Here is a 71,857-nt window from a genome sequence, read left to right as displayed (position 1 = left end):
TTGATTCCATGTGCTTCCATTGTGTCCCAGGGATCGCCTTGGTTCCATCAGTTTCCTTAGTGGCACAATGCTCTCCATGCTTCCATGATTGCCCACAATGTCACAATGCTCTCCATGCTTCCATGAGGCCCTGCTTTGCCACAATGGTCCCCTTGTGTCCATGAGGCCCCGCTGTGTCCCAATGGACGGATGGTTCCATGAGGTTCCGTGCTGTCCCCATGGTCTTCTTGAATCCGCAGTGTAACAATGGACCATTGCTTCCAGGCGGCCTCTCTGTGTCACAAGGGGCTCCTTGATTCCATGATTCGCCACGGTGTCACCATGGAGCCTTGTTTCTAGGAGGTTCTGTAGTGTCACAATTGTCCCCTTGATGCCATGAGCCCCTGCAGTGTCACAATGGCTCCTTGCTTCCATGAGGAACACAAAAGCTTTGCATCAACACTGAGCAACAGCTGCTGAACACACCTGGGAGCACCTGCTTGCATCAAAAGAGGGCTTCAAGCAGAGAATGGCAGCAGCAGCTTCCATCTGCAACAGAGAGCCAGGCAAAGGACAGGGACAGAGAATTCCGTGGAAAGACTGCGAGAATTCTGCTCCCAGAGATCATTCCTGCTCACAGTGTCCCTTGTAGAAAGGGGACATCATTGCAAGCAGGCTGGACTGAGTATGTGGGTTTGTTGTTCAGGAAACCTGCTCAGGCTTTTCCATTCTTTCCTTACATCAGGAAAACTTTCCTGGGCCTGTGTGCAGGCAGAGCCCTGAGGAGAGCAGATGGCACATGGTGCCGTGGGCTGGGACGGCCAGCTGCAGAGCTGAAGGGAAGAAGACCGGTTGTGTCACAATGGCTCCTTGGGTTCATGTGCATCACCTGTGTCACCATGGTCTCCTTGATTCCATGAGGCCCCACTGTGTCACAATGGCTCCTTGGCTTCATGTGAATCACCTGTGTCACCATGGTCTCCTTGATTCCATGAGGCCCCACTGTGTCACAATGGCCCCTTGCTTCCATAGGTTTTCTATTGTAACAATGGACTCCTTGGTTCTGTGAGCTACCCTGCTTTTTGCAGAGGTGTCTTTGGTTCCAACAAGGCCCTGCTGCGTCTCATGAGGAACACATTTCCATGTGGTTCCATGATTCCCCACGGTGTCACCATGGAGCCTTGTTTCTAGGAGGTTCTGTAGTGTCACAATTGTCTCCTTGATGCCATGAGCCCCTGCAGTGTCACAATGGCTCCTTGCTTCCATGAGGAACACAAAAGCTTTGCATCAACACTGAGCAACAGCTGCTGAACACACCTGGGAGCATCTGCTTGCATCAAAAGAGGGCTTCAAGCTGAGAAAGGCACCAGCAGCTTCCATCTGCAACAGAGAGCCAGGCAAAGGACAGGGACAGGGAATTCCGTGGAAAGACTGCGAGAATTCTGCTCCCAGACATCATTCCTGCTCACAGTGTCCCTTGTAGAAAGGGGACATCATTGCAGGCAGCCTGGACTCAGCATGTGGGTTTGGTTGTCTAGGGAACCTGCTCAGGCTTTTTCATTCTTTCCTTACAAACAGGAAAACTTCTCTGGGCCTGTGTGCAGGCAGAGCCCTGAGGAGAGCACTTGGCACATGGTGCCTCGGTGTGGGACAGCCAGCTGCAGAGCTGAAGGGAAGAAGCCCCGCTGTGTCACAATGGCTCCTTGGCTTCATGTGCATCACCTGTGTCACCATGGTCTCCTTGATTCCATGAGGCCCCACTGGGTCACAATGGCTCCTTGGCTTCATGTGCATCACCTGTGTCACCATGGTCTCCTTGATTCCATGAGGCCCCACTGGGTCACAATGGCTCTGTGGCTTCCATGTGGCCCCAGTGTGTCACAATGGTCTCCTTGCTTCCATAGGTTTTCTATTGTAACAATGGACTCCTTGGTTCTGTGAGCTACCCTGCTTTTGGTAGAGGTGTCTTTGGTTCCAACAAGGCCCTGCTGCGTCTCATGAGGAACACATTTCCATGTGGTTCCATGATTCCCCACGGTGTCAACATGGAGTCTTGTTTCTAGGAGGTTCTGTAGTGTCACAATTGTCTCCTTGATGCCATGAGCCCCTGCAGTGTCACAATGGCTCCTTGCTTCCATGAGGAACACAAAAGCTTTGCATCAACACTGAGCAACAGCTGCTGAACACACCTGGGAGCATCTGCTTGCATCAAACGAGGGCTTCAAGATGAGAAAGGCACCAGCAGCTTCCATCTGCAACAGAGAGCCAGGGAAAGGACAGGGACAGAGAATTCCGTGGAAAGACTGTGAGAATTCTGCTCTCAGAGATCATTCCTGCTCACAGTGTCCCTTGTAGAAAGGGGACATCATTGCAGGCAGCCTGGACTCAGCATGTGGGGTTTGGTTGTTTAGGAAAGCTGCTCAGGCTTTTCCATTCTTTCCTTACAAACAGGAAAACTTCTCTGGGCCTGTGTGCAGGCAGAGTCCTGAGGAGAGCAGTTGGCACATAGTGCTGTGGGCTGGGACAGCCAGCTGCAGAGCTGAAGGGAAGAAGCCCCGCTGTGTCACAATGGCTCCTTGGCTTCATGTGCATCACCTGTGTCACCATGGTCTCCTTGATTCCATCAGGCCCCACTGGGTCACAATGGCTCCTTGGCTTCATGTGCATCACCTGTGTCACCATGGTCTCCTTGATTCCATGAGGCCCCACTGGGTCACAATGGCTCCTTGGCTTCATGTGCATCACCTGTGTCACCATGGTCTCCTTGATTCCATGAGGCCCCACTGTGTCACAATGGCTCCTTGGCTTCATGTGCATCACCTGTGTCACCATGGTCTCCTTGATTCCATGAGGCCCCACTGTGTCACAATGGCCCCTTGGCTTCATGTGCATCACCTGTGTCACCATGGTCTCCTTGATTCCATGAGGCCCCACTGTGTCACAATGGCTCCTTGGCTTCATGTGCATCACCTGTGTCACCATGGTCTCCTTGATTCCATGAGGCCCCACTGTGTCACAATGGCTCCTTGGCTTCATGTGCATCACCTGTGTCACCATGGTCTCCTTGATTCCATGAGGCCCCACTGGGTCACAATGGCTCCTTGGCTTCATGTGCATCACCTGTGTCACCATGGTCTCCTTGATTCCATGAGGCCCCACTGTGTCACAATGGCTCCTTGGCTTCATGTGCATCACCTGTGTCACCATGGTCTCCTTGATTCCATGAGGCCCCACTGTGTCACAATGGCTCCTTGCTTCCATGAGGTTCCGCAGTGTCACCATGCTCACCTTTGATCCACATTGTCATAATGGACAATTGCTTCCATGTGGCCCTACTGTGTCACAATAGCCCCTTGGTTCCATAGGTTTTCTAGAATGTAATGTATAATTTTCTACAATGTAACAATGGACTCCTTGGTTCTGTGAGCTCCCCTGCTTTTTGCAGAGGTGTCTTTGGTTCCAACAAGGCCCCGCTGTGTCTCAGTGCAGCCTGGCTTCCATGCGCATCTGGAGTATCACAAAGGCTCCTTGGTTCCACGAGGTCTTGCTGTGTCACAATGGATGCTGTGCTCCATGAGGCCCTCCAAAGTCATCATGGAGCCTTGATTCCATGTGCTTCCATTGTGTCCCAGGGATCGCCTTGGTTCCATCAGTTTCCTTAGTGGCACAATGCTCTCCATGCTTCCATGATTGCCCACAATGTCACAATGCTCTCCATGCTTCCATGAGGCCCTGCTTTGCCACAATGGTCCCCTTGTGTCCATGAGGCCCCGCTGTGTCCCAATGGACGGATGGTTCCATGAGGTTCCGTGCTGTCCCCATGGTCTTCTTGAATCCGCAGTGTAACAATGGACCATTGCTTCCAGGCGGCCTCTCTGTGTCACAAGGGGCTCCTTGATTCCATGATTCGCCACGGTGTCACCATGGAGCCTTGTTTCTAGGAGGTTCTGTAGTGTCACAATTGTCTCCTTGATGCCATGAGCCCCTGCAGTGTCACAATGGCTCCTTGCTTCCATGAGGAACACAAAAGCTTTGCATCAACACTGAGCAACAGCTGCTGAACACACCTGGGAGCACCTGCTTGCATCAAAAGAGGGCTTCAAGCAGAGAATGGCAGCAGCAGCTTCCATCTGCAACAGAGAGCCAGGCAAAGGACAGGGACAGGGAATTCCGTGGAAAGACTGCGAGAATTCTGCTCCCAGAGATCATTCCTGCTCACAGTATTCCTTGTAGAAAGGGGACATCATTGCAGGCAGCCTGGACTGAGCATGTGGGTTTGGTTGTCTAGGGAACCTGCTCAGGCTTTTCCATTCTTTCCTTACAAACAGGAAAACTTCTCCTGGGCCTGTGTGCAGGCAGAGCCCTGAGGAGAGCACTTGGCACATGGTGCCTCGGTGTGGGACAGCCAGCTGCAGAGCTCAAGGGAAGAAGCCCCGCTGTGTCACAATGGGTCCTTGGCTTCATGTGCATCACCTGTGTCACCATGGTCTCCTTGATTCCATGAGGCCCCACTGGGTCACAATGGCTCCTTGGCTTCATGTGCATCACCTGTGTCACCATGGTCTCCTTGATTCCATGAGGCCCCACTGGGTCACAATGGCTCCTTGGCTTCCATGTGGCCCCACTGTGTCACAATGGTCTCCTTGCTTCCATAGGTTTTCTATTGTAACAATGGACTCCTTGGTTCTGTGAGCTACCCTGCTTTTTGCAGAGGTGTCTTTGGTTCCAACAAGGCCCTGCTCTGTCTCATGAGGAACACATTTCCATGTGGTTCCATGATTCCCCATGGTGTCCCCAAGGAGCCTTGTTTCTAGGAGGTTCTGTAGTGTCACAATAGTCTCCTTGATGCCATGAGCCCCTGCAGTGTCACAATGGCTCCTTGCTTCCATGAGGAACACAAAAGCTTTGCATCAACACTGAGCAACAGCTGCTGAACGCACCTGGGAGCATCTGCTTGCATCAAAAGAGGGCTTCAAGCTGAGAATGGCAGCAGCAGCTTCCATCTGCAACAGAGAGCCAGGCAAAGGACAGGGACAGAGAATTCCGTGGAAAGACTGCGAGAATTCTGCTCCCAGAGATCATTCCTGCTCACAGTGTCCCTTGTAGAAAGGGGACATCATTGCAGGCAGCCTGGACTGAGCATGTGGGTTTGGTTGTCTAGGGAACCTGCTCAGGCTTTTTCATTCTTTCCTTACAAACAGGAAAACTTCTCTGGGCCTGTGTGCAGGCAGAGCCCTGAGGAGAGCAGATGGCACATGGTGCTGTGGGCTGGGACAGCCAGCTGCAGAGCTGAAGGGAAGAAGCCCCGCTGTGTCACAATGGCTCCTTGGCTTCATGTGCATCACCTGTGTCACCATGGTCTCCTTGATTCCATGAAGCCCCACTGTGTCACAATGGCTCCTTGGCTTCATGTGCATCACCTGTGTCACCATGGTCTCCTTGATTCCATGAGGCCCCACTGTGTCACAATGGCTCCTTGGCTTCATGTGCATCACCTGTGTCACTATGGTCTCCTTGCTTCCATAGGTTTTCTATTGTAACAATGGACTCCTTGGTTCTGTGAGCTACCCTGCTTTTGGTAGAGGTGTCTTTGGTTCCAACAAGGCCCTGCTGCGTCTCATGAGGAACACATTTCCATGTGGTTCCATGATTCCCCACGGTGTCATCATGGAGTCTTGTTTCTAGGAGGTTCTGTAGTGTCACAATTGTCTCCTTGATGCCATGAGCCCCTGCAGTGTCACAATGGCTCCTTGCTTCCATGAGGAACACAAAAGCTTTGCATCAACACTGAGCAACAGCTGCTGAACACACCTGGGAGCATCTGCTTGCATCAAACGAGGGCTTCAAGATGAGAAAGGCACCAGCAGCTTCCATCTGCAACAGAGAGCCAGGGAAAGGACAGGGACAGAGAATTCCGTGGAAAGACTGTGAGAATTCTGCTCTCAGAGATCATTCCTGCTCACAGTGTCCCTTGTAGAAAGGGGACATCATTGCAGGCAGCCTGGACTCAGCATGTGGGGTTTGTTGTTTAGGAAAGCTGCTCAGGCTTTTCCATTCTTTCCTTACAAACAGGAAAACTTCTCTGGGCCTGTGTGCAGGCAGAGTCCTGAGGAGAGCAGTTGGCACATAGTGCTGTGGGCTGGGAGAGCCAGCTGCAGAGCTGAAGGGAAGAAGCCCCGCTGTGTCACAATGGCTCCTTGGCTTCATGTGCATCACCTGTGTCACCATGGTCTCCTTGATTCCATGAGGCCCCACTGTGTCACAATGGCTCCTTGACTTCATGTGCATCACCTGTGTCACCATGGTCTCCTTGATTCCATGAGGCCCCACTGGGTCACAATGGTCTCCTTGCTTCCATAGGTTTTCTATTGTAACAATGGACTCCTTGGTTCTGTGAGCTACCCTGCTTTTTGCAGAGGTGTCTTTGGTTCCAACAAGGCCCTGCTGCGTCTCATGAGGAACACATTTCCATGTGGTTCCATGATTCCCCACGGTGTCATCATGGAGTCTTGTTTCTAGGAGGTTCTGTAGTGTCACAATTGTCTCCTTGATCCCATGAGCCCCTGCAGTGTCACAATGGCTCCTTGCTTCCATGAGGAACACAAAAGCTTTGCATCAACACTGAGCAACAGCTGCTGAACACACCTGGGAGCACCTGCTTGCATCAAAAGAGGGCTTCAAGCAGAGAAAGGCAGTAGCAGCTTCCATCTGCAACAGAGAGCCAGGCAAAGGACAGGGACAGAGAATTCAGTGGAAAGACTGCGAGAATTCTGCTCCCAGAGATCATTCCTGTCTCTCGGTTTTTAAAGACAGGCGTCTGCTAAGGAAGGCAGAGGCCCCCCTTGAAGTGGCAGATATAACCCCTTTTCCCTCCAAGTTATTATATTTTGAAATCAAGGGCCTTTAGGCAAAGATGTGGGAAATAGGAATAACAGTTCTTTACTCTATATATATATGTATATAACCAGTCAAACAAAACAACAACAACTATGGCAGTAACAGCAATCACAAACCCAGTGCCAGCCTTCTCGGCTGTCAGGCTGTTTCCCCTCGGGTGCAGTTCCGCTCGCAGCCGGCAGGGGCGCTGGCGGCTCCCGGTGAGCAGGGCAGGTGCGATGGTTCCCCCGCGGCTGCAGGGGGCGCTCCGGAGCGAGCTCGGGGAGCACGCGGCTCTGGTGCCCTGGGATCCCGGGAAGGATGGAACAAAGGCTTCACAAACCGCTGGGCAGCCGATCCCGGACTCTCAGGAACAGCAGGCTGAAACGGCAGGGACGAACGCAAATCCCGGGTGGCAGACGAGATGTATCCAGATGGGAAAAACCCACGGAGGCCCAGGCAGGCAGGGCGGGCAGGGCTACAGCGTAGCGAAAGCTCGAAGCAGCAGCGGAGCAGGACAGCCACAGCTCGGTCTCCAGCAGGGCAGGGAAAAGCGGCTTTTGGGGTCCCGGCGTTGCTTCCAGCAGGAAGAAAGAACGGCCAAAAAGAAAGAAGCAGCAGCTCCTTTCTCTGCAGCTTCTCTCTCCGGACGCTCAGAGCGAACTGTCCCCACACCCAGGTGTAGACAAAAGAGTAGCCAGGCCCGCCCCACTCCCCTTTTTGTCTTTCTTAAGTACAGCTATTTGTCCCCTAGCAACATGCATATGGGAGAAAATTCCTTTAACAGGAAAACCTAAGACTAAACTAAAACCCCAACATTCCTGCTCACAGTGTCCCTTGTAGAAAGGGGACATCATTGCAGGCAGCCTGGACTCAGCATGTGGGGTTTGTTGTTTAGGAAACCTGCTCAGGCTTTTCCATTCTTTCCTTACAAACAGGAAAACTTCTCTGGGCCTGTGTGCAGGCAGAGCCCTGAGGAGAGCACTTGGCACATGGTGCTGTGGGCTGGGACAGCCAGCTGCAGAGCTGAAGGGAAGAAGCCCCGCTGGGTCACAATGGCTCCTTGGCTTCATGTGCATCACCTGTGTCACCATGGTCTCCTTGATTCCATGAGGCCCCACTGTGTCACAATGGCTCCTTGGCTTCATGTGCATCACCTGTGTCACCATGGTCTCCTTGATTCCATGAGGCCCCACTGTGTCACAATGGCTCCTTGCTTCCATGAGGTTCCGCAGTGTCACCATGCTCACCTTTGATCCACATTGTCATAATGGACAATTGCTTCCATGTGGCCCCACTGTGTCACAATAGCCCCTTGGTTCCATAGGTTTTCTAGAATGTAATGTATAATTTTCTACAATGTAACAATGGACTCCTTGGTTCTGTGAGCTCCCCTGCTTTTTGCAGAGGTGTCTTTGGTTCCAACAAGGCCCCGCTGTGTCTCAGTGCAGCCTGGCTTCCATGCGCATCTGGAGTATCACAAAGGCTCCTTGGTTCCACGAGGTCTTGCTGTGTCACAATGGATGCTGTGCTCCATGAGGCCCTCCAAAGTCATCATGGAGCCTTGATTCCATGTGCTTCCATTGTGTCCCAGTGATCGCCTTGGTTCCATCAGTTTCCTTAGTGGCACAATGCTCTCCATGCTTCCATGATTGCCCACAATGTCACAATGCTCTCCATGCTTCCATGAGGCCCTGCTTTGCCACAATGGTCCCCTTGTGTCCATGAGGCCCCGCTGTGTCCCAATGGACGGATGGTTCCATGAGGTTCCGTGCTGTCCCCATGGTCTTCTTGAATCCGCAGTGTAACAATGGACCATTGCTTCCAGGCGGCCTCTCTGTGTCACAAGGGGCTCCTTGATTCCATGATTCGCCACGGTGTCACCATGGAGCCTTGTTTCTAGGAGGTTCTGTAGTGTCACAATTGTCTCCTTGATCCCATGAGCCCCTGCAGTGTCACAATGGCTCCTTGCTTCCATGAGGAACACAAAAGCTTTGCATCAACACTGAGCAACAGCTGCTGAACACACCTGGGAGCACCTGCTTGCATCAAAAGAGGGCTTCAAGCTGAGAATGGCAGCAGCAGCTTCCATCTGCAACAGAGAGCCAGGCAAAGGACAGGGACAGAGAATTCAGTGGAAAGACTGTGAGAATTCTGCTCTCAGAGATCATTCCTGCTCACAGTGTCCCTTGTAGAAAGGGGACATCATTGCAAGCAGGCTGGACTGAGTATGTGGGTTTGTTGTTGAGGAAACCTGCTCAGGCTTTTCCATTCTTTCCTTACAAACAGGAAAACTTCCCTGGGCCTGTGTGCAGGCAGAGCCCTGAGGAGAGCAGATGGCACATGGTGCCGTGGGCTGGGACGGCCAGCTGCAGAGCTCAAGGGAAGAAGACCGGTTGTGTCACAATGGCTCCTTGGCTTCATGTGCATCACCTGTGTCACCATGGTCTCCTTGATTCCATGAGGCCCCACTGTGTCACAATGGCTCCTTGGCTTCATGTGCATCACCTGTGTCACCATGGTCTCCTTGATTCCATGAGGCCCCACTGTGTCACAATGGCTCCTTGGCTTCATGTGCATCACCTGTGTCACCATGGTCTCCTTGATTCCATGAGGCCCCACTGTGTCACAATGGCTCCTTGGCTTCATGTGCATCACCTGTGTCACAATGGCTCCTTGCTTCCATGAGGTTCCGCAGTGTCACCATGCTCACCTTTGATCCACATTGTCATAATGGACAATTGCTTCCATGTGGCCCCACTGTGTCACAATAGCCCCTTGGTTCCATAGGTTTTCTAGAATGTAATGTATAATTTTCTACAATGTAACAATGGACTCCTTGGTTCTGTGAGCTACCCTGCTTTTTGCAGAGGTGTCTTTGGTTCCAACAAGGCCCTGCTGTGTCTCAGTGCACCCTGGCTTCCATGCGCATCTGGAGTATCACAAAGGCTCCTTGCTTCCACGAGGTCTTGCTGTGTCACAATGGATGCTGTGCTCCATGAGGCCCTCCAAAGTCATCATGGAGCCTTGATTCCATGTGCTTCCATTGTGTCCCAGGGATCGCCTTGGTTCCATCAGTTTCCTTAGTGGCACAATGCTCTCCATGCTTCCACGATTGCCCACAATGTCACAATGCTCTCCATGCTTCCATGAGGCCCTGCTTTGCCACAATGGTCCCCTTGTGTCCATGAGGCCCCGCTGTGTCCCAATGGATGGATGGTTCCATGAGGTTCCGTGCTGTCCCCATGGTCTTCTTGAATCCGCAGTGTAACAATGGACCATTGCTTCCAGGCGGCCTCTCTGTGTCACAAGGGGCTCCTTGATTCCATGATTCGCCACGGTGTCACCATGGAGCCTTGTTTCTAGGAGGTTCTGTAGTGTCACAATTGTCTCCTTGATGCCATGAGCCCCTGCAGTGTCACAATGGCTCCTTGCTTCCATGAGGAACACAAAAGCTTTGCATCAACACTGAGCAACAGCTGCTGAACACACCTGGGAGCACCTGCTTGCATCAAAAGAGGGCTTCAAGCTGAGAATGGCAGCAGCAGCTTCCATCTGCAACAGAGAGCCAGGCAAAGGACAGGGACAGAGAATTCAGTGGAAAGACTGTGAGAATTCTGCTCTCAGAGATCATTCCTGCTCACAGTGTCCCTTGTAGAAAGGGGACATCATTGCAAGCAGGCTGGACTGAGTATGTGGGTTTGTTGTTGAGGAAACCTGCTCAGGCTTTTCCATTCTTTCCTTACATCAGGAAAACTTTCCTGGGCCTGTGTGCAGGCAGAGCCCTGAGGAGAGCAGATGGCACATGGTGCCGTGGGCTGGGACGGCCAGCTGCAGAGCTGAAGGGAAGAAGACCGGTTGTGTCACAATGGCTCCTTGGGTTCATGTGCATCACCTGTGTCACCATGGTCTCCTTGATTCCATGAGGCCCCACTGTGTCACAATGGCTCCTTGGCTTCATGTGAATCACCTGTGTCACCATGGTCTCCTTGATTCCATGAGGCCCCACTGTGTCACAATGGCTCCTTGGCTTCATGTGCATCACCTGTGTCACCATGGTCTCCTTGATTCCATGAGGCCCCACTGTGTCACAATGGCCCCTTGCTTCCATAGGTTTTCTATTGTAACAATGGACTCCTTGGTTCTGTGAGCTACCCTGCTTTTTGCAGAGGTGTCTTTGGTTCCAACAAGGCCCTGCTGCGTCTCATGAGGAACACATTTCCATGTGGTTCCATGATTCCCCACGGTGTCACCATGGAGCCTTGTTTCTAGGAGGTTCTGTAGTGTCACAATTGTCTCCTTGATGCCATGAGCCCCTGCAGTGTCACAATGGCTCCTTGCTTCCATGAGGAACACAAAAGCTTTGCATCAATACTGAGCAACAGCTGCTGAACACACCTGGGAGCATCTGCTTGCATCAAAAGAGGGCTTCAAGCTGAGAAAGGCACCAGCAGCTTCCATCTGCAACAGAGAGCCAGGCAAAGGACAGGGACAGGGAATTCCGTGGAAAGACTGCGAGAATTCTGCTCCCAGACATCATTCCTGCTCACAGTGTCCCTTGTAGAAAGGGGACATCATTGCAGGCAGCCTGGACTGAGCATGTGGGTTTGGTTGTCTAGGGAACCTGCTCAGGCTTTTTCATTCTTTCCTTACAAACAGGAAAACTTCTCTGGGCCTGTGTGCAGGCAGAGCCCTGAGGAGAGCACTTGGCACATGGTGCCTCGGTGTGGGACAGCCAGCTGCAGAGCTGAAGGGAAGAAGCCCCGCTGTGTCACAATGGCTCCTTGGCTTCATGTGCATCACCTGTGTCACCATGGTCTCCTTGATTCCATGAGGCCCCACTGTGTCACAATGGCTCCTTGGCTTCATGTGCATCACCTGTGTCACCATGGTCTCCTTGATTCCATGAGGCCCCACTGGGTCACAATGGCTCTGTGGCTTCCATGTGGCCCCAGTGTGTCACAATGGTCTCCTTGCTTCCATAGGTTTTCTATTGTAACAATGGACTCCTTGGTTCTGTGAGCTACCCTGCTTTTGGTAGAGGTGTCTTTGGTTCCAACAAGGCCCTGCTGCGTCTCATGAGGAACACATTTCCATGTGGTTCCATGATTCCCCACGGTGTCATCATGGAGTCTTGTTTCTAGGAGGTTCTGTAGTGTCACAATTGTCTCCTTGATGCCATGAGCCCCTGCAGTGTCACAATGGCTCCTTGCTTCCATGAGGAACACAAAAGCTTTGCATCAACAATGAGCAACAGCTGCTGAACACACCTGGGAGCATCTGCTTGCATCAAACGAGGGCTTCAAGATGAGAAAGGCACCAGCAGCTTCCATCTGCAACAGAGAGCCAGGGAAAGGACAGGGACAGAGAATTCCGTGGAAAGACTGTGAGAATTCTGCTCTCAGAGATCATTCCTGCTCACAGTGTCCCTTGTAGAAAGGGGACATCATTGCAAGCAGGCTGGACTGAGTATGTGGGTTTGTTGTTGAGGAAACCTGCTCAGGCTTTTCCATTCTTTCCTTACAAACAGGAAAACTTCCCTGGGCCTGTGTGCAGGCAGAGCCCTGAGGAGAGCAGATGGCACATGGTGCCGTGGGCTGGGACGGCCAGCTGCAGAGCTCAAGGGAAGAAGACCGGTTGTGTCACAATGGCTCCTTGGCTTCATGTGCATCACCTGTGTCACCATGGTCTCCTTGATTCCATGAGGCCCCACTGTGTCACAATGGCTCCTTGGCTTCATGTGCATCACCTGTGTCACCATGGTCTCCTTGATTCCATGAGGCCCCACTGTGTCACAATGGCCCCTTGGCTTCATGTGCATCACCTGTGTCACCATGGTCTCCTTGATTCCATGAGGCCCCACTGTGTCACAATGGCTCCTTGGCTTCATGTGCATCACCTGTGTCACCATGGTCTCCTTGATTCCATGAGGCCCCACTGTGTCACAATGGCTCCTTGGCTTCATGTGCATCACCTGTGTCACCATGGTCTCCTTGATTCCATGAGGCCCCACTGGGTCACAATGGCTCCTTGGCTTCATGTGCATCACCTGTGTCACCATGGTCTCCTTGATTCCATGAGGCCCCACTGTGTCACAATGGCTCCTTGGCTTCATGTGCATCACCTGTGTCACCATGGTCTCCTTGATTCCATGAGGCCCCACTGTGTCACAATGGCTCCTTGGCTTCATGTGCATCACCTGTGTCACCATGGTCTCCTTGATTCCATGAGGCCCCACTGGGTCACAATGGCTCCTTGGCTTCATGTGCATCACCTGTGTCACCATGGTCTCCTTGCTTCCATAGGTTTTCTATTGTAACAATGGACTCCTTGGTTCTGTGAGCTACCCTGCTTTTGGTAGAGGTGTCTTTGGTTCCAACAAGGCCCTGCTGCGTCTCATGAGGAACACATTTCCATGTGGTTCCATGATTCCCCACGGTGTCATCATGGAGTCTTGTTTCTAGGAGGTTCTGTAGTGTCACAATTGTCTCCTTGATGCCATGAGCCCCACTGTGTCACAATGGCTCCTTGCTTCCATGAGGAACACAAAAGCTTGGCATCAACACTGAGCAACAGCTGCTGAACACACCTGGGAGCATCTGCTTGCATCAAACGAGGGCTTCAAGATGAGAAAGGCACCAGCAGCTTCCATCTGCAACAGAGAGCCAGGGAAAGGACAGGGACAGAGAATTCCGTGGAAAGACTGTGAGAATTCTGCTCTCAGAGATCATTCCTGCTCACAGTGTCCCTTGTAGAAAGGGGACATCATTGCAGGCAGCCTGGACTCAGCATGTGGGGTTTGTTGTTTAGGAAAGCTGCTCAGGCTTTTCCATTCTTTCCTTACAAACAGGAAAACTTCTCTGGGCCTGTGTGCAGGCAGAGTCCTGAGGAGAGCAGTTGGCACATAGTGCTGTGGGCTGGGACAGCCAGCTGCAGAGCTGAAGGGAAGAAGCCCCGCTGTGTCACAATGGCTCCTTGGCTTCATGTGCATCACCTGTGTCACCATGGTCTCCTTGATTCCATGAGGCCCCACTGGGTCACAATGGCTCCTTGGCTTCATGTGCATCACCTGTGTCACCATGGTCTCCTTGATTCCATGAGGCCCCACTGGGTCACAATGGCTCCTTGGCTTCCATGTGGCCCCACTGTGTCACAATGGTCTCCTTGCTTCCATAGGTTTTCTATTGTAACAATGGACTCCTTGGTTCTGTGAGCTACCCTGCTTTTTGCAGAGGTGTCTTTGGTTCCAACAAGGCCCTGCTGTGTCTCATGAGGAACACATTTCCATGTGGTTCCATGATTCCCCATGGTGTCCCCAAGGAGCCTTGTTTCTAGGAGGTTCTGTAGTGTCACAATTGTCTCCTTGATGCCATGAGCCCCTGCAGTGTCACAATGGCTCCTTGCTTCCATGAGGAACACAAAAGCTTTGCATCAACACTGAGCAACAGCTGCTGAACGCACCTGGGAGCATCTGCTTGCATCAAAAGAGGGCTTCAAGCTGAGAATGGCAGCAGCAGCTTCCATCTGCAACAGAGAGCCAGGCAAAGGACAGGGACAGGGAATTCCGTGGAAAGACTGCGAGAATTCTGCTCCCAGAGATCATTCCTGCTCACAGTGTCCCTTGTAGAAAGGGGACATCATTGCAGGCAGCCTGGACTGAGCATGTGGGTTTGGTTGTCTAGGGAACCTGCTCAGGCTTTTTCATTCTTTCCTTACAAACAGGAAAACTTCTCTGGGCCTGTGTGCAGGCAGAGCCCTGAGGAGAGCAGTTGGCACATGGTGCTGTGGGCTGGGACAGCCAGCTGCAGAGCTGAAGGGAAGAAGCCCCGCTGTGTCACAATGGCTCCTTGGCTTCATGTGCATCACCTGTGTCACCATGGTCTCCTTGATTCCATGAAGCCCCACTGGGTCACAATGGCTCCTTGGCTTCATGTGCATCACCTGTGTCACCATGGTCTCCTTGATTCCATGAGGCCCCACTGGGTCACAATGGCTCCTTGGCTTCATGTGCATCACCTGTGTCACAATGGTCTCCTTGCTTCCATAGGTTTTCTATTGTAACAATGGACTCCTTGGTTCTGTGAGCTACCCTGCTTTTGGTAGAGGTGTCTTTGGTTCCAACAAGGCCCTGCTGCGTCTCATGAGGAACACATTTCCATGTGGTTCCATGATTCCCCACGGTGTCATCATGGAGTCTTGTTTCTAGGAGGTTCTGTAGTGTCACAATTGTCTCCTTGATGCCATGAGCCCCTGCAGTGTCACAATGGCTCCTTGCTTCCATGAGGAACACAAAAGCTTTGCATCAACACTGAGCAACAGCTGCTGAACACACCTGGGAGCATCTGCTTGCATCAAACGAGGGCTTCAAGATGAGAAAGGCACCAGCAGCTTCCATCTGCAACAGAGAGCCAGGGAAAGGACAGGGACAGAGAATTCCGTGGAAAGACTGTGAGAATTCTGCTCTCAGAGATCATTCCTGCTCACAGTGTCCCTTGTAGAAAGGGGACATCATTGCAGGCAGCCTGGACTCAGCATGTGGGGTTTGTTGTTTAGGAAAGCTGCTCAGGCTTTTCCATTCTTTCCTTACAAACAGGAAAACTTCTCTGGGCCTGTGTGCAGGCAGAGTCCTGAGGAGAGCAGTTGGCACATAGTGCTGTGGGCTGGGACAGCCAGCTGCAGAGCTGAAGGGAAGAAGCCCCGCTGTGTCACAATGGGTCCTTGGCTTCATGTGCATCACCTGTGTCACCATGGTCTCCTTGATTCCATGAGGCCCCACTGTGTCACAATGGCTCCTTGACTTCATGTGCATCACCTGTGTCACCATGGTCTCCTTGATTCCATGAGGCCCCACTGGGTCACAATGGTCTCCTTGCTTCCATAGGTTTTCTATTGTAACAATGGACTCCTTGGTTCTGTGAGCTACCCTGCTTTTTGCAGAGGTGTCTTTGGTTCCAACAAGGCCCTGCTGCGTCTCATGAGGAGCACATTTCCATGTGGTTCCATGATTCCCCACGGTGTCATCATGGAGTCTTGTTTCTAGGAGGTTCTGTAGTGTCACAATTGTCTTCTTGATCCCATGAGCCCCTGCAGTGTCACAATGGCTCCTTGTTTCCATGAGGAACACAAAAGCTTTGCATCAACACTGAGCAACAGCTGCTGAACACACCTGGGAGCACCTGCTTGCATCAAAAGAGGGCTTCAAGCAGAGAAAGGCAGTAGCAGCTTCCATCTGCAACAGAGAGCCAGGCAAAGGACAGGGACAGAGAATTCAGTGGAAAGACTGCGAGAATTCTGCTCCCAGAGATCATTCCGGTCTCTCGGTTTTTAAAGACAGGCGTCTGCTAAGGAAGGCAGAGGCCCCCCTTGAAGTGGCAGATATAACCCCTTTTCCCTCCAAGTTATTATATTTTGAAATCAAGGGCCTTTAGGCAAAGATGTGGGAAATAGGAATAACAGTTCTTTACTCTATATATATATGTATATAACCAGTCAAACAAAACAACAACAACTATGGCAGTAACAGCAATCACAAACCCAGTGCCAGCCTTCTCGGCTGTCAGGCTGTTTCCCCTCGGGTGCAGTTCCGCTCGCAGCCGGCAGGGGCGCTGGCGGCTCCCGGTGAGCAGGGCAGGTGCGATGGTTCCCCCGCGGCTGCAGGGGGCGCTCCGGAGCGAGCTCGGGAAACCCGCGGCTCTGGTGCCCTGGGATCCCGGGAAGGATGGAACAAAGGCTTCACAAACCGCTGGGCAGCCGATCCCGGACTCTCAGGAACAGCAGGCTGAAACGGCAGGGACGAACGCAAATCCCGGGTGGCAGACGAGATGTATCCAGATGGGAAAAACCCACGGAGGCCCAGGCAGGCAGGGCGGGCAGGGCTACAGCGTAGCGAAAGCTCGAAGCAGCAGCGGAGCAGGACAGCCACAGCTCGGTCTCCAGCAGGGCAGGGAAAAGCGGCTTTTGGGGTCCCGGCGTTGCTTCCAGCAGGAAGAAAGAACGGCCAAAAAGAAAGAAGCAGCAGCTCCTTTCTCTGCAGCTTCTCTCTCCGGACGCTCAGAGCGAACTGTCCCCACACCCAGGTGTAGACAAAAGAGTAGCCAGGCCCGCCCCACTCCCCTTTTTGTCTTTCTTAAGTACAGCTATTTGTCCCCTAGCAACATGCATATGGGAGAAAATTCCTTTAACAGGAAAACCTAAGACTAAACTAAAACCCCAACATTCCTGCTCACAGTGTCCCTTGTAGAAAGGGGACATCATTGCAGGCAGCCTGGACTCAGCATGTGGGGTTTGTTGTTTAGGAAACCTGCTCAGGCTTTTCCATTCTTTCCTTACAAACAGGAAAACTTCTCTGGGCCTGTGTGCAGGCAGAGCCCTGAGGAGAGCACTTGGCACATGGTGCTGTGGGCTGGGACAGCCAGCTGCAGAGCTGAAGGGAAGAAGCCCCGCTGGGTCACAATGGCTCCTTGGCTTCATGTGCATCACCTGTGTCACCATGGTCTCCTTGATTCCATGAGGCCCCACTGTGTCACAATGGCTCCTTGGCTTCATGTGCATCACCTGTGTCACCATGGTCTCCTTGATTCCATGAGGCCAAACTGTGTCACAATGGCTCCTTGCTTCCATGAGGTTCCGCAGTGTCACCATGCTCACCTTTGATCCACATTGTCATAATGGACAATTGCTTCCATGTGGCCCCACTGTGTCACAATAGCCCCTTGGTTCCATAGGTTTTCTAGAATGTAATGTATAATTTTCTACAATGTAACAATGGACTCCTTGGTTCTGTGAGCTCCCCTGCTTTTTGCAGAGGTGTCTTTGGTTCCAACAAGGCCCCGCTGTGTCTCAGTGCAGCCTGGCTTCCATGCGCATCTGGAGTATCACAAAGGCTCCTTGGTTCCACGAGGTCTTGCTGTGTCACAATGGATGCTGTGCTCCATGAGGCCCTCCAAAGTCATCATGGAGCCTTGATTCCATGTGCTTCCATTGTGTCCCAGTGATCGCCTTGGTTCCATCAGTTTCCTTAGTGGCACAATGCTCTCCATGCTTCCATGATTGCCCACAATGTCACAATGCTCTCCATGCTTCCATGAGGCCCTGCTTTGCCACAATGGTCCCCTTGTGTCCATGAGGCCCCGCTGTGTCCCAATGGACGGATGGTTCCATGAGGTTCCGTGCTGTCCCCATGGTCTTCTTGAATCCGCAGTGTAACAATGGACCATTGCTTCCAGGCGGCCTCTCTGTGTCACAAGGGGCTCCTTGATTCCATGATTCGCCACGGTGTCACCATGGAGCCTTGTTTCTAGGAGGTTCTGTAGTGTCACAATTGTCTCCTTGATCCCATGAGCCCCTGCAGTGTCACAATGGCTCCTTGCTTCCATGAGGAACACAAAAGCTTTGCATCAACACTGAGCAACAGCTGCTGAACACACCTGGGAGCACCTGCTTGCATCAAAAGAGGGCTTCAAGCTGAGAATGGCAGCAGCAGCTTCCATCTGCAACAGAGAGCCAGGCAAAGGACAGGGACAGAGAATTCAGTGGAAAGACTGTGAGAATTCTGCTCTCAGAGATCATTCCTGCTCACAGTGTCCCTTGTAGAAAGGGGACATCATTGCAAGCAGGCTGGACTGAGTATGTGGGTTTGTTGTTGAGGAAACCTGCTCAGGCTTTTCCATTCTTTCCTTACAAACAGGAAAACTTCCCTGGGCCTGTGTGCAGGCAGAGCCCTGAGGAGAGCAGATGGCACATGGTGCCGTGGGCTGGGACGGCCAGCTGCAGAGCTCAAGGGAAGAAGACCGGTTGTGTCACAATGGCTCCTTGGCTTCATGTGCATCACCTGTGTCACCATGGTCTCCTTGATTCCATGAGGCCCCACTGTGTCACAATGGCTCCTTGGCTTCATGTGCATCACCTGTGTCACCATGGTCTCCTTGATTCCATGAGGCCCCACTGTGTCACAATGGCTCCTTGGCTTCATGTGCATCACCTGTGTCACCATGGTCTCCTTGATTCCATGAGGCCCCACTGTGTCACAATGGCTCCTTGGCTTCATGTGCATCACCTGTGTCACAATGGCTCCTTGCTTCCATGAGGTTCCGCAGTGTCACCATGCTCACCTTTGATCCACATTGTCATAATGGACAATTGCTTCCATGTGGCCCCACTGTGTCACAATAGCCCCTTGGTTCCATAGGTTTTCTAGAATGTAATGTACAATTTTCTACAATGTAACAATGGACTCCTTGGTTCTGTGAGCTACCCTGCTTTTTGCAGAGGTGTCCTTGGTTCCAACAAGGCCCCGCTGTGTCTCAGTGCACCCTGGCTTCCATGCGCATCTGGAGTATCACAAAGGCTCCTTGGTTCCACGAGGTCTTGCTGTGTCACAATGGATGCTGTGCTCCATGAGGCCCTCCAAAGTCATCATGGAGCCTTGATTCCATGTGCTTCCATTGTGTCCCAGGGATCGCCTTGGTTCCATCAGTTTCCTTAGTGGCACAATGCTCTCCATGCTTCCACGATTGCCCACAATGTCACAATGCTCTCCATGCTTCCATGAGGCCCTGCTTTGCCACAATGGTCCCCTTGTGTCCATGAGGCCCCGCTGTGTCCCAATGGATGGATGGTTCCATGAGGTTCCGTGCTGTCCCCATGGTCTTCTTGAATCCGCAGTGTAACAATGGACCATTGCTTCCAGGCGGCCTCTCTGTGTCACAAGGGGCTCCTTGATTCCATGATTCGCCACGGTGTCACCATGGAGCCTTGTTTCTAGGAGGTTCTGTAGTGTCACAATTGTCTCCTTGATGCCATGAGCCCCTGCAGTGTCACAATGGCTCCTTGCTTCCATGAGGAACACAAAAGCTTTGCATCAACACTGAGCAACAGCTGCTGAACACACCTGGGAGCATCTGCTTGCATCAAAAGAGGGCTTCAAGCTGAGAAAGGCACCAGCAGCTTCCATCTGCAACAGAGAGCCAGGCAAAGGACAGGGACAGGGAATTCCGTGGAAAGACTGCGAGAATTCTGCTCCCAGACATCATTCCTGCTCACAGTGTCCCTTGTAGAAAGGGGACATCATTGCAGGCAGCCTGGACTGAGCATGTGGGTTTGGTTGTCTAGGGAACCTGCTCAGGCTTTTTCATTCTTTCCTTACAAACAGGAAAACTTCTCTGGGCCTGTGTGCAGGCAGAGCCCTGAGGAGAGCACTTGGCACATGGTGCTGTGGGCTGGGACAGCCAGCTGCAGAGCTGAAGGGAAGAAGCCCCACAGTGTCACAATGGCTCCTTGGCTTCATGTGCATCACCTGTGTCACCATGGTCTCCTTGATTCCATGAGGCCCCACTGTGTCACAATGGCTCCTTGGCTTCATGTGCATCACCTGTGTCACCAGGGTCTCCTTGATTCCATGAGGCCCCACTGTGTCACAATGGCTCCTTGGCTTCATGTGCATCACCTGTGTCACCATGGTCTCCTTGATTCCATGAGGCCCCACTGTGTCACAATGGCTCCTTGGCTTCATGTGCATCACCTGTGTCACCATGGTCTCCTTGATTCCATGAGGCCCCACTGTGTCACAATGGCTCCTTGGCTTCATGTGCATCACCTGTGTCACCATGGTCTCCTTGATTCCATGAGGCCCCACTGTGTCACAATGGCTCCTTGGCTTCATGTGCATCACCTGTGTCACCATGGTCTCCTTGATTCCATGAGGCCCCACTGTGTCACAATGGCTCCTTGGCTTCATGTGCATCACCTGTGTCACCATGGTCTCCTTGATTCCATGAGGCCCCACTGGGTCACAATGGCTCCTTGGCTTCATGTGCATCACCTGTGTCACAATGGTCTCCTTGATTCCATGAGGCCCCACTGTGTCACAATGGCTCCTTGCTTCCATGAGGTTCCGCAGTGTCACCATGCTCGCCTTTGATCCACATTGTCATAATGGACAATTGCTTCCATGTGGCCCCACTGTGTCACAATAGCCCCTTGGTTCCATAGGTTTTCTAGAATGTAATGTATAATTTTCTACAATGTAACAATGGACTCCTTGGTTCTGTGAGCTCCCCTGCTTTTTGCAGAGGTGTCTTTGGTTCCAACAAGGCCCCGCTGTGTCTCAGTGCAGCCTGGCTTCCATGCGCATCTGGAGTATCACAAAGGCTCCTTGGTTCCACGAGGTCTTGCTGTGTCACAATGGATGCTGTGCTCCATGAGGCCCTCCAAAGTCATCATGGAGCCTTGATTCCATGTGCTTCCATTGTGTCCCAGGGATCGCCTTGGTTCCATCAGTTTCCTTAGTGGCACAATGCTCTCCATGCTTCCATGATTGCCCACAATGTCACAATGCTCTCCATGCTTCCATGAGGCCCTGCTTTGCCACAATGCTCCCCTTGTGTCCATGAGGCCCCGCTGTGTCCCAATGGACGGATGGTTCCATGAGGTTCCGTGCTGTCCCCATGGTCTTCTTGAATCCGCAGTGTAACAATGGACCATTGCTTCCAGGCGGCCTCTCTGTGTCACAAGGGGCTCCTTGATTCCATGATTCGCCACGGTGTCACCATGGAGCCTTGTTTCTAGGAGGTTCTGTAGTGTCACAATTGTCTCCTTGATGCCATGAGCCCCTGCAGTGGCACAATGGCTCCTTGCTTCCATGAGGAACACAAAAGCTTTGCATCAACACTGAGCAACAGCTGCTGAACACACCTGGGAGCACCTGCTTGCATCAAAAGAGGGCTTCAAGCAGAGAATGGCAGCAGCAGCTTCCATCTGCAACAGAGAGCCAGGCAAAGGACAGGGACAGAGAATTCAGTGGAAAGACTGTGAGAATTCTGCTCTCAGAGATCATTCCTGCTCACAGTGTCCCTTGTAGAAAGGGGACATCATTGCAAGCAGGCTGGACTGAGTATGTGGGTTTGTTGTTCAGGAAACCTGCTCAGGCGTTTCCATTCTTTCCTTACATAAGGAAAACTTTCCTGGGCCTGTGTGCAGGCAGAGCCCTGAGGAGAGCAGATGGCACATGGTGCCGTGGGCTGGGACGGCCAGCTGCAGAGCTGAAGGGAAGAAGACCGGTTGTGTCACAATGGCTCCTTGGGTTCATGTGCATCACCTGTGTCACCATGGTCTCCTTGATTCCATGAGGCCCCACTGTGTCACAATGGCTCCTTGGCTTCATGTGAATCACCTGTGTCACCATGGTCTCCTTGATTCCATGAGGCCCCACTGTGTCACAATGGCTCCTTGGCTTCATGTGCATCACCTGTGTCACCATGGTCTCCTTGATTCCATGAGGCCCCACTGTGTCACAATGGCCCCTTGCTTCCATAGGTTTTCTATTGTAACAATGGACTCCTTGGTTCTGTGAGCTACCCTGCTTTTTGCAGAGGTGTCTTTGGTTCCAACAAGGCCCTGCTGCGTCTCATGAGGAACACATTTCCATGTGGTTCCATGATTCCCCACGGTGTCACCATGGAGCCTTGTTTCTAGGAGGTTCTGTAGTGTCACAATTGTCTCCTTGATGCCATGAGCCCCTGCAGTGTCACAATGGCTCCTTGCTTCCATGAGGAACACAAAAGCTTTGCATCAACACTGAGCAACAGCTGCTGAACACACCTGGGAGCATCTGCTTGCATCAAAAGAGGGCTTCAAGCTGAGAAAGGCACCAGCAGCTTCCATCTGCAACAGAGAGCCAGGCAAAGGACAGGGACAGGGAATTCCGTGGAAAGACTGCGAGAATTCTGCTCCCAGACATCATTCCTGCTCACAGTGTCCCTTGTAGAAAGGGGACATCATTGCAGGCAGCCTGGACTCAGCATGTGGGTTTGGTTGTCTAGGGAACCTGCTCAGGCTTTTTCATTCTTTCCTTACAAACAGGAAAACTTCTCTGGGCCTGTGTGCAGGCAGAGCCCTGAGGAGAGCACTTGGCACATGGTGCCTCGGTGTGGGACAGCCAGCTGCAGAGCTGAAGGGAAGAAGCCCCGCTGTGTCACAATGGCTCCTTGGCTTCATGTGCATCACCTGTGTCACCATGGTCTCCTTGATTCCATGAGGCCCCACTGGGTCACAATGGCTCCTTGGCTTCATGTGCATCACCTGTGTCACCATGGTGTCCTTGATTCCATGAGGCCCCACTGTGTCACAATGGCTCCTTGGCTTCATGTGCATCACCTGTGTCACCATGGTCTCCTTGATTCCATGAGGCCCCACTGTGTCACAATAGCCCCTTGGCTTCATGTGCATCCCCTGTGTCACCATGGTCTCCTTGATTCCATGAGGCCCCACTGTGTCACAATGGCTCCTTGGCTTCATGTGCATCACCTGTGTCACCATGGTCTCCTTGATTCCATGAGGCCCCACTGTGTCACAATGGCTCCTTGGCTTCATGTGCATCACCTGTGTCACCATGGTCTCCTTGATTCCATGAGGCCCCACTGGGTCACAATGGCTCCTTGGCTTCATGTGCATCACCTGTGTCACCATGGTCTCCTTGATTCCATGAGGCCCCACTGTGTCACAATGGCTCCTTGGCTTCATGTGCATCACCTGTGTCACCATGGTCTCCTTGATTCCATGAGGCCCCACTGTGTCACAATGGCTCCTTGCTTCCATGAGGTTCCGCAGTGTCACCATGCTCACCTTTGATCCACATTGTCATAATGGACAATTGCTTCCATGTGGCCCTACTGTGTCACAATAGCCCCTTGGTTCCATAGGTTTTCTAGAATGTAATGTATAATTTTCTACAATGTAACAATGGACTCCTTGGTTCTGTGAGCTACCCTGCTTTTTGCAGAGGTGTCCTTGGTTCCAACAAGGCCCCTCTGTGTCTCAGTGCACCCTGGCTTCCATGCGCATCTGGAGTATCACAAAGGCTCCTTGCTTCCACGAGGTCTTGCTGTGTCACAATGGATGCTGTGCTCCATGAGGCCCTCCAAAGTCATCATGGAGTCTTGATTCCATGTGCTTCCATTGTGTCCCAGGGATCGCCTTGGTTCCATCAGTTTCCTTAGTGGCACAATGCTCTCCATGCTTCCATGATTGCCCACAATGTCACAATGCTCTCCATGCTTCCATGAGGCCCTGCTTTGCCACAATGGTCCCCTTGTGTCCATGAGGCCCCGCTGTGTCCCAATGGACGGATGGTTCCATGAGGTTCCGTGCTGTCCCCATGGTCTTCTTGAATCCGCAGTGTAACAATGGACCATTGCTTCCAGGCGGCCTCTCTGTGTCACAAGGGGCTCCTTGATTCCATGATTCGCCACGGTGTCACCATGGAGCCTTGTTTCTAGGAGGTTCTGTAGTGTCACAATTGTCTCCTTGATGCCATGAGCCCCTGCAGTGTCACAATGGCTCCTTGCTTCCATGAGGAACACAAAAGCTTTGCATCAACACTGAGCAACAGCTGCTGAACACACCTGGGAGCACCTGCTTGCATCAAAAGAGGGCTTCAAGCAGAGAATGGCAGCAGCAGCTTCCATCTGCAACAGAGAGCCAGGCAAAGGACAGGGACAGAGAATTCCGTGGAAAGACTGCGAGAATTCTGCTCCCAGAGATCATTCCTGCTCACAGTATTCCTTGTAGAAAGGGGACATCATTGCAGGCAGCCTGGACTGAGCATGTGGGTTTGGTTGTCTAGGGAACCTGCTCAGGCTTTTCCATTCTTTCCTTACAAACAGGAAAACTTCTCCTGGGCCTGTGTGCAGGCAGAGCCCTGAGGAGAGCACTTGGCACATGGTGCCTCGGTGTGGGACAGCCAGCTGCAGAGCTCAAGGGAAGAAGCCGCACTGTGTCACAATGGCTCCTTGGCTTCATGTGCATCACCTGTGTCACCATGGTCTCCTTGATTCCATGAGGCCCCACTGGGTCACAATGGCTCCTTGACTTCATGTGCATCACCTGTGTCACCATGGTCTCCTTGATTCCATGAGGCCCCACTGGGTCACAATGGCTCCTTGGCTTCATGTGCATCACCTGTGTCACCATGGTCTCCTTGCTTCCATAGGTTTTCTATTGTAACAATGGACTCCTTGGTTCTGTGAGCTATCCTGCTTTTGGTAGAGGTGTCTTTGGTTCCAACAAGGCCCTGCTGCGTCTCATGAGGAACACATTTCCATGTGGTTCCATGATTCCCCACGGTGTCATCATGGAGTCTTGTTTCTAGGAGGTTCTGTACTGTCACAATTGTCTCCTTGATGCCATGAGCCCCTGCAGTGTCACAATGGCTCCTTGCTTCCATGAGGAACACAAAAGCTTTGCATCAACACTGAGCAACACCTGCTGAACACACCTGGGAGCATCTGCTTGCATCAAAAGAGGGCTTCAAGATGAGAAAGGCACCAGCAGCTTCCATCTGCAACAGAGAGCCAGGGAAAGGACAGGGACAGAGAATTCCGTGGAAAGACTGTGAGAATTCTGCTCTCAGAGATCATTCCTGCTCACAGTGTCCCTTGTAGAAAGGGGACATCATTGCAGGCAGCCTGGACTCAGCATGTGGGGTTTGTTGTTTAGGAAAGCTGCTCAGGCTTTTCCATTCTTTCCTTACAAACAGGAAAACTTCTCTGGGCCTGTGTGCAGGCAGAGTCCTGAGGAGAGCAGTTGGCACATAGTGCTGTGGGCTGGGACAGCCAGTTGCAGAGCTGAAGGGAAGAAGCCCCGCTGTGTCACAATGGCTCCTTGGCTTCATGTGCATCACCTGTGTCACCATGGTCTCCTTGATTCCATGAGGCCCCACTGGGTCACAATGGCTCCTTGGCTTCATGTGCATCACCTGTGTCACCATGGTCTCCTTGATTCCATGAGGCCCCACTGGGTCACAATGGCTCCTTGGCTTCCATGTGGCCCCACTGTGTCACAATGGTCTCCTTGCTTCCATAGGTTTTCTATTGTAACAATGGACTCCTTGGTTCTGTGAGCTACCCTGCTTTTTGCAGAGGTGTCTTTGGTTCCAACAAGGCCCTGCTGTGTCTCATGAGGAACACATTTCCATGTGGTTCCATGATTCCCCATGGTGTCCCCAAGGAGCCTTGTTTCTAGGAGGTTCTGTAGTGTCACAATTGTCTCCTTGATGCCATGAGCCCCTGCAGTGTCACAATGGCTCCTTGCTTCCATGAGGAACACAAAAGCTTTGCATCAACACTGAGCAACAGCTGCTGAACGCACCTGGGAGCATCTGCTTGCATCAAAAGAGGGCTTCAAGCTGAGAATGGCAGCAGCAGCTTCCATCTGCAACAGAGAGCCAGGCAAAGGACAGGGACAGAGAATTCCGTGGAAAGACTGCGAGAATTCTGCTCCCAGAGATCATTCCTGCTCACAGTGTCCCTTGTAGAAAGGGGACATCATTGCAGGCAGCCTGGACTGAGCATGTGGGTTTGGTTGTCTAGGGAACCTGCTCAGGCTTTTTCATTCTTTCCTTACAAACAGGAAAACTTCTCTGGGCCTGTGTGCAGGCAGAGCCCTGAGGAGAGCACTTGGCACATGGTGCCGTGGGCTGGGACAGCCAGCTGCAGAGCTGAAGGGAAGAAGCCCCGCTGTGTCACAATGGCTCCTTGGCTTCATGTGCATCACCTGTGTCACCATGGTCTCCTTGATTCCATGAGGCCCCACTGTGTCACAATGGCTCCTTGACTTCATGTGCATCACCTGTGTCACCATGGTCTCCTTGATTCCATGAGGCCCCACTGGGTCACAATGGTCTCCTTGCTTCCATAGGTTTTCTATTGTAACAATGGACTCCTTGGTTCTGTGAGCTACCCTGCTTTTTGCAGAGGTGTCTTTGGTTCCAACAAGGCCCTGCTGTGTCTCATCAGGAACACATTTCCATGTGGTTCCATGATTCCCCACGGTGTCATCATGGAGTCTTGTTTCTAGGAGGTTCTGTAGTGTCACAATTGTCTCCTTGATGCCATGAGCCCCTGCAGTGTCACAATGGCTCCTTGCTTCCATGAGGAACACAAAAGCTTTGCATCAACACTGAGCAACAGCTGCTGAACACACCTGGGAGCACCTGCTTGCATCAAAAGAGGGCTTCAAGCAGAGAAAGGCAGTAGCAGCTTCCATCTGCAACAGAGAGCCAGGCAAAGGACAGGGACAGAGAATTCAGTGGAAATACTGCGAGAATTCTGCTCCCAGAGATCATTCCGGTCTCTCGGTTTTTAAAGACAGGCGTCTGCTAAGGAAGGCAGAGGCCCCCCTTGAAGTGGCAGATATAACCCCTTTTCCCTCCAAGTTATTATATTTTGAAATCAAGGGCCTTTAGGCAAAGATGTGGGAAATAGGAATAACAGTTCTTTACTCTATATATATATGTATATAACCAGTCAAACAAAACAACAACAACTATGGCAGTAACAGCAATCACAAACCCAGTGCCAGCCTTCTCGGCTGTCAGGCCCTTTCCCCTCGGGTGCAGTTCCGCTCGCAGCCGGCAGGGGCGCTGGCGGCTCCCGGTGAGCAGGGCAGGTGCGATGGTTCCCCCGCGGCTGCAGGGGGCGCTCCGGAGCGAGCTCGGGAAACCCGCGGCTCTGGTGCCCTGGGATCCCGGGAAGGATGGAACAAAGGCTTCACAAACCGCTGGGCAGCCGATCCCGGACTCTCAGGAACAGCAGGCTGAAACGGCAGGGACGAACGCAAATCCCGGGTGGCAGACGAGATGTATCCAGATGGGAAAAACCCACGGAGGCCCAGGCAGGCAGGGCGGGCAGGGCTACAGCGTAGCGAAAGCTCGAAGCAGCAGCGGAGCAGGACAGCCACAGCTCGGTCTCCAGCAGGGCAGGGAAAAGCGGCTTTTGGGGTCCCGGCGTTGCTTCCAGCAGGAAGAAAGAACGGCCAAAAAGAAAGAAGCAGCAGCTCCTTTCTCTGCAGCTTCTCTCTCCGGACGCTCAGAGCGAACTGTCCCCACACCCAGGTGTAGACAAAAGAGTAGCCAGGCCCGCCCCACTCCCCTTTTTGTCTTTCTTAAGTACAGCTATTTGTCCCCTAGCAACATGCATATGGGAGAAAATTCCTTTAACAGGAAAACCTAAGACTAAACTAAAACCCCAACATTCCTGCTCACAGTGTCCCTTGTAGAAAGGGGACATCATTGCAGGCAGCCTGGACTCAGCATGTGGGGTTTGTTGTTTAGGAAACCTGCTCAGGCTTTTCCATTCTTTCCTTACAAACAGGAAAACTTCTCTGGGCCTGTGTGCAGGCAGAGCCCTGAGGAGAGCACTTGGCACATGGTGCTGTGGGCTGGGACAGCCAGCTGCAGAGCTGAAGGGAAGAAGCCCCGCTGGGTCACAATGGCTCCTTGGCTTCATGTGCATCACCTGTGTCACCATGGTCTCCTTGATTCCATGAGGCCCCACTGTGTCACAATGGCTCCTTGGCTTCATGTGCATCACCTGTGTCACCATGGTCTCCTTGATTCCATGAGGCCCCACTGTGTCACAATGGCTCCTTGCTTCCATGAGGTTCCGCAGTGTCACCATGCTCACCTTTGATCCACATTGTCATAATGGACAATTGCTTCCATGTGGCCCCACTGTGTCACAATAGCCCCTTGGTTCCATAGGTTTTCTAGAATGTAATGTATAATTTTCTACAATGTAACAATGGACTCCTTGGTTCTGTGAGCTACCCTGCTTTTTGCAGAGGTGTCTTTGGTTCCAACAAGGCCCCGCTGTGTCTCAGTGCAGCCTGGCTTCCATGCGCATCTGGAGTATCACAAAGGCTCCTTGGTTCCACGAGGTCTTGCTGTGTCACAATGGATGCTGTGCTCCATGAGGCCCTCCAAAGTCATCATGGAGCCTTGATTCCATGTGCTTCCATTGTGTCCCAGTGATCGCCTTGGTTCCATCAGTTTCCTTAGTGGCACAATGCTCTCCATGCTTCCATGATTGCCCACAATGTCACAATGCTCTCCATGCTTCCATGAGCCCCTGCTTTGCCACAATGGTCCCCTTGTGTCCATGAGGCCCCGCTGTGTCCCAATGGACGGATGGTTCCATGAGGTTCCGTGCTGTCCCCATGGTCTTCTTGAATCCGCAGTGTAACAATGGACCATTGCTTCCAGGCGGCCTCTCTGTGTCACAAGGGGCTCCTTGATTCCATGATTCGCCACGGTGTCACCATGGAGCCTTGTTTCTAGGAGGTTCTGTAGTGTCACAATTGTCTCCTTGATCCCATGAGCCCCTGCAGTGTCACAATGGCTCCTTGCTTCCATGAGGAACACAAAAGCTTTGCATCAACACTGAGCAACAGCTGCTGAACACACCTGGGAGCACCTGCTTGCATCAAAAGAGGGCTTCAAGCTGAGAATGGCAGCAGCAGCTTCCATCTGCAACAGAGAGCCAGGCAAAGGACAGGGACAGAGAATTCAGTGGAAAGACTGTGAGAATTCTGCTCTCAGAGATCATTCCTGCTCACAGTGTCCCTTGTAGAAAGGGGACATCATTGCAAGCAGGCTGGACTGAGTATGTGGGTTTGCTGTTGAGGAAACCTGCTCAGGCTTTTCCATTCTTTCCTTACAAACAGGAAAACTTCCCTGGGCCTGTGTGCAGGCAGAGCCCTGAGGAGAGCAGATGGCACATGGTGCCGTGGGCTGGGACGGCCAGCTGCAGAGCTCAAGGGAAGAAGACCGGTTGTGTCACAATGGCTCCTTGGCTTCATGTGCATCACCTGTGTCACCATGGTCTCCTTGATTCCATGAGGCCCCGCTGTGTCACAATGGCTCCTTGGCTTCATGTGCATCACCTGTGTCACAATGGTCTCCTTGATTCCATGAGCCCCCACTGTGTCACAATGGCTCCTTGGCTTCATGTGCATCACCTGTGTCACCATGGTCTCCTTGATTCCATGAGGCCCCACTGTGTCACAATGGCTCCTTGGCTTCATGTGCATCACCTGTGTCACCATGGTCTCCTTGATTCCATGAGGCCCCACTGTGTCACAATGGCTCCTTGGCTTCATGTGCATCACCTGTGTCACCATGGTCTCCTTGATTCCATGAGGCCCCACTGGGTCACAATGGCTCCTTGGCTTCATGTGCATCACCTGTGTCACCATGGTCTCCTTGATTCCATGAGGCCCCACTGTGTCACAATGGCTCCTTGGCTTCATGTGCATCACCTGTGTCACCATGGTCTCCTTGATTCCATGAGGCCCCACTGTGTCACAATGGCTCCTTGCTTCCATGAGGTTCCGCAGTGTCACCATGCTCACCTTTGATCCACATTGTCATAATGGACAATTGCTTCCATGTGGCCCTACTGTGTCACAATAGCCCCTTGGTTCCATAGGTTTTCTAGAATGTAATGTATAATTTTCTACAATGTAACAATGGACTCCTTGGTTCTGTGAGCTCCCCTGCTTTTTGCAGAGGTGTCTTTGGTTCCAACAAGGCCCCGCTGTGTCTCAGTGCAGCCTGGCTTCCATGCGCATCTGGAGTATCACAAAGGCTCCTTGGTTCCACGAGGTCTTGCTGTGTCACAATGGATGCTGTGCTCCATGAGGCCCTCCAAAGTCATCATGGAGCCTTGATTCCATGTGCTTCCATTGTGTCCCAGGGATCGCCTTGGTTCCATCAGTTTCCTTAGTGGCACAATGCTCTCCATGCTTCCATGATTGCCCACAATGTCACAATGCTCTCCATGCTTCCATGAGGCCCTGCTTTGCCACAATGGTCCCCTTGTGTCCATGAGGCCCCGCTGTGTCCCAATGGACGGATGGTTCCATGAGGTTCCGTGCTGTCCCCATGGTCTTCTTGAATCCGCAGTGTAACAATGGACCATTGCTTCCAGGCGGCCTCTCTGTGTCACAAGGGGCTCCTTGATTCCATGATTCGCCACGGTGTCACCATGGAGCCTTGTTTCTAGGAGGTTCTGTAGTGTCACAATTGTCTCCTTGATGCCATGAGCCCCTGCAGTGTCACAATGGCTCCTTGCTTCCATGAGGAACACAAAAGCTTTGCATCAACACTGAGCAACAGCTGCTGAACACACCTGGGAGCACCTGCTTGCATCAAAAGAGGGCTTCAAGCAGAGAATGGCAGCAGCAGCTTCCATCTGCAACAGAGAGCCAGGCAAAGGACAGGGACAGGGAATTCCGTGGAAAGACTGCGAGAATTCTGCTCCCAGAGATCATTCCTGCTCACAGTATTCCTTGTAGAAAGGGGACATCATTGCAGGCAGCCTGGACTGAGCATGTGGGTTTGGTTGTCTAGGGAACCTGCTCAGGCTTTTCCATTCTTTCCTTACAAACAGGAAAACTTCTCCTGGGCCTGTGTGCAGGCAGAGCCCTGAGGAGAGCACTTGGCACATGGTGCCTCGGTGTGGGACAGCCAGCTGCAGAGCTGAAGGGAAGAAGCCCCGCTGTGTCACAATGGGTCCTTGGCTTCATGTGCATCACCTGTGTCACCATGGTCTCCTTGATTCCATGAGGCCCCACTGTGTCACAATGGCTCCTTGGCTTCATGTGCATCACCTGTGTCACCATGGTCTCCTTGATTCCATGAGGCCCCACTGGGTCACAATGGCTCCTTGGCTTCATGTGCATCACCTGTGTCACCATGGTCTCCTTGCTTCCATAGGTTTTCTATTGTAACAATGGACTCCTTGGTTCTGTGAGCTACCCTGCTTTTGGTAGAGGTGTCTTTGGTTCCAACAAGGCCCTGCTGCGTCTCATGAGGAACACATTTCCATGTGGTTCCATGATTCCCCACGGTGTCATCATGGAGTCTTGTTTCTAGGAGGTTCTGTAGTGTCACAATTGTCTCCTTGATGCCATGAGCCCCTGCAGTGTCACAATGGCTCCTTGCTTCCATGAGGAACACAAAAGCTTTGCATCAACACTGAGCAACAGCTGCTGAACACACCTGGGAGCATCTGCTTGCATCAAACGAGGGCTTCAAGATGAGAAAGGCACCAGCAGCTTCCATCTGCAACAGAGAGCCAGGGAAAGGACAGGGACAGAGAATTCCGTGGAAAGACTGTGAGAATTCTGCTCTCAGAGATCATTCCTGCTCACAGTGTCCCTTGTAGAAAGGGGACATCATTGCAGGCAGCCTGGACTCAGCATGTGGGGTTTGTTGTTTAGGAAAGCTGCTCAGGCTTTTCCATTCTTTCCTTACAAACAGGAAAACTTCTCTGGGCCTGTGTGCAGGCAGAGTCCTGAGGAGAGCAGTTGGCACATAGTGCTGTGGGCTGGGACAGCCAGCTGCAGAGCTGAAGGGAAGAAGCCCCGCTGTGTCACAATGGCTCCTTGGCTTCATGTGCATCACCTGTGTCACCATGGTCTCCTTGATTCCATGAGGCCCCACTGGGTCACAATGGCTCCTTGGCTTCATGTGCATCACCTGTGTCACCATGGTCTCCTTGATTCCATGAGGCCCCACTGGGTCACAATGGCTCCTTGGCTTCCATGTGGCCCCACTGTGTCACAATGGTCTCCTTGCTTCCATAGGTTTTCTATTGTAACAATGGACTCCTTGGTTCTGTGAGCTACCCTGCTTTTTGCAGAGGTGTCTTTGGTTCCAACAAGGCCCTGCTGTGTCTCATGAGGAACACATTTCCATGTGGTTCCATGATTCCCCATGGTGTCCCCAAGGAGCCTTGTTTCTAGGAGGTTCTGTAGTGTCACAATTGTCTCCTTGATGCCATGAGCCCCTGCAGTGTCACAATGGCTCCTTGCTTCCATGAGGAACACAAAAGCTTTGCATCAACACTGAGCAACAGCTGCTGAACGCACCTGGGAGCATCTGCTTGCATCAAAAGAGGGCTTCAAGCTGAGAATGGCAGCAGCAGCTTCCATCTGCAACAGAGAGCCAGGCAAAGGACAGGGACAGAGAATTCCGTGGAAAGACTGCGAGAATTCTGCTCCCAGAGATCATTCCTGCTCACAGTGTCCCTTGTAGAAAGGGGACATCATTGCAGGCAGCCTGGACTGAGCATGTGGGTTTGGTTGTCTAGGGAACCTGCTCAGGCTTTTTCATTCTTTCCTTACAAACAGGAAAACTTCTCTGGGCCTGTGTGCAGGCAGAGCCCTGAGGAGAGCACTTGGCACATGGTGCTGTGGGCTGGGACAGCCAGCTGCAGAGCTGAAGGGAAGAAGCCCCGCTGTGTCACAATGGCTCCTTGGCTTCATGTGCATCACCTGTGTCACCATGGTCTCCTTGATTCCATGAAGCCCCACTGGGTCACAATGGATCCTTGGCTTCATGTGCATCACCTGTGTCACCATGGTCTCCTTGATTCCATGAGGCCCCACTGGGTCACAATGGCTCCTTGGCTTCATGTGCATCACCTGTGTCACAATGGTCTCCTTGCTTCCATAGGTTTTCTATTGTAACAATGGACTCCTTGGTTCTGTGAGCTACCCTGCTTTTGGTAGAGGTGTCTTTGGTTCCAACAAGGCCCTGCTGCGTCTCATGAGGAACACATTTCCATGTGGTTCCATGATTCCCCACGGTGTCATCATGGAGTCTTGTTTCTAGGAGGTTCTGTAGTGTCACAATTGTCTCCTTGATGCCATGAGCCCCTGCAGTGTCACAATGGCTCCTTGCTTCCATGAGGAACACAAAAGCTTTGCATCAACACTGAGCAACAGCTGCTGAACACACCTGGGAGCATCTGCTTGCATCAAACGAGGGCTTCAAGATGAGAAAGGCACCAGCAGCTTCCATCTGCAACAGAGAGCCAGGGAAAGGACAGGGACAGAGAATTCCGTGGAAAGACTGTGAGAATTCTGCTCTCAGAGATCATTCCTGCTCACAGTGTCCCTTGTAGAAAGGGGACATCATTGCAGGCAGCCTGGACTCAGCATGTGGGGTTTGTTGTTTAGGAAAGCTGCTCAGGCTTTTCCATTCTTTCCTTACAAACAGGAAAACTTCTCTGGGCCTGTGTGCAGGCAGAGTCCTGAGGAGAGCAGTTGGCACATAGTGCTGTGGGCTGGGACAGCCAGCTGCAGAGCTGAAGGGAAGAAGCCCCGCTGTGTCACAATGGATCCTTGACTTCATGTGCATCACCTGTGTCACCATGGTCTCCTTGATTCCATGAGGCCCCACTGGGTCACAATGGTCTCCTTGCTTCCATAGGTTTTCTATTGTAACAATGGACTCCTTGGTTCTGTGAGCTACCCTGCTTTTTGCAGAGGTGTCTTTGGTTCCAACAAGGCCCTGCTGCGTCTCATGAGGAACACATTTCCATGTGGTTCCATGATTCCCCACGGTGTCATCATGGAGTCTTGTTTCTAGGAGGTTCTGTAGTGTCACAATTGTCTTCTTGATCCCATGAGCCCCTGCAGTGTCACAATGGCTCCTTGTTTCCATGAGGAACACAAAAGCTTTGCATCAACACTGAGCAACAGCTGCTGAACACACCTGGGAGCACCTGCTTGCATCAAAAGAGGGCTTCAAGCAGAGAAAGGCAGTAGCAGCTTCCATCTGCAACAGAGAGCCAGGCAAAGGACAGGGACAGAGAATTCAGTGGAAAGACTGCGAGAATTCTGCTCCCAGAGATCATTCCGGTCTCTCGGTTTTTAAAGACAGGCGTCTGCTAAGGAAGGCAGAGGCCCCCCTTGAAGTGGCAGATATAACCCCTTTTCCCTCCAAGTTATTATATTTTGAAATCAAGGGCCTTTAGGCAAAGATGTGGGAAATAGGAATAACAGTTCTTTACTCTATATATATATGTATATAACCAGTCAAACAAAACAACAACAACTATGGCAGTAACAGCAATCACAAACCCAGTGCCAGCCTTCTCGGCTGTCAGGCTGTTTCCCCTCGGGTGCAGTTCCGCTCGCAGCCGGCAGGGGCGCTGGCGGCTCCCGGTGAGCAGGGCAGGTGCGATGGTTCCCCCGCGGCTGCAGGGGGCGCTCCGGAGCGAGCTCGGGAAACCCGCGGCTCTGGTGCCCTGGGATCCCGGGAAGGATGGAACAAAGGCTTCACAAACCGCTGGGCAGCCGATCCCGGACTCTCAGGAACAGCAGGCTGGAACGGCAGGGACGAACGCAAATCCCGGGTGGCAGACGAGATGTATCCAGATGGGAAAAACCCACGGAGGCCCAGGCAGGCAGGGCGGGCAGGGCTACAGCGTAGCGAAAGCTCGAAGCAGCAGCGGAGCAGGACAGCCACAGCTCGGTCTCCAGCAGGGCAGGGAAAAGCGGCTTTTGGGGTCCCGGCGTTGCTTCCAGCAGGAAGAAAGAACGGCCAAAAAGAAAGAAGCAGCAGCTCCTTTCTCTGCAGCTTCTCTCTCCGGACGCTCAGAGCGAACTGTCCCCACACCCAGGTGTAGACAAAAGAGTAGCCAGGCCCGCCCCACTCCCCTTTTTGTCTTTCTTAAGTACAGCTATTTGTCCCCTAGCAACATGCATATGGGAGAAAATTCCTTTAACAGGAAAACCTAAGACTAAACTAAAACCCCAACATTCCTGCTCACAGTGTCCCTTGTAGAAAGGGGACATCATTGCAGGCAGCCTGGACTCAGCATGTGGGGTTTGTTGTTTAGGAAACCTGCTCAGGCTTTTCCATTCTTTCCTTACAAACAGGAAAACTTCTCTGGGCCTGTGTGCAGGCAGAGCCCTGAGGAGAGCACTTGGCACATGGTGCTGTGGGCTGGGACAGCCAGCTGCAGAGCTGAAGGGAAGAAGCCCCGCTGGGTCACAATGGCTCCTTGGCTTCATGTGCATCACCTGTGTCACCATGGTCTCCTTGATTCCATGAGGCCCCACTGTGTCACAATGGCTCCTTGGCTTCATGTGCATCACCTGTGTCACCATGGTCTCCTTGATTCCATGAGGCCCCACTGTGTCACAATGGCTCCTTGCTTCCATGAGGTTCCGCAGTGTCACCATGCTCACCTTTGATCCACATTGTCATAATGGACAATTGCTTCCATGTGGCCCCACTGTGTCACAATAGCCCCTTGGTTCCATAGGTTTTCTAGAATGTAATGTATAATTTTCTACAATGTAACAATGGACTCCTTGGTTCTGTGAGCTCCCCTGCTTTTTGCAGAGGTGTCTTTGGTTCCAACAAGGCCCCGCTGTGTCTCAGTGCAGCCTGGCTTCCATGCGCATCTGGAGTATCACAAAGGCTCCTTGGTTCCACGAGGTCTTGCTGTGTCACAATGGATGCTGTGCTCCATGAGGCCCTCCAAAGTCATCATGGAGCCTTGATTCCATGTGCTTCCATTGTGTCCCAGTGATCGCCTTGGTTCCATCAGTTTCCTTAGTGGCACAATGCTCTCCATGCTTCCATGATTGCCCACAATGTCACAATGCTCTCCATGCTTCCATGAGGCCCTGCTTTGCCACAATGGTCCCCTTGTGTCCATGAGGCCCCGCTGTGTCCCAATGGACGGATGGTTCCATGAGGTTCCGTGCTGTCCCCATGGTCTTCTTGAATCCGCAGTGTAACAATGGACCATTGCTTCCAGGCGGCCTCTCTGTGTCACAAGGGGCTCCTTGATTCCATGATTCGCCACGGTGTCACCATGGAGCCTTGTTTCTAGGAGGTTCTGTAGTGTCACAATTGTCTCCTTGATCCCATGAGCCCCTGCAGTGTCACAATGGCTCCTTGCTTCCATGAGGAACACAAAAGCTTTGCATCAACACTGAGCAACAGCTGCTGAACACACCTGGGAGCACCTGCTTGCATCAAAAGAGGGCTTCAAGCTGAGAATGGCAGCAGCAGCTTCCATCTGCAACAGAGAGCCAGGCAAAGGACAGGGACAGAGAATTCAGTGGAAAGACTGTGAGAATTCTGCTCTCAGAGATCATTCCTGCTCACAGTGTCCCTTGTAGAAAGGGGACATCATTGCAAGCAGGCTGGACTGAGTATGTGGGTTTGTTGTTGAGGAAACCTGCTCAGGCTTTTCCATTCTTTCCTTACAAACAGGAAAACTTCCCTGGGCCTGTGTGCAGGCAGAGCCCTGAGGAGAGCAGATGGCACATGGTGCCGTGGGCTGGGACGGCCAGCTGCAGAGCTCAAGGGAAGAAGACCGGTTGTGTCACAATGGCTCCTTGGCTTCATGTGCATCACCTGTGTCACCATGGTCTCCTTGATTCCATGAGGCCCCACTGTGTCACAATGGCTCCTTGGCTTCATGTGCATCACCTGTGTCACCATGGTCTCCTTGATTCCATGAGGCCCCACTGTGTCACAATGGCTCCTTGGCTTCATGTGCATCACCTGTGTCACCATGGTCTCCTTGATTCCATGAGGCCCCACTGGGTCACAATGGCTCCTTGGCTTCATGTGCATCACCTGTGTCACAATGGCTCCTTGCTTCCATGAGGTTCCGCAGTGTCACCATGCTCACCTTTGATCCACATTGTCATAATGGACAATTGCTTCCATGTGGCCCCACTGTGTCACAATAGCCCCTTGGTTCCATAGGTTTTCTAGAATGTAATGTATAATTTTCTACAATGTAACAATGGACTCCTTGGTTCTGTGAGCTACCCTGCTTTTTGCAGAGGTGTCTTTGGTTCCAACAAGGCCCTGCTGTGTCTCAGTGCACCCTGGCTTCCATGCGCATCTGGAGTATCACAAAGGCTCCTTGGTTCCACGAGGTCTTGCTGTGTCACAATGGATGCTGTGCTCCATGAGGCCCTCCAAAGTCATCATGGAGCCTTGATTCCATGTGCTTCCATTGTGTCCCAGGGATCGCCTTGGTTCCATCAGTTTCCTTAGTGGCACAATGCTCTCCATGCTTCCACGATTGCCCACAATGTCACAATGCTCTCCATGCTTCCATGAGGCCCTGCTTTGCCACAATGCTCCCCTTGTGTCCATGAGGCCCCGCTGTGTCCCAATGGATGGATGGTTCCATGAGGTTCCGTGCTGTCCCCATGGTCTTCTTGAATCCGCACTGTAACAATGGACCATTGCTTCCAGGCGGCCTCTCTGTGTCACAAGGGGCTCCTTGATTCCATGATTCGCCACGGTGTCACCATGGAGCCTTGTTTCTAGGAGGTTCTGTAGTGTCACAATTGTCTCCTTGATGCCATGAGCCCCTGCAGTGTCACAATGGCTCCTTGCTTCCATGAGGAACACAAAAGCTTTGCATCAACACTGAGCAACAGCTGCTGAACACACCTGGGAGCATCTGCTTGCATCAAAAGAGGGCTTCAAGCTGAGAAAGGCACCAGCAGCTTCCATCTGCAACAGAGAGCCAGGCAAAGGACAGGGACAGGGAATTCCGTGGAAAGACTGCGAGAATTCTGCTCCCAGACATCATTCCTGCTCACAGTGTCCCTTGTAGAAAGGGGACATCATTGCAGGCAGCCTGGACTCAGCATGTGGGTTTGGTTGTCTAGGGAACCTGCTCAGGCTTTTTCATTCTTTCCTTACAAACAGGAAAACTTCTCTGGGCCTGTGTGCAGGCAGAGCCCTGAGGAGAGCACTTGGCACATGGTGCTGTGGGCTGGGACAGCCAGCTGCAGAGCTGAAGGGAAGAAGCCCCACAGTGTCACAATGGCTCCTTGGCTTCATGTGCATCACCTGTGTCACCATGGTCTCCTTGATTCCATGAGGCCCCACTGGGTCACAATGGCTCCTTGGCTTCATGTGCATCACCTGTGTCACCATGGTCTCCTTGATTCCATGAGGCCCCACTGTGTCACAATGGCTCCTTGGCTTCATGTGCATCACCTGTGTCACCATGGTCTCCTTGATTCCATGAGGCCCCACTGTGTCACAATGGCTCCTTGGCTTCATGTGCATCACCTGTGTCACCATGGTCTCCTTGATTCCATGAGGCCCCACTGTGTCACAATGGCTCCTTGGCTTCATGTGCATCACCTGTGTCACCATGGTCTCCTTGATTCCATGAGGCCCCACTGGGTCACAATGGCTCCTTGGCTTCATGTGCATCACCTGTGTCACCATGGTCTCCTTGATTCCATGAGGCCCCACTGTGTCACAATGGCTCCTTGGCTTCATGTGCATCACCTGTGTCACCATGGTCTCCTTGATTCCATGAGGCCCCACTGTGTCACAATGGCTCCTTGCTTCCATGAGGTTCCGCAGTGTCACCATGCTCACCTTTGATCCACATTGTCATAATGGACAATTGCTTCCATGTGGCCCCACTGTGTCACAATAGCCCCTTGGTTCCATAGGTTTTCTAGAATGTAATGTATAATTTTCTACAATGTAACAATGGACTCCTTGGTTCTGTGAGCTCCCCTGCTTTTTGCAGAGGTGTCTTTGGTTCCAACAAGGCCCCGCTGTGTCTCAGTGCAGCCTGGCTTCCATGCGCATCTGGAGTATCACAAAGGCTCCTTGCTTCCACGAGGTCTTGCTGTGTCACAATGGATGCTGTGCTCCATGAGGCCCTCCAAAGTCATCATGGAGCCTTGATTCCATGTGCTTCCATTGTGTCCCAGTGATCGCCTTGGTTCCATCAGTTTCCTTAGTGGCACAATGCTCTCCATGCTTCCATGATTGCCCACAATGTCACAATGCTCTCCATGCTTCCATGAGGCCCTGCTTTGCCACAATGGTCCCCTTGTGTCCATGAGGCCCCGCTGTGTCCCAATGGACGGATGGTTCCATGAGGTTCCGTGCTGTCCCCATGGTCTTCTTGAATCCGCAGTGTAACAATGGACCATTGCTTCCAGGCGGCCTCTCTGTGTCACAAGGGGCTCCTTGATTCCATGATTCGCCACGGTGTCACCATGGAGCCTTGTTTCTAGGAGGTTCTGTAGTGTCACAATTGTCTCCTTGATCCCATGAGCCCCTGCAGTGTCACAATGGCTCCTTGCTTCCATGAGGAACACAAAAGCTTTGCATCAACACTGAGCAACAGCTGCTGAACACACCTGGGAGCACCTGCTTGCATCAAAAGAGGGCTTCAAGCTGAGAATGGCAGCAGCAGCTTCCATCTGCAACAGAGAGCCAGGCAAAGGACAGGGACAGAGAATTCAGTGGAAAGACTGTGAGAATTCTGCTCTCAGAGATCATTCCTGCTCACAGTGTCCCTTGTAGAAAGGGGACATCATTGCAAGCAGGCTGGACTGAGTATGTGGGTTTGTTGTTGAGGAAACCTGCTCAGGCTTTTCCATTCTTTCCTTACAAACAGGAAAACTTCCCTGGGCCTGTGTGCAGGCAGAGCCCTGAGGAGAGCAGATGGCACATGGTGCCGTGGGCTGGGACGGCCAGCTGCAGAGCTCAAGGGAAGAAGACCGGTTGTGTCACAATGGCTCCTTGGCTTCATGTGCATCACCTGTGTCACCATGGTCTCCTTGATTCCATGAGGCCCCACTGTGTCACAATGGCTCCTTGGCTTCATGTGCATCACCTGTGTCACCATGGTCTCCTTGATTCCATGAGGCCCCACTGTGTCACAATGGCTCCTTGGCTTCATGTGCATCACCTGTGTCACCATGGTCTCCTTGATTCCATGAGGCCCCACTGGGTCACAATGGCTCCTTGGCTTCATGTGCATCACCTGTGTCACAATGGCTCCTTGCTTCCATGAGGTTCCGCAGTGTCACCATGCTCACCTTTGATCCACATTGTCATAATGGACAATTGCTTCCATGTGGCCCCACTGTGTCACAATAGCCCCTTGGTTCCATAGGTTTTCTAGAATGTAATGTATAATTTTCTACAATGTAACAATGGACTCCTTGGTTCTGTGAGCTACCCTGCTTTTTGCAGAGGTGTCTTTGGTTCCAACAAGGCCCTGCTGTGTCTCAGTGCACCCTGGCTTCCATGCGCATCTGGAGTATCACAAAGGCTCCTTGGTTCCACGAGGTCTTGCTGTGTCACAATGGATGCTGTGCTCCATGAGGCCCTCCAAAGTCATCATGGAGCCTTGATTCCATGTGCTTCCATTGTGTCCCAGGGATCGCCTTGGTTCCATCAGTTTCCTTAGTGGCACAATGCTCTCCATGCTTCCACGATTGCCCACAATGTCACAATGCTCTCCATGCTTCCATGAGGCCCTGCTTTGCCACAATGCTCCCCTTGTGTCCATGAGGCCCCGCTGTGTCCCAATGGATGGATGGTTCCATGAGGTTCCGTGCTGTCCCCATGGTCTTCTTGAATCCGCACTGTAACAATGGACCATTGCTTCCAGGCGGCCTCTCTGTGTCACAAGGGGCTCCTTGATTCCATGATTCGCCACGGTGTCACCATGGAGCCTTGTTTCTAGGAGGTTCTGTAGTGTCACAATTGTCTCCTTGATGCCATGAGCCCCTGCAGTGTCACAATGGCTCCTTGCTTCCATGAGGAACACAAAAGCTTTGCATCAACACTGAGCAACAGCTGCTGAACACACCTGGGAGCATCTGCTTGCATCAAAAGAGGGCTTCAAGCTGAGAAAGGCACCAGCAGCTTCCATCTGCAACAGAGAGCCAGGCAAAGGACAGGGACAGGGAATTCCGTGGAAAGACTGCGAGAATTCTGCTCCCAGACATCATTCCTGCTCACAGTGTCCCTTGTAGAAAGGGGACATCATTGCAGGCAGCCTGGACTCAGCATGTGGGTTTGGTTGTCTAGGGAACCTGCTCAGGCTTTTTCATTCTTTCCTTACAAACAGGAAAACTTCTCTGGGCCTGTGTGCAGGCAGAGCCCTGAGGAGAGCACTTGGCACATGGTGCTGTGGGCTGGGACAGCCAGCTGCAGAGCTGAAGGGAAGAAGCCCCACAGTGTCACAATGGCTCCTTGGCTTCATGTGCATCACCTGTGTCACCATGGTCTCCTTGATTCCATGAGGCCCCACTGGGTCACAATGGCTCCTTGGCTTCATGTGCATCACCTGTGTCACCATGGTCTCCTTGATTCCATGAGGCCCCACTGTGTCACAATGGCTCCTTGGCTTCATGTGCATCACCTGTGTCACCATGGTCTCCTTGATTCCATGAGGCCCCACTGTGTCACAATGGCTCCTTGGCTTCATGTGCATCACCTGTGTCACCATGGTCTCCTTGATTCCATGAGGCCCCACTGTGTCACAATGGCTCCTTGGCTTCATGTGCATCACCTGTGTCACCATGGTCTCCTTGATTCCATGAGGCCCCACTGGGTCACAATGGCTCCTTGGCTTCATGTGCATCACCTGTGTCACCATGGTCTCCTTGATTCCATGAGGCCCCACTGGGTCACAATGGCTCCTTGGCTTCATGTGCATCACCTGTGTCACAATGGTCTCCTTGATTCCATGAGGCCCCACTGTGTCACAATGGCTCCTTGCTTCCATGAGGTTCCGCAGTGTCACCATGCTCGCCTTTGATCCACATTGTCATAATGGACAATTGCTTCCATGTGGCCCCACTGTGTCACAATAGCCCCTTGGTTCCATAGGTTTTCTAGAATGTAATGTATAATTTTCTACAATGTAACAATGGACTCCTTGGTTCTGTGAGCTCCCCTGCTTTTTGCAGAGGTGTCTTTGGTTCCAACAAGGCCCCGCTGTGTCTCAGTGCAGCCTGGCTTCCATGCGCATCTGGAGTATCACAAAGGCTCCTTGGTTCCACGAGGTCTTGCTGTGTCACAATGGATGCTGTGCTCCATGAGGCCCTCCAAAGTCATCATGGAGCCTTGATTCCATGTGCTTCCATTGTGTCCCAGGGCTCGCCTTGGTTCCATCAGTTTCCTTAGTGGCACAATGCTCTCCATGCTTCCATGATTGCCCACAATGTCACAATGCTCTCCATGCTTCCATGAGGCCCTGCTTTGCCACAATGGTCCCCTTGTGTCCATGAGGCCCCGCTGTGTCCCAATGGACGGATGGTTCCATGAGGTTCCGTGCTGTCCCCATGGTCTTCTTGAATCCGCAGTGTAACAATGGACCATTGCTTCCAGGCGGCCTCTCTGTGTCACAAGGGGCTCCTTGATTCCATGATTCGCCACGGTGTCACCATGGAGCCTTGTTTCTAGGAGGTTCTGTAGTGTCACAATTGTCTCCTTGATGCCATGAGCCCCTGCAGTGTCACAATGGCTCCTTGCTTCCATGAGGAACACAAAAGCTTTGCATCAACACTGAGCAACAGCTGCTGAACACACCTGGGAGCACCTGCTTGCATCAAAAGAGGGCTTCAAGCAGAGAATGGCAGCAGCAGCTTCCATCTGCAACAGAGAGCCAGGCAAAGGACAGGGACAGAGAATTCAGTGGAAAGACTGTGAGAATTCTGCTCTCAGAGATCATTCCTGCTCACAGTGTCCCTTGTAGAAAGGGGACATCATTGCAAGCAGGCTGGACTGAGTATGTGGGTTTGTTGTTCAGGAAACCTGCTCAGGCTTTTCCATTCTTTCCTTACATCAGGAAAACTTTCCTGGGCCTGTGTGCAGGCAGAGCCCTGAGGAGAGCAGATGGCACATGGTGCCGTGGGCTGGGACGGCCAGCTGCAGAGCTGAAGGGAAGAAGACCGGTTGTGTCACAATGGCTCCTTGGGTTCATGTGCATCACCTGTGTCACCATGGTCTCCTTGATTCCATGAGGCCCCACTGTGTCACAATGGCTCCTTGGCTTCATGTGAATCACCTGTGTCACCATGGTCTCCTTGATTCCATGAGGCCCCACTGTGTCACAATGGCTCCTTGGCTTCATGTGCATCACCTGTGTCACCATGGTCTCCTTGATTCCATGAGGCCCCACTGTGTCACAATGGGCCCTTGCTTCCATAGGTTTTCTATTGTAACAATGGACTCCTTGGTTCTGTGAGCTACCCTGCTTTTTGCAGAGGTGTCTTTGGTTCCAACAAGGCCCTGCTGCGTCTCATGAGGAACACATTTCCATGTGGTTCCATGATTCCCCACGGTGTCACCATGGAGCCTTGTTTCTAGGAGGTTCTGTAGTGTCACAATTGTCTCCTTGATGCCATGAGCCCCTGCAGTGTCACAATGGCTCCTTGCTTCCATGAGGAACACAAAAGCTTTGCATCAACACTGAGCAACAGCTGCTGAACACACCTGGGAGCATCTGCTTGCATCAAAAGAGGGCTTCAAGCTGAGAAAGGCACCAGCAGCTTCCATCTGCAACAGAGAGCCAGGCAAAGGACAGGGACAGGGAATTCCGTGGAAAGACTGCGAGAATTCTGCTCCCAGACATCATTCCTGCTCACAGTGTCCCTTGTAGAAAGGGGACATCATTGCAGGCAGCCTGGACTCAGCATGTGGGTTTGGTTGTCTAGGGAACCTGCTCAGGCTTTTTCATTCTTTCCTTACAAACAGGAAAACTTCTCTGGGCCTGTGTGCAGGCAGAGCCCTGAGGAGAGCACTTGGCACATGGTGCCTCGGTGTGGGACAGCCAGCTGCAGAGCTGAAGGGAAGAAGCCCCGCTGTGTCACAATGGCTCCTTGGCTTCATGTGCATCACCTGTGTCACCATGGTCTCCTTGATTCCATGAGGCCCCACTGGGTCACAATGGCTCCTTGGCTTCATGTGCATCACCTGTGTCACCATGGTGTCCTTGATTCCATGAGGCCCCACTGTGTCACAATGGCTCCTTGGCTTCATGTGCATCACCTGTGTCACCATGGTCTCCTTGATTCCATGAGGCCCCACTGTGTCACAATAGCCCCTTGGCTTCATGTGCATCCCCTGTGTCACCATGGTCTCCTTGATTCCATGAGGCCCCACTGTGTCACAATGGCTCCTTGGCTTCATGTGCATCACCTGTGTCACCATGGTCTCCTTGATTCCATGAGGCCCCACTGTGTCACAATGGCTCCTTGGCTTCATGTGCATCACCTGTGTCACCATGGTCTCCTTGATTCCATGAGGCCCCACTGGGTCACAATGGCTCCTTGGCTTCATGTGCATCACCTGTGTCACCATGGTCTCCTTGATTCCATGAGGCCCCACTGTGTCACAATGGCTCCTTGGCTTCATGTGCATCACCTGTGTCACCATGGTCTCCTTGATTCCATGAGGCCCCACTGTGTCACAATGGCTCCTTGCTTCCATGAGGTTCCGCAGTGTCACCATGCTCACCTTTGATCCACATTGTCATAATGGACAATTGCTTCCATGTGGCCCTACTGTGTCACAATAGCCCCTTGGTTCCATAGGTTTTCTAGAATGTAATGTATAATTTTCTACAATGTAACAATGGACTCCTTGGTTCTGTGAGCTACCCTGCTTTTTGCAGAGGTGTCCTTGGTTCCAACAAGGCCCCTCTGTGTCTCAGTGCACCCTGGCTTCCATGCGCATCTGGAGTATCACAAAGGCTCCTTGCTTCCACGAGGTCTTGCTGTGTCACAATGGATGCTGTGCTCCATGAGGCCCTCCAAAGTCATCATGGAGTCTTGATTCCATGTGCTTCCATTGTGTCCCAGGGATCGCCTTGGTTCCATCAGTTTCCTTAGTGGCACAATGCTCTCCATGCTTCCATGATTGCCCACAATGTCACAATGCTCTCCATGCTTCCATGAGGCCCTGCTTTGCCACAATGGTCCCCTTGTGTCCATGAGGCCCCGCTGTGTCCCAATGGACGGATGGTTCCATGAGGTTCCGTGCTGTCCCCATGGTCTTCTTGAATCCGCAGTGTAACAATGGACCATTGCTTCCAGGCGGCCTCTCTGTGTCACAAGGGGCTCCTTGATTCCATGATTCGCCACGGTGTCACCATGGAGCCTTGTTTCTAGGAGGTTCTGTAGTGTCACAATTGTCTCCTTGATGCCATGAGCCCCTGCAGTGTCACAATGGCTCCTTGCTTCCATGAGGAACACAAAAGCTTTGCATCAACACTGAGCAACAGCTGCTGAACACACCTGGGAGCACCTGCTTGCATCAAAAGAGGGCTTCAAGCAGAGAATGGCAGCAGCAGCTTCCATCTGCAACAGAGAGCCAGGCAAAGGACAGGGACAGAGAATTCCGTGGAAAGACTGCGAGAATTCTGCTCCCAGAGATCATTCCTGCTCACAGTATTCCTTGTAGAAAGGGGACATCATTGCAGGCAGCCTGGACTGAGCATGTGGGTTTGGTTGTCTAGGGAACCTGCTCAGGCTTTTCCATTCTTTCCTTACAAACAGGAAAACTTCTCCTGGGCCTGTGTGCAGGCAGAGCCCTGAGGAGAGCACTTGGCACATGGTGCCTCGGTGTGGGACAGCCAGCTGCAGAGCTCAAGGGAAGAAGCCGCACTGTGTCACAATGGCTCCTTGGCTTCATGTGCATCACCTGTGTCACCATGGTCTCCTTGATTCCATGAGGCCCCACTGGGTCACAATGGCTCCTTGACTTCATGTGCATCACCTGTGTCACCATGGTCTCCTTGATTCCATGAGGCCCCACTGGGTCACAATGGCTCCTTGGCTTCATGTGCATCACCTGTGTCACCATGGTCTCCTTGCTTCCATAGGTTTTCTATTGTAACAATGGACTCCTTGGTTCTGTGAGCTATCCTGCTTTTGGTAGAGGTGTCTTTGGTTCCAACAAGGCCCTGCTGCGTCTCATGAGGAACACATTTCCATGTGGTTCCATGATTCCCCACGGTGTCATCATGGAGTCTTGTTTCTAGGAGGTTCTGTACTGTCACAATTGTCTCCTTGATGCCATGAGCCCCTGCAGTGTCACAATGGCTCCTTGCTTCCATGAGGAACACAAAAGCTTTGCATCAACACTGAGCAACACCTGCTGAACACACCTGGGAGCATCTGCTTGCATCAAAAGAGGGCTTCAAGATGAGAAAGGCACCAGCAGCTTCCATCTGCAACAGAGAGCCAGGGAAAGGACAGGGACAGAGAATTCCGTGGAAAGACTGTGAGAATTCTGCTCTCAGAGATCATTCCTGCTCACAGTGTCCCTTGTAGAAAGGGGACATCATTGCAGGCAGCCTGGACTCAGCATGTGGGGTTTGTTGTTTAGGAAAGCTGCTCAGGCTTTTCCATTCTTTCCTTACAAACAGGAAAACTTCTCTGGGCCTGTGTGCAGGCAGAGTCCTGAGGAGAGCAGTTGGCACATAGTGCTGTGGGCTGGGACAGCCAGTTGCAGAGCTGAAGGGAAGAAGCCCCGCTGTGTCACAATGGCTCCTTGGCTTCATGTGCATCACCTGTGTCACCATGGTCTCCTTGATTCCATGAGGCCCCACTGGGTCACAATGGCTCCTTGGCTTCATGTGCATCACCTGTGTCACCATGGTCTCCTTGATTCCATGAGGCCCCACTGGGTCACAATGGCTCCTTGGCTTCCATGTGGCCCCACTGTGTCACAATGGTCTCCTTGCTTCCATAGGTTTTCTATTGTAACAATGGACTCCTTGGTTCTGTGAGCTACCCTGCTTTTTGCAGAGGTGTCTTTGGTTCCAACAAGGCCCTGCTGTGTCTCATGAGGAACACATTTCCATGTGGTTCCATGATTCCCCATGGTGTCCCCAAGGAGCCTTGTTTCTAGGAGGTTCTGTAGTGTCACAATTGTCTCCTTGATGCCATGAGCCCCTGCAGTGTCACAATGGCTCCTTGCTTCCATGAGGAACACAAAAGCTTTGCATCAACACTGAGCAACAGCTGCTGAACGCACCTGGGAGCATCTGCTTGCATCAAAAGAGGGCTTCAAGCTGAGAATGGCAGCAGCAGCTTCCATCTGCAACAGAGAGCCAGGCAAAGGACAGGGACAGAGAATTCCGTGGAAAGACTGCGAGAATTCTGCTCCCAGAGATCATTCCTGCTCACAGTGTCCCTTGTAGAAAGGGGACATCATTGCAGGCAGCCTGGACTGAGCATGTGGGTTTGGTTGTCTAGGGAACCTGCTCAGGCTTTTTCATTCTTTCCTTACAAACAGGAAAACTTCTCTGGGCCTGTGTGCAGGCAGAGCCCTGAGGAGAGCACTTGGCACATGGTGCCGTGGGCTGGGACAGCCAGCTGCAGAGCTGAAGGGAAGAAGCCCCGCTGTGTCACAATGGCTCCTTGGCTTCATGTGCATCACCTGTGTCACCATGGTCTCCTTGATTCCATGAGGCCCCACTGTGTCACAATGGCTCCTTGACTTCATGTGCATCACCTGTGTCACCATGGTCTCCTTGATTCCATGAGGCCCCACTGGGTCACAATGGTCTCCTTGCTTCCATAGGTTTTCTATTGTAACAATGGACTCCTTGGTTCTGTGAGCTACCCTGCTTTTTGCAGAGGTGTCTTTGGTTCCAACAAGGCCCTGCTGTGTCTCATCAGGAACACATTTCCATGTGGTTCCATGATTCCCCACGGTGTCATCATGGAGTCTTGTTTCTAGGAGGTTCTGTAGTGTCACAATTGTCTCCTTGATGCCATGAGCCCCTGCAGTGTCACAATGGCTCCTTGCTTCCATGAGGAACACAAAAGCTTTGCATCAACACTGAGCAACAGCTGCTGAACACACCTGGGAGCACCTGCTTGCATCAAAAGAGGGCTTCAAGCAGAGAAAGGCAGTAGCAGCTTCCATCTGCAACAGAGAGCCAGGCAAAGGACAGGGACAGAGAATTCAGTGGAAATACTGCGAGAATTCTGCTCCCAGAGATCATTCCGGTCTCTCGGTTTTTAAAGACAGGCGTCTGCTAAGGAAGGCAGAGGCCCCCCTTGAAGTGGCAGATATAACCCCTTTTCCCTCCAAGTTATTATATTTTGAAATCAAGGGCCTTTAGGCAAAGATGTGGGAAATAGGAATAACAGTTCTTTACTCTATATATATATGTATATAACCAGTCAAACAAAACAACAACAACTATGGCAGTAACAGCAATCACAAACCCAGTGCCAGCCTTCTCGGCTGTCGGGCCCTTTCCCCTCGGGTGCAGTTCCGCTCGCAGCCGGCAGGGGCGCTGGCGGCTCCCGGTGAGCAGGGCAGGTGCGATGGTTCCCCCGCGGCTGCAGGGGGCGCTCCGGAGCGAGCTCGGGAAACCCGCGGCTCTGGTGCCCTGGGATCCCGGGAAGGATGGAACAAAGGCTTCACAAACCGCTGGGCAGCCGATCCCGGACTCTCAGGAACAGCAGGCTGAAACGGCAGGGACGAACGCAAATCCCGGGTGGCAGACGAGATGTATCCAGATGGGAAAAACCCACGGAGGCCCAGGCAGGCAGGGCGGGCAGGGCTACAGCGTAGCGAAAGCTCGAAGCAGCAGCGGAGCAGGACAGCCACAGCTCGGTCTCCAGCAGGGCAGGGAAAAGCGGCTTTTGGGGTCCCGGCGTTGCTTCCAGCAGGAAGAAAGAACGGCCAAAAAGAAAGAAGCAGCAGCTCCTTTCTCTGCAGCTTCTCTCTCCGGACGCTCAGAGCGAACTGTCCCCACACCCAGGTGTAGACAAAAGAGTAGCCAGGCCCGCCCCACTCCCCTTTTTGTCTTTCTTAAGTACAGCTATTTGTCCCCTAGCAACATGCATATGGGAGAAAATTCCTTTAACAGGAAAACCTAAGACTAAACTAAAACCCCAACATTCCTGCTCACAGTGTCCCTTGTAGAAAGGGGACATCATTGCAGGCAGCCTGGACTCAGCATGTGGGGTTTGTTGTTTAGGAAACCTGCTCAGGCTTTTCCATTCTTTCCTTACAAACAGGAAAACTTCTCTGGGCCTGTGTGCAGGCAGAGCCCTGAGGAGAGCACTTGGCACATGGTGCTGTGGGCTGGGACAGCCAGCTGCAGAGCTGAAGGGAAGAAGCCCCGCTGGGTCACAATGGCTCCTTGGCTTCATGTGCATCACCTGTGTCACCATGGTCTCCTTGATTCCATGAGGCCCCACTGTGTCACAATGGCTCCTTGGCTTCATGTGCATCACCTGTGTCACCATGGTCTCCTTGATTCCATGAGGCCCCACTGTGTCACAATGGCTCCTTGCTTCCATGAGGTTCCGCAGTGTCACCATGCTCACCTTTGATCCACATTGTCATAATGGACAATTGCTTCCATGTGGCCCCACTGTGTCACAATAGCCCCTTGGTTCCATAGGTTTTCTAGAATGTAATGTATAATTTTCTACAATGTAACAATGGACTCCTTGGTTCTGTGAGCTACCCTGCTTTTTGCAGAGGTGTCTTTGGTTCCAACAAGGCCCCGCTGTGTCTCAGTGCACCCTGGCTTCCATGCGCATCTGGAGTATCACAAAGGCTCCTTGGTTCCACGAGGTCTTGCTGTGTCACAATGGATGCTGTGCTCCATGAGGCCCTCCAAAGTCATCATGGAGCCTTGATTCCATGTGCTTCCATTGTGTCCCAGTGATCGCCTTGGTTCCATCAGTTTCCTTAGTGGCACAATGCTCTCCATGCTTCCATGATTGCCCACAATGTCACAATGCTCTCCATGCTTCCATGAGCCCCTGCTTTGCCACAATGGTCCCCTTGTGTCCATGAGGCCCCGCTGTGTCCCAATGGACGGATGGTTCCATGAGGTTCCGTGCTGTCCCCATGGTCTTCTTGAATCCGCAGTGTAACAATGGACCATTGCTTCCAGGCGGCCTCTCTGTGTCACAAGGGGCTCCTTGATTCCATGATTCGCCACGGTGTCACCATGGAGCCTTGTTTCTAGGAGGTTCTGTAGTGTCACAATTGTCTCCTTGATCCCATGAGCCCCTGCAGTGTCACAATGGCTCCTTGCTTCCATGAGGAACACAAAAGCTTTGCATCAACACTGAGCAACAGCTGCTGAACACACCTGGGAGCACCTGCTTGCATCAAAAGAGGGCTTCAAGCTGAGAATGGCAGCAGCAGCTTCCATCTGCAACAGAGAGCCAGGCAAAGGACAGGGACAGAGAATTCAGTGGAAAGACTGTGAGAATTCTGCTCTCAGAGATCATTCCTGCTCACAGTGTCCCTTGTAGAAAGGGGACATCATTGCAAGCAGGCTGGACTGAGTATGTGGGTTTGCTGTTGAGGAAACCTGCTCAGGCTTTTCCATTCTTTCCTTACAAACAGGAAAACTTCCCTGGGCCTGTGTGCAGGCAGAGCCCTGAGGAGAGCAGATGGCACATGGTGCCGTGGGCTGGGACGGCCAGCTGCAGAGCTCAAGGGAAGAAGACCGGTTGTGTCACAATGGCTCCTTGGCTTCATGTGCATCACCTGTGTCACCATGGTCTCCTTGATTCCATGAGGCCCCGCTGTGTCACAATGGCTCCTTGGCTTCATGTGCATCACCTGTGTCACAATGGTCTCCTTGATTCCATGAGCCCCCACTGTGTCACAATGGCTCCTTGGCTTCATGTGCATCACCTGTGTCACCATGGTCTCCTTGATTCCATGAGGCCCCACTGTGTCACAATGGCTCCTTGGCTTCATGTGCATCACCTGTGTCACCATGGTCTCCTTGATTCCATGAGGCCCCACTGTGTCACAATGGCTCCTTGGCTTCATGTGCATCACCTGTGTCACCATGGTCTCCTTGATTCCATGAGGCCCCACTGGGTCACAATGGCTCCTTGGCTTCATGTGCATCACCTGTGTCACCATGGTCTCCTTGATTCCATGAGGCCCCACTGTGTCACAATGGCTCCTTGGCTTCATGTGCATCACCTGTGTCACCATGGTCTCCTTGATTCCATGAGGCCCCACTGTGTCACAATGGCTCCTTGCTTCCATGAGGTTCCGCAGTGTCACCATGCTCACCTTTGATCCACATTGTCATAATGGACAATTGCTTCCATGTGGCCCTACTGTGTCACAATAGCCCCTTGGTTCCATAGGTTTTCTAGAATGTAATGTATAATTTTCTACAATGTAACAATGGACTCCTTGGTTCTGTGAGCTCCCCTGCTTTTTGCAGAGGTGTCTTTGGTTCCAACAAGGCCCCGCTGTGTCTCAGTGCAGCCTGGCTTCCATGCGCATCTGGAGTATCACAAAGGCTCCTTGGTTCCACGAGGTCTTGCTGTGTCACAATGGATGCTGTGCTCCATGAGGCCCTCCAAAGTCATCATGGAGCCTTGATTCCATGTGCTTCCATTGTGTCCCAGGGATCGCCTTGGTTCCATCAGTTTCCTTAGTGGCACAATGCTCTCCATGCTTCCATGATTGCCCACAATGTCACAATGCTCTCCATGCTTCCATGAGGCCCTGCTTTGCCACAATGGTCCCCTTGTGTCCATGAGGCCCCGCTGTGTCCCAATGGACGGATGGTTCCATGAGGTTCCGTGCTGTCCCCATGGTCTTCTTGAATCCGCAGTGTAACAATGGACCATTGCTTCCAGGCGGCCTCTCTGTGTCACAAGGGGCTCCTTGATTCCATGATTCGCCACGGTGTCACCATGGAGCCTTGTTTCTAGGAGGTTCTGTAGTGTCACAATTGTCTCCTTGATGCCATGAGCCCCTGCAGTGTCACAATGGCTCCTTGCTTCCATGAGGAACACAAAAGCTTTGCATCAACACTGAGCAACAGCTGCTGAACACACCTGGGAGCACCTGCTTGCATCAAAAGAGGGCTTCAAGCAGAGAATGGCAGCAGCAGCTTCCATCTGCAACAGAGAGCCAGGCAAAGGACAGGGACAGGGAATTCCGTGGAAAGACTGCGAGAATTCTGCTCCCAGAGATCATTCCTGCTCACAGTATTCCTTGTAGAAAGGGGACATCATTGCAGGCAGCCTGGACTGAGCATGTGGGTTTGGTTGTCTAGGGAACCTGCTCAGGCTTTTCCATTCTTTCCTTACAAACAGGAAAACTTCTCCTGGGCCTGTGTGCAGGCAGAGCCCTGAGGAGAGCACTTGGCACATGGTGCCTCGGTGTGGGACAGCCAGCTGCAGAGCTGAAGGGAAGAAGCCCCGCTGTGTCACAATGGGTCCTTGGCTTCATGTGCATCACCTGTGTCACCATGGTCTCCTTGATTCCATGAGGCCCCACTGTGTCACAATGGCTCCTTGGCTTCATGTGCATCACCTGTGTCACCATGGTCTCCTTGATTCCATGAGGCCCCACTGGGTCACAATGGCTCCTTGGCTTCATGTGCATCACCTGTGTCACCATGGTCTCCTTGCTTCCATAGGTTTTCTATTGTAACAATGGACTCCTTGGTTCTGTGAGCTACCCTGCTTTTGGTAGAGGTGTCTTTGGTTCCAACAAGGCCCTGCTGCGTCTCATGAGGAACACATTTCCATGTGGTTCCATGATTCCCCACGGTGTCATCATGGAGTCTTGTTTCTAGGAGGTTCTGTAGTGTCACAATTGTCTCCTTGATGCCATGAGCCCCTGCAGTGTCACAATGGCTCCTTGCTTCCATGAGGAACACAAAAGCTTTGCATCAACACTGAGCAACAGCTGCTGAACACACCTGGGAGCATCTGCTTGCATCAAACGAGGGCTTCAAGATGAGAAAGGCACCAGCAGCTTCCATCTGCAACAGAGAGCCAGGGAAAGGACAGGGACAGAGAATTCCGTGGAAAGACTGTGAGAATTCTGCTCTCAGAGATCATTCCTGCTCACAGTGTCCCTTGTAGAAAGGGGACATCATTGCAGGCAGCCTGGACTCAGCATGTGGGGTTTGTTGTTTAGGAAAGCTGCTCAGGCTTTTCCATTCTTTCCTTACAAACAGGAAAACTTCTCTGGGCCTGTGTGCAGGCAGAGTCCTGAGGAGAGCAGTTGGCACATAGTGCTGTGGGCTGGGACAGCCAGCTGCAGAGCTGAAGGGAAGAAGCCCCGCTGTGTCACAATGGCTCCTTGGCTTCATGTGCATCACCTGTGTCACCATGGTCTCCTTGATTCCATGAGGCCCCACTGGGTCACAATGGCTCCTTGGCTTCATGTGCATCACCTGTGTCACCATGGTCTCCTTGATTCCATGAGGCCCCACTGGGTCACAATGGCTCCTTGGCTTCCATGTGGCCCCACTGTGTCACAATGGTCTCCTTGCTTCCATAGGTTTTCTATTGTAACAATGGACTCCTTGGTTCTGTGAGCTACCCTGCTTTTTGCAGAGGTGTCTTTGGTTCCAACAAGGCCCTGCTGTGTCTCATGAGGAACACATTTCCATGTGGTTCCATGATTCCCCATGGTGTCCCCAAGGAGCCTTGTTTCTAGGAGGTTCTGTAGTGTCACAATTGTCTCCTTGATGCCATGAGCCCCTGCAGTGTCACAATGGCTCCTTGCTTCCATGAGGAACACAAAAGCTTTGCATCAACACTGAGCAACAGCTGCTGAACGCACCTGGGAGCATCTGCTTGCATCAAAAGAGGGCTTCAAGCTGAGAATGGCAGCAGCAGCTTCCATCTGCAACAGAGAGCCAGGCAAAGGACAGGGACAGAGAATTCCGTGGAAAGACTGCGAGAATTCTGCTCCCAGAGATCATTCCTGCTCACAGTGTCCCTTGTAGAAAGGGGACATCATTGCAGGCAGCCTGGACTGAGCATGTGGGTTTGGTTGTCTAGGGAACCTGCTCAGGCTTTTTCATTCTTTCCTTACAAACAGGAAAACTTCTCTGGGCCTGTGTGCAGGCAGAGCCCTGAGGAGAGCACTTGGCACATGGTGCTGTGGGCTGGGACAGCCAGCTGCAGAGCTGAAGGGAAGAAGCCCCGCTGTGTCACAATGGCTCCTTGGCTTCATGTGCATCACCTGTGTCACCATGGTCTCCTTGATTCCATGAAGCCCCACTGGGTCACAATGGATCCTTGGCTTCATGTGCATCACCTGTGTCACCATGGTCTCCTTGATTCCATGAGGCCCCACTGGGTCACAATGGCTCCTTGGCTTCATGTGCATCACCTGTGTCACAATGGTCTCCTTGCTTCCATAGGTTTTCTATTGTAACAATGGACTCCTTGGTTCTGTGAGCTACCCTGCTTTTGGTAGAGGTGTCTTTGGTTCCAACAAGGCCCTGCTGCGTCTCATGAGGAACACATTTCCATGTGGTTCCATGATTCCCCACGGTGTCATCATGGAGTCTTGTTTCTAGGAGGTTCTGTAGTGTCACAATTGTCTCCTTGATGCCATGAGCCCCTGCAGTGTCACAATGGCTCCTTGCTTCCATGAGGAACACAAAAGCTTTGCATCAACACTGAGCAACAGCTGCTGAACACACCTGGGAGCATCTGCTTGCATCAAACGAGGGCTTCAAGATGAGAAAGGCACCAGCAGCTTCCATCTGCAACAGAGAGCCAGGGAAAGGACAGGGACAGAGAATTCCGTGGAAAGACTGTGAGAATTCTGCTCTCAGAGATCATTCCTGCTCACAGTGTCCCTTGTAGAAAGGGGACATCATTGCAGGCAGCCTGGACTCAGCATGTGGGGTTTGTTGTTTAGGAAAGCTGCTCAGGCTTTTCCATTCTTTCCTTACAAACAGGAAAACTTCTCTGGGCCTGTGTGCAGGCAGAGTCCTGAGGAGAGCAGTTGGCACATAGTGCTGTGGGCTGGGACAGCCAGCTGCAGAGCTGAAGGGAAGAAGCCCCGCTGTGTCACAATGGATCCTTGACTTCATGTGCATCACCTGTGTCACCATGGTCTCCTTGATTCCATGAGGCCCCACTGGGTCACAATGGTCTCCTTGCTTCCATAGGTTTTCTATTGTAACAATGGACTCCTTGGTTCTGTGAGCTACCCTGCTTTTTGCAGAGGTGTCTTTGGTTCCAACAAGGCCCTGCTGCGTCTCATGAGGAACACATTTCCATGTGGTTCCATGATTCCCCACGGTGTCATCATGGAGTCTTGTTTCTAGGAGGTTCTGTAGTGTCACAATTGTCTTCTTGATCCCATGAGCCCCTGCAGTGTCACAATGGCTCCTTGTTTCCATGAGGAACACAAAAGCTTTGCATCAACACTGAGCAACAGCTGCTGAACACACCTGGGAGCACCTGCTTGCATCAAAAGAGGGCTTCAAGCAGAGAAAGGCAGTAGCAGCTTCCATCTGCAACAGAGAGCCAGGCAAAGGACAGGGACAGAGAATTCAGTGGAAAGACTGCGAGAATTCTGCTCCCAGAGATCATTCCGGTCTCTCGGTTTTTAAAGACAGGCGTCTGCTAAGGAAGGCAGAGGCCCCCCTTGAAGTGGCAGATATAACCCCTTTTCCCTCCAAGTTATTATATTTTGAAATCAAGGGCCTTTAGGCAAAGATGTGGGAAATAGGAATAACAGTTCTTTACTCTATATATATATGTATATAACCAGTCAAACAAAACAACAACAACTATGGCAGTAACAGCAATCACAAACCCAGTGCCAGCCTTCTCGGCTGTCAGGCTGTTTCCCCTCGGGTGCAGTTCCGCTCGCAGCCGGCAGGGGCGCTGGCGGCTCCCGGTGAGCAGGGCAGGTGCGATGGTTCCCCCGCGGCTGCAGGGGGCGCTCCGGAGCGAGCTCGGGAAACCCGCGGCTCTGGTGCCCTGGGATCCCGGGAAGGATGGAACAAAGGCTTCACAAACCGCTGGGCAGCCGATCCCGGACTCTCAGGAACAGCAGGCTGGAACGGCAGGGACGAACGCAAATCCCGGGTGGCAGACGAGATGTATCCAGATGGGAAAAACCCACGGAGGCCCAGGCAGGCAGGGCGGGCAGGGCTACAGCGTAGCGAAAGCTCGAAGCAGCAGCGGAGCAGGACAGCCACAGCTCGGTCTCCAGCAGGGCAGGGAAAAGCGGCTTTTGGGGTCCCGGCGTTGCTTCCAGCAGGAAGAAAGAACGGCCAAAAAGAAAGAAGCAGCAGCTCCTTTCTCTGCAGCTTCTCTCTCCGGACGCTCAGAGCGAACTGTCCCCACACCCAGGTGTAGACAAAAGAGTAGCCAGGCCCGCCCCACTCCCCTTTTTGTCTTTCTTAAGTACAGCTATTTGTCCCCTAGCAACATGCATATGGGAGAAAATTCCTTTAACAGGAAAACCTAAGACTAAACTAAAACCCCAACATTCCTGCTCACAGTGTCCCTTGTAGAAAGGGGACATCATTGCAGGCAGCCTGGACTCAGCATGTGGGGTTTGTTGTTTAGGAAACCTGCTCAGGCTTTTCCATTCTTTCCTTACAAACAGGAAAACTTCTCTGGGCCTGTGTGCAGGCAGAGCCCTGAGGAGAGCACTTGGCACATGGTGCTGTGGGCTGGGACAGCCAGCTGCAGAGCTGAAGGGAAGAAGCCCCGCTGGGTCACAATGGCTCCTTGGCTTCATGTGCATCACCTGTGTCACCATGGTCTCCTTGATTCCATGAGGCCCCACTGTGTCACAATGGCTCCTTGGCTTCATGTGCATCACCTGTGTCACCATGGTCTCCTTGATTCCATGAGGCCCCACTGTGTCACAATGGCTCCTTGCTTCCATGAGGTTCCGCAGTGTCACCATGCTCACCTTTGATCCACATTGTCATAATGGACAATTGCTTCCATGTGGCCCCACTGTGTCACAATAGCCCCTTGGTTCCATAGGTTTTCTAGAATGTAATGTATAATTTTCTACAATGTAACAATGGACTCCTTGGTTCTGTGAGCTCCCCTGCTTTTTGCAGAGGTGTCTTTGGTTCCAACAAGGCCCCGCTGTGTCTCAGTGCAGCCTGGCTTCCATGCGCATCTGGAGTATCACAAAGGCTCCTTGGTTCCACGAGGTCTTGCTGTGTCACAATGGATGCTGTGCTCCATGAGGCCCTCCAAAGTCATCATGGAGCCTTGATTCCATGTGCTTCCATTGTGTCCCAGTGATCGCCTTGGTTCCATCAGTTTCCTTAGTGGCACAATGCTCTCCATGCTTCCATGATTGCCCACAATGTCACAATGCTCTCCATGCTTCCATGAGGCCCTGCTTTGCCACAATGGTCCCCTTGTGTCCATGAGGCCCCGCTGTGTCCCAATGGACGGATGGTTCCATGAGGTTCCGTGCTGTCCCCATGGTCTTCTTGAATCCGCAGTGTAACAATGGACCATTGCTTCCAGGCGGCCTCTCTGTGTCACAAGGGGCTCCTTGATTCCATGATTCGCCACGGTGTCACCATGGAGCCTTGTTTCTAGGAGGTTCTGTAGTGTCACAATTGTCTCCTTGATCCCATGAGCCCCTGCAGTGTCACAATGGCTCCTTGCTTCCATGAGGAACACAAAAGCTTTGCATCAACACTGAGCAACAGCTGCTGAACACACCTGGGAGCACCTGCTTGCATCAAAAGAGGGCTTCAAGCTGAGAATGGCAGCAGCAGCTTCCATCTGCAACAGAGAGCCAGGCAAAGGACAGGGACAGAGAATTCAGTGGAAAGACTGTGAGAATTCTGCTCTCAGAGATCATTCCTGCTCACAGTGTCCCTTGTAGAAAGGGGACATCATTGCAAGCAGGCTGGACTGAGTATGTGGGTTTGTTGTTGAGGAAACCTGCTCAGGCTTTTCCATTCTTTCCTTACAAACAGGAAAACTTCCCTGGGCCTGTGTGCAGGCAGAGCCCTGAGGAGAGCAGATGGCACATGGTGCCGTGGGCTGGGACGGCCAGCTGCAGAGCTCAAGGGAAGAAGACCGGTTGTGTCACAATGGCTCCTTGGCTTCATGTGCATCACCTGTGTCACCATGGTCTCCTTGATTCCATGAGGCCCCACTGTGTCACAATGGCTCCTTGGCTTCATGTGCATCACCTGTGTCACCATGGTCTCCTTGATTCCATGAGGCCCCACTGTGTCACAATGGCTCCTTGGCTTCATGTGCATCACCTGTGTCACCATGGTCTCCTTGATTCCATGAGGCCCCACTGGGTCACAATGGCTCCTTGGCTTCATGTGCATCACCTGTGTCACAATGGCTCCTTGCTTCCATGAGGTTCCGCAGTGTCACCATGCTCACCTTTGATCCACATTGTCATAATGGACAATTGCTTCCATGTGGCCCCACTGTGTCACAATAGCCCCTTGGTTCCATAGGTTTTCTAGAATGTAATGTATAATTTTCTACAATGTAACAATGGACTCCTTGGTTCTGTGAGCTACCCTGCTTTTTGCAGAGGTGTCTTTGGTTCCAACAAGGCCCTGCTGTGTCTCAGTGCACCCTGGCTTCCATGCGCATCTGGAGTATCACAAAGGCTCCTTGGTTCCACGAGGTCTTGCTGTGTCACAATGGATGCTGTGCTCCATGAGGCCCTCCAAAGTCATCATGGAGCCTTGATTCCATGTGCTTCCATTGTGTCCCAGGGATCGCCTTGGTTCCATCAGTTTCCTTAGTGGCACAATGCTCTCCATGCTTCCACGATTGCCCACAATGTCACAATGCTCTCCATGCTTCCATGAGGCCCTGCTTTGCCACAATGCTCCCCTTGTGTCCATGAGGCCCCGCTGTGTCCCAATGGATGGATGGTTCCATGAGGTTCCGTGCTGTCCCCATGGTCTTCTTGAATCCGCACTGTAACAATGGACCATTGCTTCCAGGCGGCCTCTCTGTGTCACAAGGGGCTCCTTGATTCCATGATTCGCCACGGTGTCACCATGGAGCCTTGTTTCTAGGAGGTTCTGTAGTGTCACAATTGTCTCCTTGATGCCATGAGCCCCTGCAGTGTCACAATGGCTCCTTGCTTCCATGAGGAACACAAAAGCTTTGCATCAACACTGAGCAACAGCTGCTGAACACACCTGGGAGCATCTGCTTGCATCAAAAGAGGGCTTCAAGCTGAGAAAGGCACCAGCAGCTTCCATCTGCAACAGAGAGCCAGGCAAAGGACAGGGACAGGGAATTCCGTGGAAAGACTGCGAGAATTCTGCTCCCAGACATCATTCCTGCTCACAGTGTCCCTTGTAGAAAGGGGACATCATTGCAGGCAGCCTGGACTGAGCATGTGGGTTTGGTTGTCTAGGGAACCTGCTCAGGCTTTTTCATTCTTTCCTTACAAACAGGAAAACTTCTCTGGGCCTGTGTGCAGGCAGAGCCCTGAGGAGAGCACTTGGCACATGGTGCTGTGGGCTGGGACAGCCAGCTGCAGAGCTGAAGGGAAGAAGCCCCACAGTGTCACAATGGCTCCTTGGCTTCATGTGCATCACCTGTGTCACCATGGTCTCCTTGATTCCATGAGGCCCCACTGTGTCACAATGGCTCCTTGGCTTCATGTGCATCACCTGTGTCACCATGGTCTCCTTGATTCCATGAGGCCCCACTGTGTCACAATGGCTCCTTGGCTTCATGTGCATCACCTGTGTCACCATGGTCTCCTTGATTCCATGAGGCCCCACTGTGTCACAATGGCTCCTTGGCTTCATGTGCATCACCTGTGTCACCATGGTCTCCTTGATTCCATGAGGCCCCACTGTGTCACAATGGCTCCTTGGCTTCATGTGCATCACCTGTGTCACCATGGTCTCCTTGATTCCATGAGGCCCCACTGGGTCACAATGGCTCCTTGGCTTCATGTGCATCACCTGTGTCACCATGGTCTCCTTGATTCCATGAGGCCCCACTGGGTCACAATGGCTCCTTGGCTTCATGTGCATCACCTGTGTCACAATGGTCTCCTTGATTCCATGAGGCCCCACTGTGTCACAATGGCTCCTTGCTTCCATGAGGTTCCGCAGTGTCACCATGCTCGCCTTTGATCCACATTGTCATAATGGACAATTGCTTCCATGTGGCCCCACTGTGTCACAATAGCCCCTTGGTTCCATAGGTTTTCTAGAATGTAATGTATAATTTTCTACAATGTAACAATGGACTCCTTGGTTCTGTGAGCTCCCCTGCTTTTTGCAGAGGTGTCTTTGGTTCCAACAAGGCCCCGCTGTGTCTCAGTGCAGCCTGGCTTCCATGCGCATCTGGAGTATCACAAAGGCTCCTTGGTTCCACGAGGTCTTGCTGTGTCACAATGGATGCTGTGCTCCATGAGGCCCTCCAAAGTCATCATGGAGCCTTGATTCCATGTGCTTCCATTGTGTCCCAGGGCTCGCCTTGGTTCCATCAGTTTCCTTAGTGGCACAATGCTCTCCATGCTTCCATGATTGCCCACAATGTCACAATGCTCTCCATGCTTCCATGAGGCCCTGCTTTGCCACAATGGTCCCCTTGTGTCCATGAGGCCCCGCTGTGTCCCAATGGACGGATGGTTCCATGAGGTTCCGTGCTGTCCCCATGGTCTTCTTGAATCCGCAGTGTAACAATGGACCATTGCTTCCAGGCGGCCTCTCTGTGTCACAAGGGGCTCCTTGATTCCATGATTCGCCACGGTGTCACCATGGAGCCTTGTTTCTAGGAGGTTCTGTAGTGTCACAATTGTCTCCTTGATGCCATGAGCCCCTGCAGTGTCACAATGGCTCCTTGCTTCCATGAGGAACACAAAAGCTTTGCATCAACACTGAGCAACAGCTGCTGAACACACCTGGGAGCACCTGCTTGCATCAAAAGAGGGCTTCAAGCAGAGAATGGCAGCAGCAGCTTCCATCTGCAACAGAGAGCCAGGCAAAGGACAGGGACAGAGAATTCAGTGGAAAGACTGTGAGAATTCTGCTCTCAGAGATCATTCCTGCTCACAGTGTCCCTTGTAGAAAGGGGACATCATTGCAAGCAGGCTGGACTGAGTATGTGGGTTTGGTTGTTCAGGAAACCTGCTCAGGCTTTTCCATTCTTTCCTTACATCAGGAAAACTTTCCTGGGCCTGTGTGCAGGCAGAGCCCTGAGGAGAGCAGATGGCACATGGTGCCGTGGGCTGGGACGGCCAGCTGCAGAGCTGAAGGGAAGAAGACCGGTTGTGTCACAATGGCTCCTTGGGTTCATGTGCATCACCTGTGTCACCATGGTCTCCTTGATTCCATGAGGCCCCACTGTGTCACAATGGCTCCTTGGCTTCATGTGAATCACCTGTGTCACCATGGTCTCCTTGATTCCATGAGGCCCCACTGTGTCACAATGGCTCCTTGGCTTCATGTGCATCACCTGTGTCACCATGGTCTCCTTGATTCCATGAGGCCCCACTGTGTCACAATGGGCCCTTGCTTCCATAGGTTTTCTATTGTAACAATGGACTCCTTGGTTCTGTGAGCTACCCTGCTTTTTGCAGAGGTGTCTTTGGTTCCAACAAGGCCCTGCTGCGTCTCATGAGGAACACATTTCCATGTGGTTCCATGATTCCCCACGGTGTCACCATGGAGCCTTGTTTCTAGGAGGTTCTGTAGTGTCACAATTGTCTCCTTGATGCCATGAGCCCCTGCAGTGTCACAATGGCTCCTTGCTTCCATGAGGAACACAAAAGCTTTGCATCAACACTGAGCAACAGCTGCTGAACACACCTGGGAGCATCTGCTTGCATCAAAAGAGGGCTTCAAGCTGAGAAAGGCACCAGCAGCTTCCATCTGCAACAGAGAGCCAGGCAAAGGACAGGGACAGGGAATTCCGTGGAAAGACTGCGAGAATTCTGCTCCCAGACATCATTCCTGCTCACAGTGTCCCTTGTAGAAAGGGGACATCATTGCAGGCAGCCTGGACTCAGCATGTGGGTTTGGTTGTCTAGGGAACCTGCTCAGGCTTTTTCATTCTTTCCTTACAAACAGGAAAACTTCTCTGGGCCTGTGTGCAGGCAGAGCCCTGAGGAGAGCACTTGGCACATGGTGCCTCGGTGTGGGACAGCCAGCTGCAGAGCTGAAGGGAAGAAGCCCCGCTGTGTCACAATGGCTCCTTGGCTTCATGTGCATCACCTGTGTCACCATGGTCTCCTTGATTCCATGAGGCCCCACTGGGTCACAATGGCTCCTTGGCTTCATGTGCATCACCTGTGTCACCATGGTGTCCTTGATTCCATGAGGCCCCACTGTGTCACAATGGCTCCTTGGCTTCATGTGCATCACCTGTGTCACCATGGTCTCCTTGATTCCATGAGGCCCCACTGTGTCACAATAGCCCCTTGGCTTCATGTGCATCCCCTGTGTCACCATGGTCTCCTTGATTCCATGAGGCCCCACTGTGTCACAATGGCTCCTTGGCTTCATGTGCATCACCTGTGTCACCATGGTCTCCTTGATTCCATGAGGCCCCACTGTGTCACAATGGCTCCTTGGCTTCATGTGCATCACCTGTGTCACCATGGTCTCCTTGATTCCATGAGGCCCCACTGGGTCACAATGGCTCCTTGGCTTCATGTGCATCACCTGTGTCACCATGGTCTCCTTGATTCCATGAGGCCCCACTGGGTCACAATGGCTCCTTGGCTTCATGTGCATCACCTGTGTCACCATGGTCTCCTTGATTCCATGAGGCCCCACTGTGTCACAATGGCTCCTTGCTTCCATGAGGTTCCGCAGTGTCACCATGCTCACCTTTGATCCACATTGTCATAATGGACAATTGCTTCCATGTGGCCCTACTGTGTCACAATAGCCCCTTGGTTCCATAGGTTTTCTAGAATGTAATGTATAATTTTCTACAATGTAACAATGGACTCCTTGGTTCTGTGAGCTACCCTGCTTTTTGCAGAGGTGTCCTTGGTTCCAACAAGGCCCCTCTGTGTCTCAGTGCACCCTGGCTTCCATGCGCATCTGGAGTATCACAAAGGCTCCTTGCTTCCACGAGGTCTTGCTGTGTCACAATGGATGCTGTGCTCCATGAGGCCCTCCAAAGTCATCATGGAGCCTTGATTCCATGTGCTTCCATTGTGTCCCAGGGATCGCCTTGGTTCCATCAGTTTCCTTAGTGGCACAATGCTCTCCATGCTTCCATGATTGCCCACAATGTCACAATGCTCTCCATGCTTCCATGAGGCCCTGCTTTGCCACAATGGTCCCCTTGTGTCCATGAGGCCCCGCTGTGTCCCAATGGACGGATGGTTCCATGAGGTTCCGTGCTGTCCCCATGGTCTTCTTGAATCCGCAGTGTAACAATGGACCATTGCTTCCAGGCGGCCTCTCTGTGTCACAAGGGGCTCCTTGATTCCATGATTCGCCACGGTGTCACCATGGAGCCTTGTTTCTAGGAGGTTCTGTAGTGTCACAATTGTCTCCTTGATGCCATGAGCCCCTGCAGTGTCACAATGGCTCCTTGCTTCCATGAGGAACACAAAAGCTTTGCATCAACACTGAGCAACAGCTGCTGAACACACCTGGGAGCACCTGCTTGCATCAAAAGAGGGCTTCAAGCAGAGAATGGCAGCAGCAGCTTCCATCTGCAACAGAGAGCCAGGCAAAGGACAGGGACAGAGAATTCCGTGGAAAGACTGCGAGAATTCTGCTCCCAGAGATCATTCCTGCTCACAGTATTCCTTGTAGAAAGGGGACATCATTGCAGGCAGCCTGGACTGAGCATGTGGGTTTGGTTGTCTAGGGAACCTGCTCAGGCTTTTCCATTCTTTCCTTACAAACAGGAAAACTTCTCCTGGGCCTGTGTGCAGGCAGAGCCCTGAGGAGAGCACTTGGCACATGGTGCCTCGGTGTGGGACAGCCAGCTGCAGAGCTCAAGGGAAGAAGCCGCACTGTGTCACAATGGCTCCTTGGCTTCATGTGCATCACCTGTGTCACCATGGTCTCCTTGATTCCATGAGGCCCCACTGGGTCACAATGGCTCCTTGACTTCATGTGCATCACCTGTGTCACCATGGTCTCCTTGATTCCATGAGGCCCCACTGGGTCACAATGGCTCCTTGGCTTCATGTGCATCACCTGTGTCACCATGGTCTCCTTGCTTCCATAGGTTTTCTATTGTAACAATGGACTCCTTGGTTCTGTGAGCTATCCTGCTTTTGGTAGAGGTGTCTTTGGTTCCAACAAGGCCCTGCTGCGTCTCATGAGGAACACATTTCCATGTGGTTCCATGATTCCCCACGGTGTCATCATGGAGTCTTGTTTCTAGGAGGTTCTGTACTGTCACAATTGTCTCCTTGATGCCATGAGCCCCTGCAGTGTCACAATGGCTCCTTGCTTCCATGAGGAACACAAAAGCTTTGCATCAACACTGAGCAACACCTGCTGAACACACCTGGGAGCATCTGCTTGCATCAAAAGAGGGCTTCAAGATGAGAAAGGCACCAGCAGCTTCCATCTGCAACAGAGAGCCAGGGAAAGGACAGGGACAGAGAATTCCGTGGAAAGACTGTGAGAATTCTGCTCTCAGAGATCATTCCTGCTCACAGTGTCCCTTGTAGAAAGGGGACATCATTGCAGGCAGCCTGGACTCAGCATGTGGGGTTTGTTGTTTAGGAAAGCTGCTCAGGCTTTTCCATTCTTTCCTTACAAACAGGAAAACTTCTCTGGGCCTGTGTGCAGGCAGAGTCCTGAGGAGAGCAGTTGGCACATAGTGCTGTGGGCTGGGACAGCCAGTTGCAGAGCTGAAGGGAAGAAGCCCCGCTGTGTCACAATGGCTCCTTGGCTTCATGTGCATCACCTGTGTCACCATGGTCTCCTTGATTCCATGAGGCCCCACTGGGTCACAATGGCTCCTTGGCTTCATGTGCATCACCTGTGTCACCATGGTCTCCTTGATTCCATGAGGCCCCACTGGGTCACAATGGCTCCTTGGCTTCCATGTGGCCCCACTGTGTCACAATGGTCTCCTTGCTTCCATAGGTTTTCTATTGTAACAATGGACTCCTTGGTTCTGTGAGCTACCCTGCTTTTTGCAGAGGTGTCTTTGGTTCCAACAAGGCCCTGCTGTGTCTCATGAGGAACACATTTCCATGTGGTTCCATGATTCCCCATGGTGTCCCCAAGGAGCCTTGTTTCTAGGAGGTTCTGTAGTGTCACAATTGTCTCCTTGATGCCATGAGCCCCTGCAGTGTCACAATGGCTCCTTGCTTCCATGAGGAACACAAAAGCTTTGCATCAACACTGAGCAACAGCTGCTGAACGCACCTGGGAGCATCTGCTTGCATCAAAAGAGGGCTTCAAGCTGAGAATGGCAGCAGCAGCTTCCATCTGCAACAGAGAGCCAGGCAAAGGACAGGGACAGAGAATTCAGTGGAAAGACTGCGAGAATTCTGCTCCCAGAGATCATTCCTGCTCACAGTGTCCCTTGTAGAAAGGGGACATCATTGCAGGCAGCCTGGACTGAGCATGTGGGTTTGGTTGTCTAGGGAACCTGCTCAGGCTTTTTCATTCTTTCCTTACAAACAGGAAAACTTCTCTGGGCCTGTGTGCAGGCAGAGCCCTGAGGAGAGCACTTGGCACATGGTGCTGTGGGCTGGGACAGCCAGCTGCAGAGCTGAAGGGAAGAAGCCCCGCTGTGTCACAATGGCTCCTTGGCTTCATGTGCATCACCTGTGTCACCATGGTCTCCTTGATTCCATGAGGCCCCACTGTGTCACAATGGCTCCTTGACTTCATGTGCATCACCTGTGTCACCATGGTCTCCTTGATTCCATGAGGCCCCACTGGGTCACAATGGTCTCCTTGCTTCCATAGGTTTTCTATTGTAACAATGGACTCCTTGGTTCTGTGAGCTACCCTGCTTTTTGCAGAGGTGTCTTTGGTTCCAACAAGGCCCTGCTGTGTCTCATCAGGAACACATTTCCATGTGGTTCCATGATTCCCCACGGTGTCATCATGGAGTCTTGTTTCTAGGAGGTTCTGTAGTGTCACAATTGTCTCCTTGATGCCATGAGCCCCTGCAGTGTCACAATGGCTCCTTGCTTCCATGAGGAACACAAAAGCTTTGCATCAACACTGAGCAACAGCTGCTGAACACACCTGGGAGCACCTGCTTGCATCAAAAGAGGGCTTCAAGCAGAGAAAGGCAGTAGCAGCTTCCATCTGCAACAGAGAGCCAGGCAAAGGACAGGGACAGAGAATTCAGTGGAAAGACTGCGAGAATTCTGCTCCCAGAGATCATTCCGGTCTCTCGGTTTTTAAAGACAGGCGTCTGCTAAGGAAGGCAGAGGCCCCCCTTGAAGTGGCAGATATAACCCCTTTTCCCTCCAAGTTATTATATTTTGAAATCAAGAGCCTTTAGGCAAAGATGTGGGAAATAGGAATAACAGTTCTTTACTCTATATATATATGTATATAACCAGTCAAACAAAACAACAACAACTATGGCAGTAACAGCAATCACAAACCCAGTGCCAGCCTTCTCGGCTGTCAGGCTGTTTCCCCTCGGGTGCAGTTCCGCTCGCAGCCGGCAGGGGCGCTGGCGGCTCCCGGTGAGCAGGGCAGGTGCGATGGTTCCCCCGCGGCTGCAGGGGGCGCTCCGGAGCGAGCTCGGGAAACCCGCGGCTCTGGTGCCCTGGGATCCCGGGAAGGATGGAACAAAGGCTTCACAAACCGCTGGGCAGCCGATCCCGGACTCTCAGGAACAGCAGGCTGAAACGGCAGGGACGAACGCAAATCCCGGGTGGCAGACGAGATGTATCCAGATGGGAAAAACCCACGGAGGCCCAGGCAGGCAGGGCGGGCAGGGCTACAGCGTAGCGAAAGCTCGAAGCAGCAGCGGAGCAGGACAGCCACAGCTCGGTCTCCAGCAGGGCAGGGAAAAGCGGCTTTTGGGGTCCCGGCGTTGCTTCCAGCAGGAAGAAAGAACGGCCAAAAAGAAAGAAGCAGCAGCTCCTTTCTCTGCAGCTTCTCTCTCCGGACGCTCAGAGCGAACTGTCCCCACACCCAGGTGTAGACAAAAGAGTAGCCAGGCCCGCCCCACTCCCCTTTTTGTCTTTCTTAAGTACAGCTATTTGTCCCCTAGCAACATGCATATGGGAGAAAATTCCTTTAACAGGAAAACCTAAGACTAAACTAAAACCCCAACATTCCTGCTCACAGTGTCCCTTGTAGAAAGGGGACATCATTGCAGGCAGCCTGGACTCAGCATGTGGGGTTTGTTGTTTAGGAAACCTGCTCAGGCTTTTCCATTCTTTCCTTACAAACAGGAAAACTTCTCTGGGCCTGTGTGCAGGCAGAGCCCTGAGGAGAGCACTTGGCACATGGTGCTGTGGGCTGGGACAGCCAGCTGCAGAGCTGAAGGGAAGAAGCCCCGCTGTGTCACAATGGCTCCTTGGCTTCATGTGCATCACCTGTGTCACCATGGTCTCCTTGATTCCATGAGGCCCCACTGTGTCACAATGGCTCCTTGGCTTCATGTGCATCACCTGTGTCACCATGGTCTCCTTGATTCCATGAGGCCCCACTGTGTCACAATGGCTCCTTGCTTCCATGAGGTTCCGCAGTGTCACCATGCTCACCTTTGATCCACATTGTCATAATGGACAATTGCTTCCATGTGGCCCCACTGTGTCACAATAGCCCCTTGGTTCCATAGGTTTTCTAGAATGTAATGTATAATTTTCTACAATGTAACAATGGACTCCTTGGTTCTGTGAGCTACCCTGCTTTTTGCAGAGGTGTCTTTGGTTCCAACAAGGCCCCGCTGTGTCTCAGTGCAGCCTGGCTTCCATGCGCATCTGGAGTATCACAAAGGCTCCTTGGTTCCACGAGGTCTTGCTGTGTCACAATGGATGCTGTGCTCCATGAGGCCCTCCAAAGTCATCATGGAGCCTTGATTCCATGTGCTTCCATTGTGTCCCAGTGATCGCCTTGGTTCCATCAGTTTCCTTAGTGGCACAATGCTCTCCATGCTTCCATGATTGCCCACAATGTCACAATGCTCTCCATGCTTCCATGAGGCCCTGCTTTGCCACAATGGTCCCCTTGTGTCCATGAGGCCCCGCTGTGTCCCAATGGACGGATGGTTCCATGAGGTTCCGTGCTGTCCCCATGGTCTTCTTGAATCCGCAGTGTAACAATGGACCATTGCTTCCAGGCGGCCTCTCTGTGTCACAAGGGGCTCCTTGATTCCATGATTCGCCACGGTGTCACCATGGAGCCTTGTTTCTAGGAGGTTCTGTAGTGTCACAATTGTCTCCTTGATGCCATGAGCCCCTGCAGTGTCACAATGGCTCCTTGCTTCCATGAGGAACACAAAAGCTTTGCATCAACACTGAGCAACAGCTGCTGAACACACCTGGGAGCACCTGCTTGCATCAAAAGAGGGCTTCAAGCTGAGAATGGCAGCAGCAGCTTCCATCTGCAACAGAGAGCCAGGCAAAGGACAGGGACAGAGAATTCAGTGGAAAGACTGTGAGAATTCTGCTCTCAGAGATCATTCCTGCTCACAGTGTCCCTTGTAGAAAGGGGACATCATTGCAAGCAGGCTGGACTGAGTATGTGGGTTTGTTGTTGAGGAAACCTGCTCAGGCTTTTCCATTCTTTCCTTACAAACAGGAAAACTTCCCTGGGCCTGTGTGCAGGCAGAGCCCTGAGGAGAGCAGATGGCACATGGTGCCGTGGGCTGGGACGGCCAGCTGCAGAGCTCAAGGGAAGAAGACCGGTTGTGTCACAATGGCTCCTTGGCTTCATGTGCATCACCTGTGTCACCATGGTCTCCTTGATTCCATGAGGCCCCACTGTGTCACAATGGCTCCTTGGCTTCATGTGCATCACCTGTGTCACCATGGTCTCCTTGATTCCATGAGGCCCCACTGGGTCACAATGGCTCCTTGGCTTCATGTGCATCACCTGTGTCACCATGGTCTCCTTGATTCCATGAGGCCCCACTGTGTCACAATGGCTCCTTGGCTTCATGTGCATCACCTGTGTCACAATGGCTCCTTGCTTCCATGAGGTTCCGCAGTGTCACCATGCTCACCTTTGATCCACATTGTCATAATGGACAATTGCTTCCATGTGGCCCCACTGTGTCACAATAGCCCCTTGGTTCCATAGGTTTTCTAGAATGTAATGTATAATTTTCTACAATGTAACAATGGACTCCTTGGTTCTGTGAGCTACCCTGCTTTTTGCAGAGGTGTCCTTGGTTCCAACAAGGCCCTGCTGTGTCTCAGTGCACCCTGGCTTCCATGCGCATCTGGAGTATCACAAAGGCTCCTTGGTTCCACGAGGTCTTGCTGTGTCACAATGGATGCTGTGCTCCATGAGGCCCTCCAAAGTCATCATGGAGCCTTGATTCCATGTGCTTCCATTGTGTCCCAGGGATCGCCTTGGTTCCATCAGTTTCCTTAGTGGCACAATGCTCTCCATGCTTCCATGATTGCCCACAATGTCACAATGCTCTCCATGCTTCCATGAGGCCCTGCTTTGCCACAATGGTCCCCTTGTGTCCATGAGGCCCCGCTGTGTCCCAATGGACGGATGGTTCCATGAGGTTCCGTGCTGTCCCCATGGTCTTCTTGAATCCGCAGTGTAACAATGGACCATTGCTTCCAGGCGGCCTCTCTGTGTCACAAGGGGCTCCTTGATTCCATGATTCGCCACGGTGTCACCATGGAGCCTTGTTTCTAGGAGGTTCTGTAGTGTCACAATTGTCTCCTTGATGCCATGAGCCCCTGCAGTGTCACAATGGCTCCTTGCTTCCATGAGGAACACAAAAGCTTTGCATCAACACTGAGCAACAGCTGCTGAACACACCTGGGAGCACCTGCTTGCATCAAAGGAGGGCTTCAAGCAGAGAATGGCAGCAGCAGCTTCCATCTGCAAGAGAGAGCCAGGCAAAGGACAGGGACAGAGAATTCAGTGGAAAGACTGCGAGAATTCTGCTCTCAGAGATCATTCCTGCTCACAGTGTCCCTTGTAGAAAGGGGACATCATTGCAAGCAGGCTGGACTGAGTATGTGGGTTTGTTGTTGAGGAAACCTGCTCAGGCTTTTCCATTCTTTCCTTACAAACAGGAAAACTTCCCTGGGCCTGTGTGCAGGCAGAGCCCTGAGGAGAGCAGATGGCACATGGTGCCGTGGGCCGGGACGGCCAGCTGCAGAGCTGAAGGGAAGAAGACCGGTTGTGTCACAATGGCTCCTTGGGTTCATGTGCATCACCTGTGTCACCATGGTCTCCTTGATTCCATGAGGCCCCACTGTGTCACAATGGCTCCTTGGCTTCATGTGAATCACCTGTGTCACCATGGTCTCCTTGATTCCATGAGGCCCCACTGTGTCACAATGGCTCCTTGGCTTCATGTGCATCACCTGTGTCACCATGGTCTCCTTGATTCCATGAGGCCCCACTGGGTCACAATGGCCCCTTGCTTCCATAGGTTTTCTATTGTAACAATGGACTCCTTGGTTCTGTGAGCTACCCTGCTTTTTGCAGAGGTGTCTTTGGTTCCAACAAGGCCCTGCTGCGTCTCATGAGGAACACATTTCCATGTGGTTCCATGATTCCCCACGGTGTCACCATGGAGCCTTGTTTCTAGGAGGTTCTGTAGTGTCACAATTGTCTCCTTGATGCCATGAGCCCCTGCAGTGTCACAATGGCTCCTTGCTTCCATGAGGAACACAAAAGCTTTGCATCAACACTGAGCAACAGCTGCTGAACACACCTGGGAGCATCTGCTTGCATCAAAAGAGGGCTTCAAGCTGAGAAAGGCACCAGCAGCTTCCATCTGCAACAGAGAGCCAGGCAAAGGACAGGGACAGGGAATTCCGTGGAAAGACTGCGAGAATTCTGCTCCCAGACATCATTCCTGCTCACAGTGTCCCTTGTAGAAAGGGGACATCATTGCAGGCAGCCTGGACTCAGCATGTGGGTTTGGTTGTCTAGGGAACCTGCTCAGGCTTTTTCATTCTTTCCTTACAAACAGGAAAACTTCTCTGGGCCTGTGTGCAGGCAGAGCCCTGAGGAGAGCACTTGGCACATGGTGCCTCGGTGTGGGACAGCCAGCTGCAGAGCTGAAGGGAAGAAGCCCCGCTGTGTCACAATGGCTCCTTGGCTTCATGTGCATCACCTGTGTCACCATGGTCTCCTTGATTCCATGAGGCCCCACTGGGTCACAATGGCTCCTTGGCTTCATGTGCATCACCTGTGTCACCATGGTCTCCTTGATTCCATGAGGCCCCACTGTGTCACAATGGCTCCTTGGCTTCATGTGCATCACCTGTGTCACCATGGTCTCCTTGATTCCATGAGGCCCCGCTGTGTCACAATAGCCCCTTGGCTTCATGTGCATCCCCTGTGTCACCATGGTCTCCTTGATTCCATGAGGCCCCACTGTGTCACAATGGCTCCTTGGCTTCATGTGCATCACCTGTGTCACCATGGTCTCCTTGATTCCATGAGGCCCCACTGTGTCACAATGGCTCCTTGGCTTCATGTGCATCACCTGTGTCACCATGGTCTCCTTGATTCCATGAGGCCCCACTGGGTCACAATGGCTCCTTGGCTTCATGTGCATCACCTGTGTCACCATGGTCTCCTTGATTCCATGAGGCCCCACTGTGTCACAATGGCTCCTTGGCTTCATGTGCATCACCTGTGTCACCATGGTCTCCTTGATTCCATGAGGCCCCACTGTGTCACAATGGCTCCTTGCTTCCATGAGGTTCCGCAGTGTC

The sequence above is a fragment of the Corvus hawaiiensis genome, chromosome 21 (assembly GCF_020740725.1).
Source record: "Corvus hawaiiensis isolate bCorHaw1 chromosome 21, bCorHaw1.pri.cur, whole genome shotgun sequence".
Taxonomy (NCBI): Eukaryota; Metazoa; Chordata; class Aves; order Passeriformes; family Corvidae; genus Corvus; species Corvus hawaiiensis.
This window is presented reverse-complemented; position numbering follows the sequence as displayed.